We start from the raw sequence: 72,089 nt of genomic DNA, 5'->3' as shown, positions 1-72,089 counted from the left end.
TAATTATGTTTTACATGTAATAGCGTTCCAGAGGTGTTCAAATGATTCTTACAAGGAAGCGACTGTGGGAGATAAAATATGCAGCATATTTCCCCCTGCGGCATCACCTTGAAGATAACAGACGACAGACGACAGACGCTTGACGCGCTGATCCCGTCTGAGAGAAATCTGTCTCCATCTATCAGGTGGTACCATGCTGCACACCTGAGGTGTCCACAAAAAGAGAACTTTCCAGACCTCCACTCCGTACATGGATTAAATATTAAATTCTACTTCTTAATCTGGACATTGTTGTGATGTGCTCTGTCATATCACAGTTATTATATCTGTCTGTCTGTCTGTCTGTGTGTGTCAGTGTCTGTCTGTCTGTCCTGGCTTTTCTCCCAAATCCCCTCTTTGTCCATGCTCCATCTTATTTCTCTCCTCTCCTTGGTTTCTCCATATGTTTATCTCTTAAATCACATTAGACTGGTATCACACACCTCAAGGCAAGCTCATGGCCTGTTCCTAATCTTGCGCCATCTGATAAGACCGCCGTTCTGTACATGTGCAGAAAGCCAGACACAAAGCAATACCCTACAGATGTCCAGATAGAGGCGGAGAAAAGGAAGACAGAGATCATGGGGAGAGAAATGGGGCATCATTCTTAAACAAAAACCCAGCTACTACAACCACGTCTCAAACATGCAACTCTAATTGACCATCAAGTTCAGCTCTATACAGTATAGCGTGTGGTCTGAGTAATGCCCACCTGGCTACTTACTGACTACTACTCATGCCGTCCTCTTTACACTACAGCACTGCAGTCTAATGGCCTGACAGAAGCTAAATCCTCTTGAGGGCGTTTTATCTTCCCTGGCTGATGAGGACAAAGGGGGGCTTTCATCTCTGCTGTTAATAAACACATGACAGGGCCCAAGTGACGCTCTTTAGCGACTCCTCCCCTGCCCTTTCTCTAGCTCAACACAAAGCAAAGACCTAAAGCTGCAGGTCAATATTATAGATCAGCATGGGGCATGCTATACGTGGACCCTCTGCTTTACAGGAGGGCTAGACAAGGCTCTATAAGGCGACAAGGTTACAAGGCTAAGGTTCCTCACAGTGAAATGTATTTTTTTTTCTCCCTCAGTTTCCATTTTTCTCGAGAACAGGTCATATGTTTTGTCCATTCTTCTTTTTTGTGCTTAATAAGATCACCATCAGTTCACCACATTTATGCTACAAGAATAAACGTGATAATAGATGGAAATAATCACTTGTAGCTTGGGAAATTTGAATGCAAGTGAAACACACCGGTGAAAAATCTCCTAGAGAACCTGACAAGCATTCTGGAAGTAGAGCTGACAACGCCTTGCTGTGTCCCTCTGCTTTCTACCTTGTGATATTACAAGCCCATTAGCCTCAAGAGGAGGTGCAACCAGAGGCTGATTTTGAGTATTTAATCCTCACATGCAACTTTAGGCGTACAGTATATGAGTCACGTGTCAAATTAAAACCCCTGTCTACTCTCTCTCTCTCTCTCTCTCTCCCTCCCACTCTCTAACATTAAACAGATATGACAATTTCCCAGGCAGATACATGGAATTCCTTCTATCTTGTCCTCTATTCGATCATGTGTGAGTGAGGAAAGGTGACAGGCCAAGGGCAGGCTTCTCTCGTGACCAAACTCTTGCAAGGACGTTATGATTCCGATGACAGCTCTCCATCTGTTCACAGCGCTCAAAGCTAAGTGGCTTGCTGGTTGACCACTGGAAGAGGACCCAGTCAGGCGAAGCCAAACATCCATTCACTGTTCAGATAAAAAAAAATGACTCATTCCTCTGTGTTTTTCTGTCGCTTTTGGATGAGCTAATTATCACCCATGTGTATAATGGGAGCTCATTTTCAATGCAGTTTAGTTTACCCCATTGCTGCCACTGAATGTAGCATCTGGTTTGGAAATGGAGCGAGACTGTCACATAGTCATAATTGGGAAACATTGTTTTTACTTGGATGCTGGTGCTTATCTTTTGGGACACAGTTCTTAGTGCCTCCTCCTGCAGATTATAATTTAAGATCCTTCTCATCGTGAACTTTCTCATGTTTAGAATCATATCCCATAGCCTTAGAGAGCTTGATTATTTTCCACAATAATCATGACATTCTTTGCAATACAATGCATTTTAAAGAATGCTTAACAACAGTATGTGATATAAAGAAAGAGAGAAAGAGAATTGTCACAGATGGAGTGGAGGAGATGATCACTCTTCCCACTTGCAATATGGTGCCTCCACATGACCAGAACACTGCCAGGAGAACATTGCACAGATACACACCAGCCAGGGCTGTATTGGAAATGTGTTTTGTTTTGTTGAAAATTGTTTTGTCAGTCATGCACACATATAGCCCGCAATGTTGCTTTCCTGTGTTTGATCTACCGTGAAGCCACAGAACAGGTTCCGTTTATAACACATGCTGGTGAATAGTCTCCCTGCAGGTAGCCTGTCAAGATACTCTGACTCTGATTTGCCTCTGTCTACCTGCATGGTGATGATAAGGTAATGTGTGACATTGTGCTGTGTTAGACATGGTTCTCCCTTCAGATAATTGTTAAATCAGGTTATTTATGAGTGCCATCTCTTTGCATTATGCCTTCATCGGTGATGAAGTCTTTTGCTTATTCTATTGATATTTCATAGCTTTTTGGGGGGCAAATATCTATATGAATGTCAATGTTACAATAATATGATTTAAAGACTGCGCATGCAGCTACCTACAGTACTATGACTGAATCATATGGAGACACATCTAAGCCATTCGTTGAGTTTCTTTGGACTGTTGGTCAAATTTGGAAAACATTCTGCACATTCAGTCTCCTCTGTAATTCCATGGTTATTTCAAAGCCGCAGAGGAACAAATGATAAAAACAAACCAAAGGGAACTGGACAAACAGGGGGGACAGATTAGTGCAACAGAAGGGTTTGTGCTTTTGTTTAGACTTCAGCGTAACAGCACATTGCATGACAGAATGTTTCTTCCCCAGTGATCATTTGCCCTGCGGTGGGTTGGGCTTGACTGAACACCTCACGCAGATCCTGTACTATACCTTTCATGTCATCCCAATCAAGGACAAAACAAAGAGAGGTCCCAATGTCTTTTATGCCATCTTTTATGTGTCTTTTTAAAAGAAACCCTCACCGTAATTTCAAGATTCATGTATTTCAGTCCTATTCAAATGCAGTGCCAAAAATGCTGTCCCTCCTGTGGTTTACATAATGTATGCTGAAACAGTCACAGCAACCAGATTGTGGGGAGGGATATCGCCGGAACATTCTCCTGAGTACCCAGCTGAGAGTGCAACCCCTGTTTCATGCTTGATTAAATTTGCCTGCCATTTGCTATAAATACATATTCATAAATCATTGTACGAACAGAGTATCTGTCACAGGTTATAACAATAAATTCTTTACACAACTTGACATGAGACAATACACCCAATACACCAAGGTCCATAATATTTGGGGCTTTCAACTGTATATTATGGAATTGTTTGTGCGATAATTCTGATCCCTGAGCTGCTGCTATCATTCCCCGCCCGTGTAGCACTTATCAAACTGTCTATCACTCAGCTTTTGGTTCTTCTGTCAATTCATTACGGCCAGCTCTCTTTGCTGCTTATTGCTGCTGAAAGCATCTTGACAAAATTAATTTCCTCCATCTTTCTTCAGAGGTCCTCCATTCCAAGAATGATGGCTGACATGTTTTACGTGTGCCTGATGATGTTTGCGAAGATAAATCTCCCTGGAACGATGACTCAGCTATTTAAATCAACTCAGCCCTCCACCCGGGACACAAACTGAGTGAAGCCTCCTGCTGTTTCTGCTCTGTGCAGCCAAATAAACATAAGAGGTGGCAGCTGGGTGTCAGTCACAGCGACGGAAAAAAAGTTATCGCTCCACTCCAGCGGGGCTTTGGTTGGTTCTCCCTCTGGCTCTCCTCTCAGAGGGATTAGAAAGTCAAGTTCCTGACAAGAAATTATTTTCTTCCCCCCGAGAACTTTTTTTTGCAGTGCCTCTGAAAAAGTGTTTGATGTAAGTGCGGCGCTGCCCCCATGGCAGGTGAACACTGCCACTTCTCCCGTCATTACCAACCGCCTGCCACTCCTCTCACACAACATCTCTCATTTAAGCCTCTCTGTTCTAATTCATGAGTGCATACACTCTTCAAAAAAGGTGCTATATAGAACCATTCTTCATATGGCACTCCTAAATGGTTCTTTAAAGAGTTCATCAAAGGAACCCCTAAGGGTTCTTTAAAGCCTGCATGGTTCTAGCATCCCAAGAACCCTTTTTTAAGAGAGTATCCTCCACATGCTGGGTCAAAGACTTAATGCATTTGACGCAAGCACACTGAAGACTGCAGCCTCTATATTCTATACTGTACTATGAGTGTAACACAACACTGGTGCTGTCTACACTTCTGCCATCACATCAATATGACAACTCTATGTTATGCTACTGAAATGGTACCCGGCAACTTCCAAAAACTCTGTCAGACCATAAATGAATAAATACATACTGATACATTTATTTCCTAAAACACTGTGACTGCTGCTACAATGGCAATACTTGAATATGGCAAGACACCACATCAGCTAGGAATGATGTCCTCCAATGTTTAGTCTTTGAAGTGGCTATGTTGAAGTGGAAACTGTTACTCCCTTGGTTATGGCTACATTCGATATACTAAGGCTGCTAAAGTTCTATTCAGTCTTAATTCCCCAACTAGCCACAACTTAAACATTGATTTTGCAAAATATGCATGATATGTTGTTTTGGAGACAGGGTATCAGAATGCATTCTAAATTTAATAGATCATTTAATCATTTAATCTCTAGTAGGATGAAATTCCCCCCAAATACTTCAGTCTCACCATGGTAATGAGGACCCATGTAGATCTAGACATTTTCATGCGCGAGTGGCTCTGTTTCTTAACAAATCTATTATCCCTCCTGAGTAAATCACTACGCTCGCATAACCCTTTAACTGCCAGCAAGGGCACAAGGCGCGACACAAATGATGATACATGTCTCATGTAATAGGAATGATCTCTGCCCCTCATCTAATGTAATGGAGGACACCATAATTACAGGGTTAAATCACAACACTGTCACAACGGCTTTGGCTGCGAGGAGCATTTTGCACAGGAGAGTGCACGTAATATTTCACTGCGGGATGGGCCGAAATGAGATTTTAGTGGCAACAGACATTACTAAAGCTGTTTGTGAGGCAGCAGCATTCATTCAAACATGTCAGGAGATGGACAGATACTGGTAGCCTCTGACAGGCCCTTAAGAGCTGACAAGCCTCCATGGCTACATTTGTCCCCCTCCTCACCAATTCAATCATGCCTCCTCCTTTCTTCTCTATTTTCTGTTTTCTTTTTCTTCTTCTTTTTTTTGTCGTCTGAAGCAGGTGGATGATTGATTTCGGTTGGCTCCTCCACGGCTCTCTGGGGGTATCCGCACATCCTCACCCACTATGATTCAAGCATGGCGCAGACACCAGCTGTAGCACATTCCCTTTTCAAACTGTAACATGTGGCTGTTTCTCAAATGTGTCTGTGGTTTGGCAGGCATCCTGGGTACATAATAGTGGGATCACAACACAGAGAGGACCACATGACCACTCATATCCCCTTTGATCTCTGAAAACATACTGTCTGTCATTATTGGCTGACTATAATAGGCTGTCACTTGGCCCTAACATGTCTTACAGTGTATGGGTTTTTAAATGTAGCATGCACCATGAAATGAGAGATCATTCATCTGACATTGCACATTGTGTCTGCACCTTTGAAACACCTTTCTACTATCATCCGTCTTTACGTTTTTTCCCTGTCCTATCTACATCTAATTTTCTTGCATTCTTTAATTTTTTGTACCTATATGTCTCATGCACCATCCTTTCATATCCGCCTCTGGTTCGCCCCTATTTTCTATCCTCACACACACACACAGACACAGACACAGACACACACACAGACACACAGACACACAGACACACAGACACACACACACACACACACACACACACACACACACACACACACACACACACACACACACACATACACACACACATACACACACACACACACACACACACACACTTTAATTATAGAACCATCTGTCCATCTCGTTCTGTGGCTACCGGAGCCAGGCTAGTTCTTGTGCCATCACACCACAGGAGGATTTGCACAGATAAGGACAACAGCGCTTCCCTTCGAAATGCAAAACCACATCAGTGAGTTTGTTCAGGTAGGGTGCCATTCACCGGTGCATCTTCTTTTCTTGTGAAACACAGACTCATTAACCGTTCTGAGAGATGTCATGTCTCTGTGTGAAGCCTGTCTCTGAGTCAGAACTGACTGTCTGTGCCAGTGTAATTAGAACACTGTTATTCTGAACACCAAAGACAAGAGCTCTAGCCCCCACACATGATCTCTGCCCAGAACAGTTGGTGGTTCACAACACGGGTTAACAGCTTTGCCAGATATTTTCTACTATTTCTAGTGCCATAGAAGACAGAAAACTGGATGGTGTTCAGATGCTCATACTTAGCACAAATAGATCGTTTACAGACTAAGCACGCATTATTTACCTGATATACTATTCCATACATCATTATGTCTCAGGAAAATGAAATAAAAGAGAACATTATATCACCATAACACCATTACGCCTAGCTTCGAAAAAGCCAAATGGTTTGGCTATAGCACAAGCACACAAGTACTGTACATGAAAGCAGATAAAGATAGAAAATGTTTGGGAAGCACTGAGGAAACACATGACAGAGAATACCCAAATATAAAGAATTATGAAATACAAATGTTTTGCATAACAAACAATGGCTCATGAAGAAACGCCATGCAATATTTACAGCATGTGCATAATGTATTCTCATTGAGGAATTCCTGAAGGTCTGAGGATCAGTGTCATCGCGTTTGCTGAAAAGATGAAAAGGAGACAACGATAAAGAGCAGGAGAAAGAGAAAGAGGGATTCTGCCCTGGATTAAAATGTTGTGGATATGGTGTGTTTTTTAAAGAGTTTGTGGTGAAAGATATTTTGGAGTCTGTCTCTTACCTTTGCCCTGTTCTGAAATGGCACATCTGATGGCATTTACAGGCTACCGCTCTGAGAAGACCACGGGCTGGGGGAGGAGAGAATTGATAGCCTTTTACCTTCAAAACACCACACAGGTCTCCCATAAGCAGAGAGCGTGCGCTCCAATGGGAATCATAAAAGTCAGTCACAGTGCACCACAGCATTAAGAGGAAAGGGTAATTTAATGAAATAGAAATGGGAAAAATAGAGAATAAAATGGAGAAGGGTTGTGTTCATGGGAGCAATGATTAGAACATGTCCTTGTCCTAAGCAATGTTCCCTCTTATGTCTAGTCATTGGAACTCGTGCCAGATTGGAGACAAGCCTGGGGATCCAGCAAAGAGATGTAACCCTGGAGGCCATGATACAGTGCCATACTTTCATACAAAGGCCCAGATACTGCTGGTGATGCTCATGCTATTTACGGTAATAATTATTGATTAATTGATCGATGAAACTGAATATTTATCTTGTAGGAAATAGCAGCGACAATATATTGCCAGATTGGTCAAGGACATTTACATTTTTAGTTTAGTAGGTAGCCATATTATGACACGAAACTCTGCATTATCTGAATACCAGACCAGAATATAGCCACTGCTGTGTCAACATACAGAGAAAATTAAATAGCCTGAACTACCCATGCTGTGCAGATTAGAGACAAATATGATGTTGTTACCTCCGCCAAGGAAGTTATGTGTTCATTGGGGTTAATTTGTTTGTCTGTTTGTCTATCTGTCTGTCTGTCTGTCTTTCTGTTTGTCTGTTTCTTAGCAAGATAACTCAACAAGTTACGGATGGATTTCGATGAAATGTTCGGGAAAGGTCTGAAATTACCCAAGGAAGAAACGCTCACATTAGGAGTGATCCCAATTTAGATAAGCTGAGCATATTCTCAACTCAGTGGACTCCTCATTAGTGGGCTGCAGTGTTCTCGTGCTCAGATGTGAACCATCATAAGCCATCTTAAACCGCACTGCCTTCTAAAGGAGGAAGCATTCTGCTAGAAAACTGTTGCCCTTTTTAGACAGATGTCTCACCCAATTGCCCAATACACCTCATTATGCCAGCTTTGGTTGTTTACACAGAACCAAATAAAGTCAACATAACGAACAGTACTTAATGTGCTGTGAGATTGTGTAGTTAACACTAAACCATGACATAACACATATGTCATGGTTTGGGTAAAATACTCTGGACTACGATAACCCCAGGTCCAGTCTGCTTGAACCTTGAATGAACACATAGGGGAATCACTTTTTGTGGCTTTGCGGCAGAGAATCAAACCATCTTAGAATATTGGTTTAATGAGGAGATAGATGTATTAAGACATTGGAATATTCAACTGCCAGACTTAACCCAATGAAGCCCAAAACTGTAGCAGCATACTGGGCAAATGAAGTGGAGATGAATGAGCTCCCTGGACTGTGCTCCTCCCATCGCATGTAACATGAACAGAATGATGAGGTGGAATAAAAGAACAGGCTGAGAAAAGGCTGAGTGGGTGGGTGGGTGATGGGTGGAGAGAGAGACTGACAGGACTAGGCTACACAACATAAGGACATCCATCCAAATCCTTCCTAGTATTGCAAGGAAGAAGACTATGCATAGTCTGCTCTCCCAAAAACCTCACCTTCCTCATTATTATAATGTATTCAGCGTCCACCATGTTTGTCAAATAAATCAATGCCTCTATCCATGCCAGGGGAGTTGTGTGGAAAAGCTCCAGAATGATCTTGTTCTCTAACCCGGTTTGAGAGTAACATAATGCCTATTGCCAAACAGGCATTCCTCTCCTTTATTCGATACCACAGAGGTCAAAATGAACACTTGAGTACACTTATTGCTTTACCCCAGGGCAGTTAATTTCTAAACTGGCAATATACAACTGCATGAAGCCATGTAAACCAGTGCACATCACATCAGCACAGCAGAGGCAAACAGCTAAATGTAAAAGGGACAATTTCCTTCTGCACTTGAAAATGCATGAATGAATAATAAAACCATATGAAATGATATTGCATTTTGTTCATGAAAAAAAAAACACAAAAACGTAGCAGACTTGTATTGCGTCCATAAAATATATTGAAGAGGGTACATTTTATCATGCACAAAAACAAAATGAATGAGAAGAATGTGTGTGTACGTGTGTGTGCAAATGTTGTTCTTGGAATTTTTACTATAATGAAAATGTAGCCTATGAAATGAGTTTATCTACACGGTCAGAAGAGCATTTAGACTTCAATCTAGACAGTTTAGTCAGTTTAGTACAGGAAAGGAATCCATTGACATATTTCAGAGTGAGGAAAAGGGAATTCTCACTGACTAATGTAAATTATTCATCGTTCTGAATTCAAAGTCAGATCTAAATATATCTTGCCATATACATGTCTGTATATAAAGGGCAAACATGAACATGTGGTTTGCACCATAGTAGACAAAAACATTTGTAGGGTCCTCAGTTTGCTTGCAGACACATTTCCTCTTTTCAGTTTTTTGATTTTTAAGTGATTAGAAAGACAGAGAGAGAGAGAAAGAAAGAGAGAGAGAGCGAGAGGGAGAGGGAGAGAGACTATGCTCACGTGTGCATGTTGGGGGGAAAAGGATTGAGGAACATCAGGTTCCCACTGATCGACTTTCCTCTAGTGTTACTATGGAAACATGGCACCGGGCGGCTACCATGTTAATGTTGATCAGAAAAGGCTCATCAGTCAGCCCTTTCAAGTTATTTTTTTTCTCTCTCCATGATGAGTTAGGAAAATCAGCTGCTTCACAAGATGATATCATGCTCTGTCAACACAATGCAGCTAATTATTGCAAAGCTGCTGGTTATCTTCCAACAATGCATAGGATGTGATTCATGAAGGCGGTATAGGCCTATTGGACCTTAATGCCTATTGGCTTTCTCATCTGCAAATGTCCAAAGCTATTGCACTGGCAAATATGCTGTTCAAACATGGATCATAGCAGATATAGCATAGTGAAATCATTTGATATAACGGTCAAGACTTGATCTACATCTCTTCTGCAATGCATGGCAAATACTGCATGTGCAAGTAGGGTATATTTTAGCACGTGTGAGTCTTGTAGTGCATTATTGTCGTCTAAGACAGGCTACATAAAGATGAACTACAGCCTGGAACATCTATGCAAGGAAACCAATGACCCAAATCTGTAATGGTGTTCCTGGATTCCATCTAGATGCTGTCTATGGAATGGGGGCATGGGGGCAACTAGCTGAAAGAGAGCTCCAGGATTGTTGCATGTGAAAGGACTGTTTGCATACTGTAAACAAACAATAGCTCTTACCTGGGCCTTCAAATGGTCAACTAGTTAGTGTGCTTGCAAAAGCACACTATTGTTATCCGTGCGTTTCATATACTTATTTATCTCAAGTCCAACTTTTGTCTCCCTATCTTGTCCTAGGGATTTAGAGCTAGAGACGCCGTTCCACCTCTCACGCGTGGGTCCTGATGCGAGGATGGTGGCTTGTATACAGCTTTTTGATACGGCGTGTCGTTCTCCCGTTATTCTAGTTTTTCCGGTCGATTTTTTCCCATAGGAATGAATGGAAAAGCGATTTTTGAGCGCTGATGCCCACACATTTTTCCACCTGTAGCCCAAACCGTAAGACATAAAGTCATGAAATTTGGTATGCTGATAGAGGAGACTACCCTGATTGACACCACCAGGTTTCATGCTTGCCACTCTCACGCTATAGCGCCACCAACTGGTCAAAGTTGGAAAACGCGTTCATGCCCGTAACTTTTGATCCGTATGGCCGATTTTGATAAAACTTATACCATTGGAATCCTCTGACCTAGCTGATTCCAACGCACCATGTGACGTCATTTTCCGCCATGATGGATTTTCCACCATTTTGAATTTTGTCCAAAGTCAAAGTAAAGCGACTCTGGCCGCATAGTTCATCCGATCGTCATGAAACTTGGCACGCGTGATCTACAGACCAAGGCGGATCAACTGCCTCGATTTCGCCTTCAAACGTTCAAGCGTTTGCCTGTGACAACCAATTAAATTCAGCAAGCGAAGCCGGCAAACAGGAAGTGTGCCTATCTTGGAAATGCTGTGACGTATGAAAGCCATATTTGGTGGGATGACTTGAGATCCCATCCAAAGCACCCTCAATAAATTTGGTGTTATTTGGTCTTTTGATGGCTCTATAATTAGCAAAAACGTGTGTGTTGGCGAATGTATACTATTACGCAGAATAGCTCACCTTAAATTGCTTAAGTAATGCCAAAAGGACGTTCCAGAGTGATTTAAGATACAATGTTGATATTTAAAAAAAAAAAAATCAAAGTATGCCAATTCTTGCAAAAGGACCTGGCACAAGTTCCATTATGCAGGAGCTTTTGTATCACTATTTAGCCCAGCTCCATTATACCGCGTCTGAGCTGATTTACTGAGAGAGTATACATCTACGCGTGCTCACGACCGATTTAGATTGTCCGCAACGATGTCTCATCCCGAGACTGGGTAAATCTTAACGACGCCATGGCCCCGAGAGGCAAGTACGGACTTACTCGTTGTGAAAACGAACTGATGTCCAGGTGCTATTTATGGTGGCAATCACACGAGCTTTCACTGTGACGGTGTTTTGTTTTTGACCATTTGCAATAGTTTCTCTTCGTAATGAATTACTATTTAGGAGATTGTAATGATTACAGGACATCGTTTGATATATTTGTGATGTTTTGAGATTTTATTTCTTGTTATAGCCTATGCAATATTGACTTCGAGCATTCTGGGTAAATCACGTCGCTTGTTTTCCTGTTAAGTTTCGTTTTCTGTTGTGATGATGAGCAGACGGCTGTGCACTGAAAAAAGAGATAATTAATTTACCCTCAGACAATTCCTGCAGTTATCCTGAGTATAATCCAGTCCTTGACATTCAGAGATGCAATCATTGACGAAAAGTAAGTTTGATGTTTAGATCATTAGAGACGTTAGATCTAGAACTTGTATAGTATTACCACAGTGTTGGTGAAGTTCATGACGTTAGTTTTGAGTGAGTTTACTGCCAATTACCTTAAGTTGAAGTTGTGTGCGTGTATGACAACAAAAGTAAGTGAACGTAACCTTCGGTCATGTGTATTGGGAGTGGGATGTATCTTTCACGTTGATATGCAAGGACTTAGCATGCTAAACGGAGAATTAGCATTAAGGGTTTGAAAGCCTGTTAATGTTACTTGTGTGAGAAGTTGTGCTCATAGAATGAGAGATAGCGATACAGTTTATTTAGTGACCATATTAATGACAGTTTATTTGGTTCTTTACAGACCACTATACATTATACATTTATTCATGCTGTTGTATGGTGGAAGAAAACTCAATAAAGAAACTAAGGAGAAACTACTGCTTCACAACCGGTGTTCTAACCAAAGAGTCTAGCGCTCTATGATCTTTGGTTCTAACTGACGCCACCCAAGCAACACAATCAATCAATACAGTCCTTTAGCCCCATAGACAGTAAAAGATAGCCCTCATTAACAATCTCCGACTGGAGGAAGTTTGTACCTGTGCGAGTTAACTCTATTACACAGTACCGTTTACGCCGCTAGATGGCGTAATTGACCACATAATAACTTTAGTCACGAACAAAAAGGTTTCTTTTCTTTCTTGAAGGGGTTAGCGTTGCCGTTGCTGTATATGTGTCCTGGCTTACAATTCCGTTTAATGAGCTTAGTATTCAATGTATTTCTGTATGCTGCAGATATATTATATATCTATATAAATAGCCATCTACCTATATTTCTCTGTATGTATGGAAATCCTGAATGTCTCTGCTGGAACAATACAAAGTTAAACCCCATCTATTCTCCGTCCTATTCTAACTGATATACCATCCAGTATAGTGCCACTACCCTACCCGAATCAGTGCAAACCTATAACCTCCCCAATAATAATAGTAATAATAATTAGGTAAAAATAATAGTTTCTGCTTTAGGGAGAAATCTCAGAATTCCCCTCCAGCTAAGGAAAGTGGGAGCTATGTTTTTAGACTCAGTAGGCAAGCTTAGGCTATGTGTGGAGACTTAAACTGTGAAGTTTGGCCCACTTATTGTATAGCAGTTAACAATTCTAGGTTCAATTAATTACATCCAACACAAAGTGTTATAGAAAGTATTACTGTGTGTTTCATTTAACTATTGTTCATTTAACATTTAAATGAACAATTTAATTAATTTAGGCTATGGGTGGTACAGGTGAATTATTACCACACAGTTACTATTTAGAACTACGTAATCCTTAATTGAGATTTCATTTAAAGTTTTAAACTTTTAAAAAGGGGTTTAAAAACTGTTTTTGTACTTTCATTTTATTATGTCACACTGAACTGAATTCTAAGAGTTAAAAACAAAGGATACAATAAATGTTTTGTGATGCTTGCATTGCATAGTATTTCATTTAGGATAAGCTATATCAAAGCAGGTAGAAGTAACTGTAGTCACTTGACATTTCTGAGGATTTGCATATTTCCACCAGAGCAGTGGTAAAGACATTCTTCAGTGGAGGCACCACACTAGTTAATCACGCTATCAACATCTTCTTACCTTTTCTTCTGTTATTACTATTCTTTAACTTTATGGTAGACAGTGAGTCCAGCAAATTGAGAACCTAGGATCCTGTTTATGTTTATGAATGTGACTATGTGTATAGTATATGTTGAGACATAAGGGTGGAAAAATAGGTTACATTTATATAATGCAAATGATTAAGTTAACAATGTCATTGAATATGTTGTACAAACAAGAAGAGCGAAATGGTAAACTTTTAAGAAATCATCATCCACATCATAGTTTGACGCTGTGTGGGGTTATGGACTTGACAGTTTTGCATGGAATTGCTCATACAGTATATACATATATATTATGTATATGTATATGTGTGTGTGTGTGTGTGTGTATGTGTGTGTGTATGTGTGTGTGTGTGTATGTGTGTGTGTGTGTGTGTGTGTGAGTGTGCCTTGTTGCCGGTGTACAGTATTTCTGAATATGAATGCTGTCTGGACAGGAAATGGCATAGCTTTTATCACATGCAACCAATCCAAAATCGATTTCATATTAGGGATGTTAACCCGGTGACTGTTTGACCGATGGTTGACCGTATCCACGTTAACCGACCAAAGTTGTCGCTAGTCGGTTAACAAAAAAAAAAAAGAGGCATCTTTAAATTAGCCTAAAGACAGTGGACTAAACGTTACTACAGCTAGCCATCTCATTCCAAGAAGATCTTTTTTTCGTGAAGTTAACAAATTATCCCTCACACTCAATTTTTCATAACTCGCCTGCTTGTAGGCTAGGCTACGTAATAAACCAATAAAAACATTTGGTACGAGGTCACAGCGGTGGCCGGTGCGTCTTTTGCAATCTGGAAGTGCGCTGTTTTATCCATTGGTTTTATCGTGTTGCAGTCTAGGCAACTTTCCGCATAAGATGGGCTTAGATTTGGAAAGACATTACATCTACATTTCAGGAAGGTTCATCAATGGTAACAGATAAGGTAATGATCATCTTTCGTTATTATTGTTAGCACTTCCTCAAACTAAGCTGCGTCTCTTCGGAGCTGTCATTTTCATAAGTGAGCCGCGGCCATTTCAGCTTCAAATGAGCTTCCAACGCTAAACAAATGCCTTTATTTGCAACGCGATCACCTTGTACCCAAACCATTTTCGGAGCGAAGGAACCATTTGTCCTCCACTTACAAGCTCCTTGGTTTGCAGGACTCATGTTTGGTGCTGTAGGGGATTTAAAAAAGTGACGTGAGTGAAAGGGCGGCGCCGGGGCTGTGTGTAGCCTATGAGCGGGGGACAGAGAGATGAGAGTTGGGAAATTGCGTGGCAGTTATTAATAGCATAATTTATTTTAAACGAATCGGTTAACCGGTTTCAACCGGCTAATGAGCCTCGGTGGTCGGTCAAGAAAATTTGTAGTTTTCGCCATCCCTATTTCATATTCAGACATGTTAACCAGTAACAGCCTGGTTGCTTTGACATATCAACACCAAATTTGATCCTATTACACCATTTGAACAGGTGAGTCGTCCTATTTATTCTACCATCAATTTGAGGCTATAACACATTGCAACTTACTCAACAGTGAGTAAACAGCAGATATTCCTGCAATTCTCCTAACATTACTCGTATTTGTTCTAGAAACATGCCTAGTTCCTTAGGCTCCTTCCTTCTTTCACTGGTTACGTGTTTCATGCTGGCTACACGAACAACTCATACATAATTCAACACAAGGTCTACAGACCTTAGAGGTGTACATTTCATTTCCATACATCAAAGCATTCGCCCATGGCAGCCAATCAAATTCGATGGCGAAGCCTCCAAACAGGAAGTGAGGTCAAATCTCGGAAACGTTTTGAGGTGTCAAGACCATATTTGGTAGGATGATTTTGGACACAATCCAAAGTAGCCTTAGTAAATTTGGTGTAATTTGGCCACTAGGGGGCGTCGCAATTAGCAAAAATGCATTTTGTCTCATATCTCTTTACATCTTTGGGATGACATCCACATTTTTACATTGGAGGTGCTCTGGGACATTCCACTGATGAACCTAGGCAACCCGTCACGTCAGTGTAAGAATTCGGCAATCGAGGGTAACGCCGCCAAACTCGAAGCAGCTTTGCGTCTTGGCCAAACTTTAGTGTTTTGACCTGAGGGCGAGCGGTCGCATCTCCTGCTGGAGCGCTTTCGCGGCGCGTCGGAGCAAGCACACTTCGCACTTTCCCACCGGGAAGTGCATTCTAGTTTGAGTATTGCAGGGCTTAGTTAGGGGTCCAGGGTTAAAGACACTCACGTTTTCATATAGATGACATGATGACCAAGAGATTCACGAGGCATTACTGGTGGTGGCCATGATTTTGAATGATGACGATAACAAACATGCAGGATCATCATGTTATATGGCAGCATGTCCATTCACACATGACCACACATTCGCATTCGCACCCTACCCTACCCCCACTCCCATGCGTGCGGTGAAGGTTTTTTTTTTTTTTTTTTGAATTTGTAGTGTTATAGAGAAACAGCGATGCTCCCTCCCTCCAGCACCAACAAGCCTTCGCGCTAAACGTTAAGAGAGGTTTCAAGAGCGTCTCGTGCATACGCACCTGCTTTCTTGGAGACATCCGGGGAGACGGGTGAGGAGATGGCAAGCGCAGTTTTATATATATTTGGTGTACGGCATCGAACGCCAACCACTCATATGATGCTTCTCCTAACAAAATCCAGTGGGATCTAATAAACCAAAAGGTGAGTTTATTTGGATTCAGTCTTGCATTGATGAGAAATGTGTTGCGCTCAAATTCACAATCATATCACATTTGGATATAGTTCAGCAAACACGCGAGGTGGCAAAGAGGATGAAAGGGAATACATATTATCGATTGTTATAATTTTATTGAAGGCATGAAGTGGTTTGCTTTACGCATCGGTGTTGTTATATAAAGAGACAATTTTCACATATTTGTTTGTGGCGTTTGTGAGTAGCCTATTGTTTCTGTCGCTTCTTGAACAGTAACCCCATAATCATATTACATTATCAGTTATTAGACTATGTGAAATAGTTAACGGTGAAAAAAATATATAAATTAAAGCTTATTTGTTTTCTGGTATTCACAGTAGCCTACCTTTCCTTTCCACAATACCCTACCTTTCCTTTTGGAAGATATAGTCTACGTACATTTGTTTTCTCATACGTTATATGATCATTATAATTTTAGAAATTGTGGGAAATTGACTTCGGGCAGCGTATGATAGAAACAGAGGCGCTGAAATTCAAAGAGGCTATATAGCTGGAAGCTGAGAAAATAAAGCACAAAAGGTTCAGACTTGCAGAGGAAAATCTGATTTCTGAGAGAAAAGACTACTCATGGGAACACGAGATGTTCAGAGAAGACTATGATTTCATCCATGATTTTAAAACAAGAACGAAAGGGTGGATGAGTGGAGAGAGAAAGAGAGTGAGTGAGTGAGAGAGAGAGAGAGAGAGAGAGAGAGAGAGAGAGAGAGAAAGAGAAAGAGGCAGAGGGAGGCAGAGGGAGAGAGAGAAAGAGAAAGAGGCAGAGGGAGGCAGAGGGAGAGGGAGAGGCCCCCTTGTGGGATTATATGTAGTTGCAATCTTATACCAAGATTTCCGTTGGAAGTGATCATTCTAGTACAAAAGAGACCAATTGAAACCTTAAAGGTGATGTTTTTGCTTCCACAACAATTAACATTCTGTTTTGGGTAGAATCGAACATATGAAAATGTCAGTGCACACAATAATTAATGCATATATGCAGCATGATGATAGAAATACCATTTCATTGCTATTTCTCTCTCTGGAATTACAGTACATTTGCTGTGTTTCCCCTTTTCGCTTTGTGTATCTCCTGAATTGCAAACCAACCTCTGGGTTTGCCTCTCTCTTACATAATTTCTTAGCCATCAAACTGAGTCAACCTCAACACGCTTCTCTAAGCAGGCTCTACGGCACTTAAATATAGAGATTGCATTGCACATGAGAGATGAAGGAAGAGAGAGAGAGAGAAAGAGAGAGAGAGAGAGAATGATGGAAGTGTAGAGTGAGCCAGCCTGAAAAGGAGAGCACTGAGGCAGTAAGTTATGAATTATGTAAGCACCTCATCTGCATTTGGGGAAGCCTTGGTAGTACCTTAGTAAGCAATAAAAACTGTTTACTGACACCGTTTTGATCCACGCAAAAAGCGGATTGTTTACTTCTAACAAAATGTTTATTTGAATTATTGTATATCAGCACAAACAAAAGCAAGGAAGTAAGATGTACTGGATCTTATGGATTTTCATGTTGCCGGTCTTAAAATGAATTTTTATATTTTTTTTTTATCATTTCTTTAATTATTATTATTATTAATCTATACTTTTTTTTTTTTTTTTTAAAGCAGCACTGCACCCTAGTCAACTCCTTCAGATTAGAGTTCGGGAACCATGGATCCATCCTCCTCCAGACAACAGTACGGCTCCAAAAAGCGAGTCAAAATCCACCCCAGCAGCGTCACGGTGAAGTACGCCACCCACTTCCCTCAGCCAGGTGAAGAGGGCTACGACGACGCGCCCTCCTTCGAGGACTTCGGCTCCTTCATGGACCAGACCCCCGGCAAGCGCCTGGTGCCAGAGGGCGGACAGGGCAGGACTTTGTTTGGCACCATGGACACGCGGCCGCCGCGGCCCCCCGGAGGCGGCGCCGGCGCCAGCGCCGAGGACATGCGGGACAGAGGAGTGGGCGGTCAGCTCCAGAGCTTCGGCGAGGCCTCGGTGCTGGCCTCGCGCGTCACCTGGGGCGCCCTGTTCGGGGCGGCGGTGGCCCACGGCTGCGTGGCGCTCATCACGCGCCTGGCGGCCGACCGCTCCAACGTGCCCTCCCTGGAGCTCATCTTCATCCGCTCGGTCATCCAGGTGTTTTCCGTGGTGGTGGTCTTCTACCGCAAGGAGGCTCCCTTCGGCCCCAAGGGCTACCGCCTGCGGCTCTTCCTCTACGGCGTGTGCAACGTCATCTCCATCACCTGTGCGTACACCTCCTTTGCCATCGTGCCGCCCAGCAACGGCACCCTCATGTGGCGCGCCAGCACCACCGTCTTCAGCGCAGTGCTCGCCTTCCTGCTGCTGGAGGAGCGGCTGGGCTACACGGACGTGGTGACGGTGGTGGGCAGCGTCTTCGGCCTGTGCCTGGTCATGGTGCCCAACATCGCCGACGAGGACAAGTCGCCGCTGGGCTTCTGGAAGGAGGCCTTCGGCTACACCATGACGGTGATGGCGGGCTTGACCGCCGCCCTGTCCATGATCGTCTACCGTGCCATCAAGGACCGGGTGAGCATGTGGACGGCGCTCTTCACCTTCGGGTGGACGGGCACCGTGTGGGGCGCCTCCACCATGTTCGTCATGCAGGAGCCCATCATCCCTCTGAACGGGGAGACCTGGGGCTACCTGATCGGCATCTGCATCTGCTCCACCGTGGCGTTCCTGGGGGTCTACTACGCCCTCAACAAGTTCCACCCGGCGCTGGTCAGCACCGTCCAGCACCTGGAGATTGTGGTGGCCATGCTGCTGCAAATGATCGTGCTGCGCATTTTTCCGTCCACCTACGACGTGCTGGGCGCTCTGGTGATCATGGTGAGTGTGTTCGCCCTCACCGGAGTCAAGCTCTACTGGGTGGGCCGGGCCATACGGCAGGACTACCAAGAGATCCTAGACTCTCCGATTAAGTGATGAACACTTGGCATCCCTAGATGTGTGTGTATTTGGTATCTGTCTGGATTTGTGTGTGTGTGTGTGTGTGTGTGTGTGTGTGTGTGTGTGAGTGTGTGTGTGTGTGTGTGCGCGTGTGCGTGTGCATATCTGTGTGCATTGTTGATGTGTACAGTATGTGTGTGTATGTGCTAGAATGAAAGTGAGTGTGTATGTTTGTATGTATGTATGTATGTCTGTACAATGTATGTGTTTACTTGTTTGCTAATCAATGTGCAATCAATGAATGTCTGAAATATCATCTATTTATTTTATATTGTGAACATGGTGTTGAAAGAGTGGCAATTGTGTAAAGTCTTTGCTAAATGTTATTGCGTGACAAAAATAAAAAATAAACATGTTCCATGATGCATGTGTTCTCCAAACATGATCCTGTCCAGACAACATTGTTTAGATTGTTTTAGGTGTCAACAGTTATCAAGCACGGTTCAGAAACAGCTGAATTGCCTTATATGTCAAATTATGGAAGATACTGCTGGATATGCTATTCATAGGTTTCATCAGGTATAAAGACAAGCACCTTGATTATCAATGCAGACTGCATGGTGCTTGATTAATACACCTGTGGAAAGGGACCTGATGAAACCCATGAATATACACATATGAAATCTAGATGCATTCTATCTCTGATTTAGCGAATTCTGAGGCATTTTGGTTGTCTTCTTCCTCTTCAAAAAAAAAAAAAAAGATGAGATGAGATGTTAAGACAAAAAGCCAGCCGTCCCAATTGTTGAACCGTTATTGATTCTGGTCACTGCTATTGCTTTTCTTTTGTGCAATCAGTATAGTACATGAGAAAATGAAGGTCACCAAGAGGGGAAAGGCATTTGTGCCTTTATTGACATTCTGCAGTCACAAATGAGCTATGCTAATGTTTCTCTGAGAGACAGCAGAGAGATCAAGAGCCGATGACTGCAGACCCTCACCGCTGTGACTCACAATAAATGAAACCAAATTCAAAACATCTGCATTCGGAGGCAACTCATAATGATCACGCAACAGTATCAAGACAGGGTGACTCCCTGCGTTGTGTTTTTCAAGTCCATCTACAGAAGTTTCTCCAGCTCTGCCATAAGTTATCTTTCCTCCTCCCTTTCTGTGGCACTGGTGGTCGAATTAACCCAACGCACTTTATTCAAGGAGCCACTACAGCTATTGGGTGTAAAGTTTAAGCACAGCGCTCAACACATAACCTAATCATGAGTAGGTGAGGAGATAGATTGCATCACTTGCAACATTTAGGTATTTTGAAATACTTCAGCTGCAGGTGTAGTAGTGTGTGTGTGAATTGTACATGTCAGACGTACAACATGATAACAAACAAGCATAAAATGTGTAGCCTATTGTTTTTTTTACTGTGCATTAATTGTCATCCTCCTGACCTGATTTAATGACAGGATGTTTTTATGTTTCTCTCAACGTCCAGCAGGTGGCGTATGAGAGATATCTCTGGATGTGATCAGATTCAGAGATCAGTGTTTAGTATAGGCTCATGGTTAATGTTATACTGGTAAGCCAAGGTATAGCCAAGACTACAAATTGGTTTAAATTGTGTTAATTGTAGTGCTGATCAGTGATAAAGAAAAAAAGAAAAAATAATAATAATACAGAGAAATGAAGGCCTGCTATCTTCAAACAGCTCTGTTTTTGAAGGAATATTATCTGTGGTGAGTCAGATTGGAGCAAGGAAAAGGAGGGGTGCAGTGGGACATACAGTAAGTCCATCTGTTTGTGCAGGAAACAGATTGCTTCCTGTACTGTGTCAGGAGCACCACATACTGTATTGCACCTCAGCCAACAGAACTTTTGTGTATGTGTATCTGTGTGTGTGTGTGTGTGTGTGTGTGTGTGTGTGTGTGTGTGTGTGTGTGTGTGTGTGTGTGTGTGTGTGTGTGTGTGTGTGTGTGTGTGTGTGTGTGTGTGTGTCTGTGTGTGTGTGTGTGTGTGTGTGTGTGTGTGTAGTTGTTCACAAACAGCGACCTGGAATGACCATCTCATAGCCAATGTAGATTATCTCTCTATATCTCTTATACTCTTGGATTCAGAAACACATGCTAACTGTGTATGATGAATAAGTAAATATAAATGTATACATGTGTAAATTGTTTGCCTGATGAATACAGCAATGAATTGACTGGCTTTATCTGGGGAAAGACTACAAGTAACTTGACCATAGTGTAATAATTTTCAAAGGCCAATATAATCCACTGTTTAATATCTTTAGTATTTGTACCTTACAGTATACAGTTTGGCACTTTTTAGGAATTTTCATGAGCAAATTGTTATTATCTCATAATGTTGATATAGGTATGATGGACTGGTAAACACAGCTGTCAAACCCACCATCATTTCTCTTATACAATATGCTCCCCCTGGGACAGATTAGCCATCACCATGGACTCAGTTGTCACTGCTGATGACACCCAACTATACTGTACATCAGCACCAAACCCTGTAACCAGCTCTCACACACACCAGTTGTCAACTGCCTGCAGGAAATGAAAACTTGGATGACTGCTAATTTACTCAAACTAAACAGCGATAAAACTGCTGTCATCGTGTGGTGGGTCCCGCATCACTGCTCAAAAAGGTTGAGCATCTCCTCCTGGATGTGGATGGCAGTTCCATCTCTCCATTCCCAGAAGTCTGCAACCAGGGCATCATCCTGAACTAAACCCTCTCATTCCAGTCACATATTAAAACAACATCTCCAAATCAACCAAATCTACCACCTCAAGACTCTGGGCCTCACTCTCGGACCCTAACTTAAATTCTCATCCCTTCATCACCTCCTGCCTGGACTATTGCAATGGTGTCCTGTCTGGTCTGCCCAGCAAGGTCCTGGGCAGTCTACAATATGTGCAGAACTCAGCTGTCAGAGTCCTAACACACATCAAACCCTGCCAGCACATCACTCTCATCCTCATGCAGCTACTCTTGCTGCCAAGTAAGTCTTGTATCAACTTCAAAATCCTCCTCCGTATATGCCACCATGCACTTGCACCCCAGTACCTTAATGATCTCCTCCACATCCAGTGCCTGTGGTCCTCTGACAAGGATCAGCTTGCCATCACCCGTACCAGACTGCAAACCTTTGGGGACAAACCTTCTGTGTTGCTGCCCTCTCTGGACATGTTCAAAAAGCACCTCAAAGCACTGAAGCCTTTGGCCTCTATCCTCTTTGCCCCCTCTTTACTAAGCGACCTAGGGCACCTTGAAAGGTACTATATAAAACTAAATGTTTAGTATTATTGAGTTATTGTTCAAGTTGGAACACCCCACAAACATGTAGCCTCTAAGAAAGCCTTCACGGTATACATGACATTCCCAACAATAATTCTTAGTCAAAAGACACCGGTTAACACACTAGCATGTTTTCATCAGGGCTAACTGGGCTATTGGTGGGGTTTTGCATGTTTTTTTGGTTGCCAGCCCAGCTCTTAGACCAAAACCCCACAATGCTGTTTTTAATGCAAACTTTGTATTCAGTGAAGTGTTATTCACCTATCCATGAGATAAAGGCTTTGGTATAGGCCCTGTCCTTGGTCCAGGTCACAGAGCGTGCAGACCCTTGCAGATCCTGCCAGAATGAGACGGCAGGGGCAGCGCCTACCCCATGGAGGACTGGACAAGGGCCGGACTGGTGGTGGTTAGGAAAGAGGGTGGGGACAGTTAAAGTCAGCATCTGAAAGTAGCTCTTACTGCCATATCAACAAGCCTGGCTCTTACAGTTGAAGCTGAAGGTTTGGTGACTGTTTGCTACCTTCGCTACACTACAATAGGTAATTTCTTTTTTTTTTGAGATGTATGCTAGTCTGGCTATCACCATAAGCTCAATCTTTCAAGATGGAACATAAAGGAAGGCTGCGCTTTGTTTCTACTGCACAATTTCAGAATTACACGTCTTGCTGGAAATATATATTTTTACAGAGAATCTGTTCTAGATTAGAGAATAAGATATTTATTATTAGGTAGGCCTTTATCTCTATCAAATGATTAAAATATTGGGTCATGATCAACAGTTAAATGGCAAATCCTCTTGCAGGCCATTTGGAGCGGTGTAGCATAGGTACAGCCTTATTCGATCTGACTCAGAGGAACACATTTTGTGGTGGAGGTGGTATTTTCCAAGCAAACTGACACAGTCCTGCAGTGGGTAGGCTAATCTAGGCCTACATCAACAGAGCAAGATAAGTTACTCTGTAATAACATCATGACAAGAAATGTGTCGCAATGTTAACAAAAATAACTAACTTCTGATGAGGCTTTGGTGAAAATTGTAGGTAAACAAACAACTAAAGAGATATTCCACCAAAAACGAAATAGCATAGGCCTATGCCAGTGGGGGAAGAAGAGTAGTAAATAGATAATTTAAACCACAGCCCTAATTGGCTTCACTTGACTTGATTTGGTCACTTGACTTGATCAGCCTAACTCAAGGCCTGATTCCTTTTGTGCAGGCCATGATACACTGACTAGCGTTTCATAGGCTATAGCTGAATTGCATGAACTCGCCTTGAATCCACAACCAACAACTCATTAGAAGGCTATGCTTTCCCCCCTCTAAATAGGAGAAACAGAGTAGCCGCACAGTCCAAACGTCTTCGACTGTAGCACATGAGTTGATTGGCAGAAGCGTTGACGAATTAAAACGTGTTCTGAGTAGCGCAGCCAATGAAAACCAAGACAGCGAGGATTGTAGAAACAAGTTAGATCGAAGAGAACTTCTCATGCAGGAGACTGAACCGTGAACCACTCCATCCAAGGCAAAATGATAATACCAGCCTTGGCACCGTAGCCATACTGATGTGCCCATCATTATACTTTTTGCGTCTTGGACTTCATACCTAAAGCAGTGCACCGTCAAGTGATTGATTCGAAGATAGATCAATCACAGACAGGTAAGACCGCCGCGCCAAGCTGACACAATTTGTGATCACACCGATATCAGTGTTGGTTGGCACACATGCTACTCTTGCAGGGCTAGGACAACTACCCTATGCTAGCCATCGACGTAGCATTTGAATGCTAACCCATCTCCGTATGGAAATGAAAAACATATATTTCTTAGGCCCAATAGTTGTATTTTCCCTTGATAAACCCATTCTTAAAGTAACGTCAAATGACAGAGGGAATCTGATGAAGGATGCATTTACAAATGCTTGTGGAGTCAGTGGGCTTTTAAATATTACTAGGCTAGCCAGCTAACAGTTAACGTAATATATACATGTTAGGAGGATATTGCACTCATCGTTAATATTTTTGAAGATTTGCGTTTGTTTGTATTTTTCGTCTTAAGTTTTACACATCCGGCGCGGCAGGATTTGAGTTTAAGGCCGGCTTTAATCTTAGATCGTGTTGTGGTGTTTTCACCCGGCTAGCTGGCTGACTGTTGAGGTGGCTAGTGCGCTTTGATTTTTTTCCCAACGTTAATGAATCCGTGGCCACTCGACTCGATTCTTTTTTCCCCTTTTTTGGAAGGGAGGTTGCGAGAGGTTCAGCAAACCTCCAGGTGACGTTATTGTCCTCAAACGGCTTTATGCGCTTTTTTCCCCAAATACACATTGTGGTGATTGTAAAATGTCGATGTATATTGGGTGGATATTTGTGATCTTCGGGGACGTTACTGTGGAATGAATACTGCATTGCCGTCGATGCAGAATGCTTATTTGCGTCTTTGTGACATTTCCTAAGTAGAAGTACAACTGTCAGGCATTGCCAGGTGTGGCAGTGAGGTTGCATTCAAAACTGTCTGTAATCAACGAAGAGAGTGGAAACTTTAAAACAATGCTGCCTTTGCAGATCCCTGTTCTGAATCGCAATCATTATTCAGATTTTTGTTTTCGCTGCCAGAAGCTGGATAAATAAGGCCGTGGTGAATGCTCATTTGTGAAAATTGTGGTTAGCAGTTTAACCAGTGCTGAAAGTAGTGTAATCAAAGGGTTTTAAGTGCTGTATTTTGCCAAATCGAGTCAAAACGCCCCTGAGTTTGGGCAGGGTGTTTCTTTGTTGACCCAACTCTGCCCACACTGTAGTTTCATCTCGTGGTAGAGCTGCCAACCAAGGAGCCTCCCATGTCCATTGAATGTGTGTAGTTATAGCATGCCAGTGACATCACATCACATTCAAGAGATCATGCTGTTAAATCAAGAAAGTCCTGCACTGAACTCCAGTAGCTGTAACAGGTTCAGTTCAGTGTGGCCAGTATTGCCAGTATTGCCCTGTACTGTTGTGCATTACTGTCCATTCATCTGAAATCTCCCTGTCTTCACGCTTTTCCTCTTGCTTCTCCATTGCTGGGCTCCCTGTGGTCTCCTGGCAGGCTGGCACAGCAGAGCCTACCTCATATTAGCCACTTCTGCTCCAGCCCGACCACTCAGGCTCCATGCCACACCACTCACTCTCCATCTAGAGTGCACATTAGCCTGGGTGTTCCCATACTGCCTTGCGCGCAATTTCATTCACGCTGCTAAGGCAGTCTGGAAACTTAACGCCCTATTTTTTGCCTGAGATAGGGGATCAATCACAGAACAGGGGGGAAAGCAAGACGATGGTGAGCTCACATTTGATAGACATCCGTGGCGCCCAATGAACGGATCTGAGCATTTTTTTTTCAAATACGAGAAAATGAACGTTTGTTTGCCAGACCATGTCTCATTTGAGAAGTGGTAGGCGCTAGCCAGGCTAAGTGCAAATAGCATCAGGGTTTTTTGCGACCACCTTAACTTTACACTCTTCGGCAGAAATGTTCCCAACTCCCATTACCACTCTGGCAGTAGGCACTGATGCTGTGGCCCCATCTTCTGTAGCTAGCGTATCAATTGCAGCGGAATTCCGGACCCTATGTCTCAACCCAAATTAAGTAATTCATTTTAATTGCCACTTTATACCATGACTTCTGTGTGTATGAATGGACATGGAATGGGAGATTCTCTCCATTCCTTTATTATGCCGGCAATGAACATACTATACCCTTTCACATAGCAGAGCCCCAATCATACATGGGCCTATGGGAAGAGTGGACAATTATAGTCATCTTCCCATGGGGTGTCCTGAAAAAGAATCAAGGAAAGTGAAAGAAACACAAAACAATATCCTATATTTTTCACTCAAGCATTCACAAAGTTTTTGTGTCACTCATGCCTGTCCCTACGTCACTGGTTCCACTCACTGTTCTACATCTGGAATCCATTAAGGAGAGGAGCTGTGATATGAGGATCCTCAAATGCCTAGCAATCATAGATTTCATCATGTAGCCTAATGTGCATCTGTTCCACTATATATAGGCCTGCCTCTTTTGGAAGCAGCCAGATGTATCCTCTCTTGGGAGTCAGTGGACATCACTCACGTTGTCTTGGCTGAAGGCATCCTAGGACCACTATCAAGCCAAACATCCTTATTAGCTTTTTGATCAAGCATCCTAGTGGGCAAACTAGTGAAATTATGTTTTCTGAACTAAACGTTCTAGAGGAGCCAATGATGGGACAGCACCATTCACTCCACTTTTGAATTCTGGGAGATTTAAACCACATTCCACCTCTCCTCCATTCTCCTCCACTTCACTAGTAGCTCCTACTGTAGCTCACATAATCCCTTATCCAAAGGCAGTGCCAGTGGGTATCACTCACACACACACCATCTTCTTTATAGACATGATCTCAGAACCATGGCCAGCTACCAATCCAAACATGCTCCTTATTTAGTGTTCTAAATGAAAGATCCTGATAGGCAAAGTAGTGAACATGTGAACTGCGATATAACAAAGCCTCGCTTCAACACATGAACAGAGTTCTCAACAATAGCCTTATTATTATGATTAGCCTATATCCCTTTCTCATCACTGGCTATGGCCCCATACACACAATTGCCTCAGTACACAGGGAACCCTATCTCTCTCTCACTCTTCCACATACTCACACTAGGCAAGGAGGATACACTTGGGTTGTGAACTTGTGACACTTAGGAAACCGATTCAAGAACACAGTAAGTCTCTTCAATGTTTTTTTTTTCTTTTTTCTTCTCAACTACGTGTGCAGTTATCAGCAGTGCAAGTGGCATTGAAGTGAGACGAAGCATCAGTCATTTATTGCAGTACTAGTGTGTGTCCTCACAGTAGTAGCAGCAGCAGCAGCAGCAGCACACAACCTTTTCTGAATCTCTCTCAAGTTCAAGAGCTTCTCACGTGTGTTTGTTGAAGGGAGCCTGTTGCAGCTGGTGAGATTCTGTAATTACTGTGACACTGACAGACATTTCCAGAGTCTTTCATTATGTCTAGGGTGGAGGTGGGTTGCATTTGCTCTGAGGCTGAGTGGAGGCTATCCCACAGCACTTGGACAGTGGCTGAGGAAGATTGAGAATAGTTAATTTATCAAGTGCCATTTCTCTCAGACGTGGAGGTGTGGCATCCACATTCTGTTGGTTGTGAATGATTCTATCTGACTGGTAAAAAGATGGGTGGAGGAACACACACACACACACACACACACACACACACACACACACACACACACATTCTGCCAAGCAGATTTGTTTTGTAGAGCTGAAGGAATATGAATAATGTTTTTTAGACGCAGGATATGCTCTTTTATAATTAGCTACAGATATTACCTACAATGTTTTTTTCACTTCCTCTTTTCTTTGTAATTGTATCTGGTCGAGTGACTGCAGTCTTCCCTAATTGCACCATCATGTGCAAAGTTGTTGTGTTGGCAGTAGATTAAGAAGGCCAGATATTAGGGGTTTTCTCTGTCAGTCAGAAAGTGCGGGTGAGCGTGGTTTGGTTAATTGAAGTAAAACACTTTGGCTACTCTAATGTCACTGCACCACCACCTAAGTGTGCATCAGACAGGAGGAGGCATTCTACATCAGGACCATGTAATACCTACACTGAACATCATTTAGCTAAGTGATGAGTTGACACATAGACACACACACACACACACACACACACACACACACACACACACACACACACACACACATACTTACTTACTTACTTACAGTACTTACTTACTTATTGATATGCCAGCTATCTTATTGTGATATGAATTATGCTTGTCCAAACCTGTTTTTGTGTCTGTGTTCACTTCTCCTTTTTCATGGTGAGAATGATTTGTCTGAGTGAGCACACCACAATTCTCACAGCTCTCAGTACGCAACAAGAAAGGTGTTTGCTCGCAAAGTCACATTATTGCGCATTTTCCTTTGGTTATTGCAGTTTTTGTTTAATTCAAGTTGTGTCATAGCTGTTTGTTCATTCATGAATATCAGGACAAGGATTTGCTCTTAGTGGAGGGAGAATTCCCAGTGTAGCAGAAGGTAGTAAGCTGAATGGTATGTATTACTATGTCTCACCAGCAGACAGTCACTGGGTGATATATGTAGTCCAAAGTGTTGCTAAAATGTACGTCTAGCTCCAATTGCTCCAACATTTCATTATCCACAGTATGTCATTGGTTTATTGTGGTTTTGTCATACATTTGGAAGTTGCTGCATTCTATCACCTGGCCTCATATAGAGGCTAGTGTACTATATTCCATACTTGGCCTTCTGATGTAGTTCATCTGTTTCCCAGTTCCTCTTACTGCTAGACTTCTATCTATCCTAAAAGCCTGCGTCTTACCTACGAAAGAGGAAATGAGAGAAATCTATTCAGCCACATGTTGCTTTCAATTAAGTGCAGAACATGGCCAGTGGTCGTGTGGGCTAGCTTGGTTATAGGGGTTTTATTTTCAGGGTTGTTTTGATTTGGTGGGGGGTTGGTGTAACTTCTCAAGGCTCAATCCCATTTATAACGTCCATGCCTACCCTTCCACTACCTCCTGCCCTTATCCCTCGAAACAAACTGAGTTACACAATTAGGGGAAACCCCTTCAAGAACCTGATAGCCCCTCATCATGTAGTGGTATGAGGGTCAAACTGTGGCAACGGGGGTAGAGGACAAATGAGCTTATTTCTTTGAAAAGTTGATGTCTAACTTTAACATAGGCGAGATGAGCAGAGAAGTACAGAAAATGTGTTCTTGGCTTAGCCTGTTATTCAACCGTCCTGCATCGGATATTTAAATGGCTGTAGCCTACTCACTCACACGCCATGTTTACACAAAGTTATGTTGAAATTGTGGATAAAGATTTTTCAGAAATGCTTGTTACAACAATCCAATTTTATGTTAATGTTTTTTGTTATGTTCAGTAAGCTCGGATGTTTCGACAGAAAAATTCACCATGTTGTTGGCCTATCAAATAAGTGAAAGTGGAGAATTGAGCATTAACCTTTCAGAACATACCTGTACTGTCATTGCATCTCTGACACCAAATTCTGAAATGTGTTTTATAACAATCCCATTGCATATTATTCCTCAATATTACAAGACTACAGGGTATAACACTTATGGACTTTCAATGCATTTGATATTTGCCCCTTAAAACTCATAAAACTCATAGCCTTCAGGCACTTCACCCTCCCTACCCCTCAATTCCAAAGCAAATAGGAACACCCCTACATGTGAGAATGTAGGAGTAGTAGAGTGAATGCGGAGTAATGGGATTCAGTCTTACTGTTGATTGTATTCAATTGTTTTGGGGACTGAAACTGAAAGAAGGTGGTTTGTGCGAGTGTTTTTGCATGTGCTCCGTTTGACCTGCTTTCAGCCAAGAGGGCAAACCAGGTGTGCCAGTTCTGAGATGTTTCCCTTCTCCTTTGTCAAACGTCTGTCTTGCTCTCTTCTCTTTTTTATTTTGCATGATGTCATTTTGTTTGTGTGCAGTGCAGTGCATCTCGGAATGCCTTCGTGTAATATCATGCGGCCCCTGCGTGTTTGAGCGTGTGCCACTCAACTCCGTTCCTCAGCGGCTTGTTTAGTCAGACTTGTGTCCGAGCCCTGGAGCAGGTAAACTGTCAGAGCACATTGACTGGAGATGAAGCTCTGTGTGGATCCTCTCCAGTTTTCATACATCCCGGAGCTGCTTTCCGGGACTATTTTCTCTGTGGTGTGTGCCATGACTTTCAACTCTATCGATTGTGGGTTGGAGCTTATAACTTTGATTCTCAGTGACATTTCTGTCAGGTCTTCCTTACATTTGTGTGTTGCTTTACTTTATTGTATATCATAGTGTTGATGTAATACTATGTTCCTTTGCTTTTATGATGCCACGGATTGAAGGGAGAACTTTATTAGCTTGAATACCATACAGGAGGATATCCCTATACCCTCCCTTGTTCAACTGTGAGGTGAGAGAAGCTCAGGATTATTTGGGATTCTCTTCCATACAGGACAAGAATGTAGGAGAGGAGAGAATACACTGATGTCATACACAATAGTTACCAACAATTGGATAACTGGACTACCATTGCCATGTAGCCTACTGTATGAATTTGCCTGAGTAGACAGGTATTCTCACAGAATTTAGGTAAACTGGTGTGGCTTGTGGTCACACAAGGTGACACGTCTTCATTTTGCAAAATCTGATGACCTATTCATTACGCCTTCATCAGGGTCATTTTCACATACAAGTCATTCAGGATTTCCTTTATGTTACACATGAGTCTCTTGATTGGACAGGTGTTAATTGGGGGTGTGTCGAGTCCATTCACAAAATCTACATGACCACACGCAGGTTCTTGCTGCTGCAACACAGTGTAGTTTTGATCAATAGTGCAGGCATGAACATGACAATATATTCTTAAAACATTACATGTGTCATAGATTATCTATAGGATACCACAGATCTCTTACTTCATTCAGACATGAACTACGCATCAAGGATTCATGTGGGCCTAGTGTTTGGCGGTCATATATAAATGTACCCTAAAAGTGTAACATTTATGTAACTCCATATTATCATCCAGAATTGGTTGTGATCACATTCTTGTTGCCACCACTAGTTCAATCACAATTACGGTAGATATGTTCCCCAAATCAATCAGTCCTAGGTTTGGAAACTTGGTCATTCTGTGTCAGCTCAGATAAGGTTGTTGTTAGATTTTACACAAACCTTGTCCGTGCCATGTGTAGGTGTCCGAACCAAGGCCTGTCAAATATTTCTGCTCAAGTCCGATGTCCCTTGATGTTATTTCAGTTTCACAGCCTGGAAAAATATGCTCATTGATTTTCTAGATTTGGAAAAAAAGTAGAGTGACATCTTGGATCGTAAACTTTTTCTGTACACATTTGGGGTCAATCATTGTTTTTTCTTTAAAATACAAGATACTCTTAATCTTTTGCCAACATGTGAAGTCTCCAGAAACTATGGGCATGCATATATTAAGGATAAAACATGGGGTGTGATTGTGAAGATGGTTAAATAGCTCATTGTATGAGCATTTAGTACACAAAGTGGCAATATTTTACCCATAGATAAATATTGTACATATGTAACATTGTACTTTAACTATATGTAAAGTTTTTAAGTTTAATGATCACACGTTTACTTATTTCTACATAGATTGTTATGTTCCTATTACCTACTAGCTTCCTCCCCCATAGGTTACCATTATAGTTGCATGAAAATGAAAGTAAAGAAAAGGTATGCTGTGGAGACCTAAAATATTGGCACAACATTAATAAAGAATTATGTTTGCAGACAGAATACTCATTTAATGCTATGCGGCTACTAGTAACGACCCTCCATATCACACTTTTTGCACTTTAATGTAGGGCCTTCAGTGGGCATACAGTAAAACTTTAAAGGAACACGCCAACATTAGCTTAATCACAGTGTCTCCCAGAGTCAAATAAGTTGACATACCCTTCTTGTCTCTTCGTGCAGTAACTCTGATGCATCCATCACTGCTAGCCTAGCTTAGCACATTGCCTTGAAGTGGCTGGCTCCAATTAGCCTACAGCTCCCAATAGTGACAAAAGAATTCCAACATTTTCCTATTTACATGCTGTAATTTGTATAGTTACGTGTACAAATAACAATGTCAAATGAGACGCAGCCTAGCTGAAAACTTGTGTAGGGTACAAGATGACTTTTGGTCAACTGGTTTAACAGCAGGCTATATTTTCCTCTTAGTGAAGTGCACGAGGATGTTAGGATCCTGTCATTACATACTGTAGACATCACATAGATGTTTGTTGAAAGCAAGGACATTGTTGAAATGTGATTATCAGTGCAATCTCTATGTTTGAATCTGAAAGAATAATAAAGAGCATAAAGGGCCAGAATATGCCACTGTTGTGATGTAGGTCTACTGTAATTTGTCAGGCTTGTCAATCATCTTGCTCTCCTAAATTCTCTTGAAAAATGCAAATATAGTTTAAATCTGTCACATTAAATACTTGCCTTTGGGGTGTGCTTTGTAAGACTGCAGAGCATTAGGAACTACACACACATACGCAGAGCACATTCCAGAAGGCTCCACAGCCCTGTTATTTGAACAGGCTCGGAAAGGGATTAGGTTTCTGAGTGTGTGTGTGTGTGTGTATATGCACTGGTTTGTGTGTGTAGGCCAGTGGTATTGCCCTGCTAAAAGGGGTATCGCCTTCTTTTCGATCACTGGCTGTCTGTTAAGAGACCGGTCAGGCATATGACTGCAACAGCATGCCTGCATGCTCCTGTTGTCTCAGACCAGACCCAGACACCACAACAACTGCTGCAACCTTGTCGTCAAATGAGGTTTGAGTGGAAACAAAAAACTTTGACATTATCTCAACAAATGAAGGACTGGGGCACAATGTCCCTGTAATTTTCGCATCATTCGAAACCCCATTAGAGGTCATTAATCAGCGATCTGTCATGGGCCCTCTGCAGAGCTAGAGGGTGACTGGTTGAAGTAATCTTCTGGCTCCTCGCTAAAATCTCATCTCTCTGATCTTCAGCGTGGGTTCACCCTGGCATGGGCTGTCATCATGACACGGTTGTTGCTGTGACACGAGGCCGGGGTGCTGCAGTGATAAAGGATGTGGGGAAGGTGAACTTATCTTAGTTTGCACACCGTGTCTTTGTGTCCCACGATCTCTGCACTCGCATCTCAGAGTGTGGTTTTCTTGCAAGGCACTGTGTCGGTTATGACACAAGACTGAAGTGTGAATGCACTTAATTGTCATGGTGTGTGTGTGTGTGTGTGTGTGTGTGTGTGTGTGAGGTTGCTATGCAGGCTGCTTTCTTACTCACTTCCTCTGAGGTGTGGTAGAAACAAGCAGGTTTCCTCAGTGGCTGCTGGAGGCGTTGATGATGACGCCAAGTCTTAGACGATGCGTGTATCTGTCAATATAGGCTGGGATCGGTGAGTTGTGTTTGTTTTGGGACGAAGGAGACTCTTGGAGAGGGAGAGGAATGGAGCTATCTGTGAGGGAGTGTAAGGAGAGGAGTGATCATGTCACTGGATGACCTCCTGGCCCACAGCTGGGGCCTGACTGGGGAGTGCGAGCAGCGCTCAGATAAGGTAGGCCTTCCTGTCAGCCAGACTGCTTGTTGCCGTGGTGTGGTGTGTGTGAGAAGGCAGATTCCTTCCAGAGGATCCACTGAGAGTGGTGTATCAGTTTTCCCAGTAAACACGCGTAACCTACTTTTGTTCCTTGGCTTGCTAAAACGGCCAAGCAAATATAATAGAGCGTCTTTCGACAGCTCGCTCTGCGTTTGCCCAGCACCTCTGCGGGACGAGAAGTTTCATAGGGTGCCGTTAAACTAAGTGGGGCTCGAAGCCAGCCAAACTGTTGGTGTGTGTGGCTGAGAACACGGAAATCCGTTATCTTCTCGGTAGACTATTATGGATATTTCAGCGGATGTGAAGACTAGGCTATTTAATGCACTGTTATCGCTCAGGTTGTTGGCATTCAGGCAGAAGGCCTTGAAGAGCGCGCTAGTGGGCAGTAGCAGCTAGTCTGTCTGCAGTGCTACAAATGCAGGCCTGGTGGCTGGTGTGGTTAATTGAAATGGTGCAGGGACCAGGGTCCTTCCTGTTTCCTCAGGACAAGCTGCTGTAGAGCGGTTGGCATCTCTAAATACCAGTGAGAGGTTTTCTAGGGCAGTTGAGTGGGGAGGAAGGGAGGAGCTTAGCACAAGGGAGAGAGAACTCCAGCTCGTTCTCTCTCTCCTTTTTTTTTTTTTTCTCCTTCCCCTTTCTCTCACTGTTGAAATGTTTTCCGTCTCACTCCCTCCCCCAGACTTGCTAAAATTAGGAGAGACTCTTGTCATAGCTAAGTTACAGCCCTCAGTCATTGTTTCGGAAGTCGTCTTTTTCTTAGAAGGCCTGAATTGTCTGTCTGTCTGTCGGTATACATTGGATCTGTGAAGTGAAATATGAGCTTAGAAAGTAATATCCCTGTCTGTGCTGTCTTTGACCACCTGACCTCTCTGTTCTTTAAATCCTTGAACCTGGTGTCATTTTCACTCTTGGCCATGGAAACCATGGAAACCAACCAGTAGCATCTGCCACCAAGCCCGGCTCTCACCTCTCACATCTGTTGGGAACTCGTCGCCCAGTCAACAAACACTCAGTCTTCCGCACGCAGACCACATTAGCGCACACCTTAACCTTGATGTCATACATGTGGTATTATAGAGTTTGTGAGCTACTATACTAGTTGGAGGTGACGAGCACATCAAACGTACACGTGTATGTTGCAGAGCATCCTTGTCTTTAGAAGTATCCCTGCTGTCTTTATAAGTTCCAATGTCAATGGCCAGTTTTTTTCTCAATATGCCTATCTACAATAGTTCTCTACAAACCAGTCTTATGCAGTCCATATAGAAATTCCTCTTAAGAAATGGGAGTAGGGCATTTCAGCGTATCCCCAATAGGCCTACTCCCTTCAATTTGAGTCATGGGCCTCTCATGGAACTCTGTATCATACATGACACAGACAGACAGACAGACAGATATTCCTTAATTGTTATAGTGCTTGATGGTAAAATGTCACGTTAAGTTGGATTGGAAGAGGGAGAATTTACCAGGGTCGGTCGGTCTGCTCTACTCTACTCTCATTGGTTTTATTGAGTCCACTGTGGAGAGGGTGGTGCTGGTGCCTGGAGCCTCCTGAATGCTCACTCTGTTGAGAGGAGCTTCAGGATAGAATAGATTACAGAGTATCAGTGCAGGTTTGCAGGGAGATATCTTGTGATGTTGTTGTTATTTTATGTGGGTTGAAAAGGGTATGTGGGCATAGTATCATAGCTAGGCAGAGCAGCTGGTTGTCTCTGCTTCATCTGATATTTGACAGAATAATTTATGAACCTTGTAATGGCTAATTCTCACGTTACATTCACACTCGACCCGGTTTGGATTTTTTGATGTATTCTTTGACTGCTTGCTCCTTCTCTCCTCTCCACCCTCTACTTCAACGTTTTCCTCTGCAGATCAAGTGTTGGTTGGAACCCAGTTTTCTGCATATCGTTGTCCCAATTGCCCCTTACTTTGATTGCAGGCTGTATCATCTGCTGCTCACATGGTACTAGCGATGGCGTGTTTGATCTGAGATCTGAGGGAAAGGGAGAGGCGCTCTATGTGTGAGGCGCCTTGCTATGTTATAGGTCTGCTGAACGTCTATGTTGTAAGCTGCTACATGGAATACTGTACTGCTAATATGTCTTTCAGGCTAAATCATTTGCTTTAGTAATTTTTTTTTTTTTTTTGAGAAATAGAAGGGTGAAGGGGCTAAAGCTTTGTGACCTATGGCTAACTATAGCTTAGCCTTAGCTTTTTGGTCACAGTTATATTACCGTATTTTCCGCACTATAAGGCGCACCGGATTATAAGGCGCACTGTCAATGAATGGTCTATTTTCAAACTTTTTTCATATATAAAGCGCACCGGACTATAAGGCGCATTAAGCGAAACAAAACCAATAAGTCAGTCAGTCAAACTCTATCAAACACTTTCACAATAACATTTTGACAGAGCGCCGTGTATCACACAAAATCAATTCGAGGTCCTGAATTATTCCATATATAAGGTGCACTGGATTATAAGGCGCACTGTCTTTTTTTGAGAAAATGAAAGGCTTTTAAGTGCGCCTTATAGTCCGGAAAATACGGTACTTCAGAATGGTACAATTTATTCAGAATCAGTCCCAAGGCATTTGTCCCTGCCTGAAAGGGAAGAAAGACATTAAAAAGCCAATGCCTAGTTTCCCATGTAGTAAAAAGACCATCATCCATCAAGGCAGTTATAAGGTGAAAAGCCATTTTCTGCTGTCATTTTATTATATTTTCTCTGTATTTATTTATATAGCCATTCCCTGTCTATGCCTTTTCCTTTTGCCATTCCCTCTGAGTCATGTTGTGGACAATAGACAATTGCTGGCTACATCCCCATAAAGGAAGTCCAGCTGAAGATTTGACTACATCAGAATGAAAATACGGAAATATAAACCCATCAGATGGTTAACTTACCTTGTGGCAAGTGAGGCAGTTGAAAGTTTTCACAAAATGGGTGACTTCTGTCCTTTTTTCACACAATCTACTACTTTGTCTTGCAGTAGCATCAACTTCAGTTTCAGTGTTTCATTCTGCATGAAGGCTGGCTCAGATTTTTTCACATCAAACAGTACAATGTTAGCAGGGACAATCAATTGAGTGGAAAGCATTTGTCACCTATTGGCAAAATGTAATTGTTAGCCTCTACTAAACGCTTATTTACTTGCTTGATTCAGTGATATTTGTCAGGATGGCGGTTGGTTGGCAGAAGTCCATAACATCTGGTGGCCCAGGCAAACAGGCTTGGCTAATGTCAAGCGATGTCAAACCAGGCAGTATTCCACTCGTTGCATGCTAGGCCATCACCTCTCCTGTCCTGATATCAATCAGTAGTTCCAGTTTTATTGTCATGTACTCATAAATAGACATTTATCCATAATGAACATTCTTGTGTTCAGGAACCAGCTCAGCTTTAAAGAACAATCAATGAAATAGTTGATTTTTTGATAAACAAGACCGAAGAGTGGGTTAGTATTAGAAAGAAAAAAATAACACTGAGGAGGAGCTGAACACGTTGGCTCTTATTTATCAACGGAGTTCAGAACCCAGCATAGATCTGAGCGCAGAAATCATCTTACGACGGGGCTCACGTGTGATTCATGAAACTTTCGTATCACTCCAATTTCAGCGTAGGAATAAACGTTTGTTGATAAATGTGATGGCTGGAAACAAAGGCTTTGTTGTCATGGGCAGTGCTGTTACCATACAGTATCATGCTCTAATGCTGTCAGTCGGGATACTCTCAATGGCACAGCGGTACAAGTTTGTCAGTATCTCACCGTACATACAAACCCAACGCAGTCCCCTGTAGAAAGAAAAGCCAGTGTACAGTAAATATCTCACTGACGATTCATACTTGAAATGGGTTTGGGTTTGATTCAGGAGTCCAGTTGTAATATCAGACATTGACTTGTCAGGCTTTCAAAATAAAGCCTGATCGACTCTATGTGTACTAGGACCATAACCATGCAGAATCTTTAAATAGAAGGTGTGACGTTAACCAACAACCCCGAGTAACCATTTAAAACCTATACGGAACAATGGAATGCTGTGATACCCTTCCAGTCAGTGAAGATGTTATAGAACTTGTAAAATGGCTGTGGTACAACAATAAGTGATTTTATTCTCTTTCTTGCAGGTTCTCACCAGGACAACTGGATTCTTAAGCTTCCAGCTTTGATGTGGTGCAGGTAGGTTATGCTGTTTTTATTTAAATAACGTATATGCAGCATTCTAACATATCAAATAAAATGTATCTAACATTATGCAGTCATACAGAATACAATATGTACTGTAATGCTTTGTCACCTGAGTTCAGTGTCTGCGCATTAATGAAAAAATGTTTTGTTCATAAAACACAATTGTATGGATGAATGGTCATGTGACATTTACAGGTGTGCACAATGTCAATAAATATGCCTTTGTTATCATCAAAACATCATCAACACTTGCACTGCTTTAGATATTTTGTTGTATCAGTTCATCAATTTGTTGTATCAGTTTTGTCAGTTCTTGTATCAAATTCACCTTTTGGCTTCAGAGAGCGCTAACAGGCCAGGTGGGGTAGGCTTCTGCACTTCAGTAGCCAGAAGCTGATGGCCACTGAGGCCTGTCTTAACTGACATTCACTAAGGTTCATTGGCCCAAAACCCTTAGGGTTTTTGAGGGGCCTCTGGGTGTCTAAGATGTGATTATGGGTGAAGGATCTAGAACTTTCTAGTCAGTTGTCCACATGTGTGGCTAATGTTCCCTGTCATTTTTCATCAATCATTTTTTTTCTGTGGTGAATCATTCAGAATGACCTTAGGTTCTCTGTCTATCTCTTGTTCATCACCTGTTATGGTTGTCACGAGCCAGACATGTCCAGATGCCTTCTCTTTCATCTAGAAACAATTACACTTGCTACTTGAAGCCTGACAAGTCAAAATGTCTGCCTCCTCTTCCTTCATAGTATCAAGTCCAATCCAAGATGACGGAAGAGGTGATTGTTGTTGCCAAGTTTGACTACATGGCCCAGCAGGACCAGGAGCTGGACATCAAGAAGAATGAACGGCTCTGGCTGCTGGACGACTCCAAGTCCTGGTGGCGCGTACGCAACGCCAACAGCAAGACGGGCTTCGTGCCCTCCAACTACGTGGAGAGGAAAAACAGTGCAAGAAAAGCCTCGATCGTCAAAAACCTCAAAGACACACTAGGTAGGGATGCGTTTTTCCCCTTCGCTTTCTATACACCTTTCAAAGGAAAGAATTTTTGATACCATATTCCTGTCGCCTGCTTACCGTAATTTCTCGACTATTAGCCGCGGCTTATACATTGATTTTGCAAAATTTCTTCCGCTATGAGGTTAACACAGGGGGGCAGTTATTATGGTGTTAATATGGTTTTCTTTCTTTTAACTTGCACTCAGCACTGTCCTGTGGCTTATACACAATGCGACTTATACAGAATGCAGGAAATTACTGTAATATTCCTCTCGACTTGCATTTCTAACTATTGTTAAGTGTATTTTAGATAATATCCAAATAAATATGAATCCATATTTATTGCGCACCACATCTCTTCAGAAGTGACTGAAATGAGGCCACGGTCATAATAGGCTATTGTCATGGTGAATCACTCGCAGTTACTCTCTAATCGTATTCTCTCACTTTTGCTCGATTAACCACAAGCAGAGACCAGACAGGAAGATTTGCTACTCTGCAGCATGCTCTCTTTTTTTTTTTTCTCATGTTGCTTACTTCGGCGTACACACACTTGTGCACATACAGATGTATAGCACGTACGTTAGTTCGCAAACTGACTCTCATCTTGCTCTCGTCTTGCTGGTGAACTGATCCTCTCCTCTTGTCTTAAGAGTAGCACCATCAGGTAATTAGGACCTTTTCCTATATAACATGTATTTACTGTGCACTAGTCTGAGTGGAGCTGTGCAAATTGATGTCAGATCAAAAACTTCAGAAAACCGCTGTGTTTGTCTGGTAGTTCAGCATTTTTATGCAAGGAAAGATTCCAATTTAGTGAGAGAAACACGAAGGATTATGTCTGTTTTGCTTACACCTTGTGGTTGAATTCGGGCAGCTTGGGGAGGAAGAACAAGAAACATTGTAGGAATAGAGTATTGAGCAGATACAATTATTAATCAAATGATTTGTATTCAAAGGGCTGCAGGGGCTTAGTTGTTGCTATGGCCTGTGTTATAGCAATTTTACTTAATAGTTAATTTTACTTGGTCAAATTATTACTATTTATGTAGGTCTTTTACCAATGGACTGCCATTACAATGTGGCCTTGCAATTTAGTATTATGTAGCCTAGACATAGCTTTAAGCCAAACATCGGTTTCTTCATTTGGACATTTTGTAATGATCACTCACAAAATTGTACCAAGTTTCCATTTGACTTCTGATTTCAAGGTTGAAGCCATGTCCTGTTTTATAGCAGAAGAGCTATGTTTTCAGTTATGTTTTCCAGATTTGTGTGTGTGTGTGTGTGTGTGTGTGTGTGTGTGTGTGTGTGTGTGTGTGTGTGTTTGTGTGTGTGTGAAAATCAAAGCATTTATCACTACTCATTTTAAATGGCAGCCCGTTTCACTTGTTTTCTCTTTTCTTTAATGTGCTTGAGGGAATGCATATGTCTGTAGAGGAGAAATTGGGTCTAGCGAAACACATGTGTGAACTGAGAGCTGAAAATCGCAGAAATGGGGCTCAGGAAATTCAGTTGCGGACTGTGCATGAAGTGACCAGGTTTCATTATGAGTAGCATGCCAGTATGTGTGTGTGTGTGTGTGTGTGTGTGAGAGAGAGAGAGACTTGTAAAAGTACTTTAACAAGCTAATTTTCTACAGTTGGTTAACTAGGTTGCCATAACAATGCCTATTATGTGTTTGACCACAGTAATCATTATGAAGCCTAAAAATGATGTCAGACTGAATTATTAAAATAACTAACCCCTGGTTATATGTCCTTGGTATCTTATTTAGTATGCTATAAGCCATTATAAGCAGCAGAGAAATCACAAAATGTGCACAAATAAAGCACCCTATTACTGTATATGGCTTTTCGTCTAAAACAGGGGTGGCCTACCCGCCGCTCACGAGCTGCGTGTGGCTCTTTGCCTCCTCTCACGCGACTCGTAGCTGCTCAACTGATGTTCTCACTTCTACTTGGGCTTCACAGTTTTTTTTTTTTCTTTGAAGTAGCCTATATTTCTGGTAAATCAAAATGCCTTTCATAATTTGATAGTTAGACTGCAATGTTTAAATTAAAATAATTTACTGTCATGCTATGGATAGGAATCTAGCTCAAAAAGAAGCAGACGCGTTGGCTTCTTTAGCCAGGAGCCCGGTTTAGCGCTACTGTTTCAATCAAGAAGGCCTAAAGCTAGCGTAGTTAGAAGAAGGACCGCGGGACATTCAAAAGGAGGATTTATCTTTTTGTAGCATAACTTCTGGTTGATATGTCAACGTAACCAGAATAACACAACATATATTTGTTGCTCGCTACTCATTTCTGAAAATGATCATTTATAGCATCTTTCCAAGTGTCTAACTTTTAAATGAACAAAAGTGAGACACTTGGCAAAAGTGGGTCTTGTTTACCTCCACCAAGGAGGTTATGTTTTCATCGGGTTTGTTGGTCTGTCTGCTTGTTTGTTGGTTTGTTTGTTTGTCTGTCTGTTTGTTTGCAAGACAACTCAAAAAGTTATGGATGGATTTCAATGAAATTTTCAGGGAAGGTCTGAAATGTCCCAAGGAAGAAACGATTAAATAGATTAAAAAAAATGATTAAAAATGGGAGTGATCCGTATCACCGTGTGGATGCAAGAGGTGGTTTTGTGTTCGCTTGGCGGAGGTTTGCGCTCTTTGAGTGCTTTTCTAGTTTTGTTGTGCGGCTCTTGAGTTGTATGGAATTATTTTTTGGCTCTTCGTGTTGGACTGGTTAGCCACCCCTGGTCTAATATCCTCTGATCTGTGTTTTATTTAGGACAGTTTCAGAAAGCTACCCAGTGTGTGAGTTTTTATACTTTAGGACTGTAATCTTCAGCATTGGCATTCAGCCTAGGCAACTATGCTCAGTGTAAAGGCTTTGGTTTGTAGGATAGCCTGGTGACATTCAGTTTTTGAGCAAATAAATGTCTAGACCATTATTTGCTGATTTGTGGCAATAATACAAATATGGACCATGGTATGGTGACGGCCTGAAAACTTTACAAGAAAGGTGGGTCATATTGAGGGCAGATTGTACTGTACGGTGTAGGCTAGTTAGTGTGGCCAACTGATTGTTGCTCCTGTTTTAAAAGAAAGCATATGTTAGGGATATATATCCGTTCTCTCTCACTTGTACCGAAACATTCAAACTTTAATAAATATTTGGTTTATGTATTTCAGACTGTGTCATAATGTAGCTGGCATCAACGTAAGACTACGGTACGCATCAGCAGTCCTCGGCATTGTAGCATGAAGCAGATGAAATCCTGTGCAGATAAACGTTACAGCCCTGCCCTGATGAGACATGAGCGTTAGGAATGCAGGCTGAGGCGGCCCAACAGTGTCATGATCTCACTAGCGAGCGCCTCCAGCATGCTAGCAGAGCCCTGGGGGAGCGGAGGGGCTGATGACGGTCTCCTCATGACTGCATGCAGAGGGGTGCTTAGCCTGGGGGATCGTGTGTGGGGGGGGGGTTCGGTGGATGCGTTTTGAGCTTGCCGCTATACGGCGCAACACATGACGTAAGTCAATTTTTTTCCCCCCTCAAAAAAATGTGTAACTGGATGGGGCAAGGAGAACTATCTAAAATAAAAGTCTCATTTCCTCTCTTTTCAAAAGCGGTGGTGGTGAATCATTGGGTGGTATGGGACCGTTTCCTCTCGTTTGGAACCTGAAGTGTGTGTGTGTGTGTGTATGTGTGTGTGTGTGTGTACATGAGTGGAGGGGTGAGTGAGGGGGGCTGAGTGTGGAAAGTAGCCTCTTCATTGGTCAAGTCTGGTCACATGTGTTGGGAGCTGTGGAGTTGGAAGGCAGAGAGATTCCTCTCTCCGGGTTGTGGGTGTTTCACATGGAATAGCAGCTCAGCAGAGGGAAGTTGGGACTCGCCGGTGGGGAGGCGAAAATGGATATGGCTAACCTCTTTAAGCACTTCTTCCGTGAGTCCTTCACTTTTCTGTTTTGTATTGTTTTGTAGCACACGGCGAGGAAACACTCTTTCTGTTCTGTTTTTCAAAGACTGGTGAAAGATTTGACTGTCTATTCTTCATCTCTCTGCCTCTGCCTTTCGTTTCCATGTCTGAATCAGGGCTGGGTGGACATTTCCTGAAGTGGTTTTGAGAGCTTTTCTCTGTGTTAACAAAGTGTTTGTTTTCCAATGTTCACAACCTGTAATAGAGAATTGAGAATTCAGGATTTAATGGATTGTGAGGAAGTTGGCTGTGGAATAGAAAAAAAAAAAGAAAAAAACTGTCCTCGCAGCTTTGTAAAGCGTCTGCTCGGGGTGTCTGCAAAAACAGGGCGGGTAGCACTTCTGAGAGCTTGCTGTCGAAGCCTGTAATTGCACAGTCTCTCTCTCTCTCTCTCGCGCTCTCTCACACACACACACACACACACACACACACACACACTTACACTCACACTCACACTCACACACTCTTACGCACTCATCTACGCACTAATACACACTCTCAAACACAGAATATGCATAACAATCCAATTCTGTGTGAAAACCTTTCTCCACACACTGTGCATATAGAAAAGTGTAATTTCCTCAAGACCAAAATGCTTTTTTTCCCCCTCAGTGAGCCAGCATGACCATGGAAATGGTTCATTTCAGTCACAAGCTGCTGCTAATACGCCTGTCCTCACTAAATTGCAACATTAGGAATGTATTTTAGTTGTGACTAAAATACTCCAGGTTATTTTAACAAAGTAGTTGTCTTTGAAGAAGTTGAAGTTTTTTTTTGTCTTTTCTTGGTGATCTGTAAAGTCTGGAACACAGGCAAGTCCCCATGGTTCCTCCAGCAGCCGGCAGCCCGGCAGGAGAACACTACTTTTCCCTGTTGAACACTGCAGGCATTGTGTCATTTTTTTAAAGTGTGTGCTAAGATTGACGAGTGCTTGGCTGGTTATCAGACGAACGTTTTCAGTGTGGAGGAGCTTCCACAGAGAGATGAATCCTTCACCGCTGTGCAGACACCCTTTAAAAAAAAAAAAGTCTACTACGCTGGACATTATTGTCTAATCACCATCCCCATTGAGTTATGCTGGCTGCTCCTATAGGGCTCGAGGTCTCCATTGTGGTATTAATACATCAACACTCTAATGCCTAAGAATCTACTTTTGATGTAGGAAGTTTAAATAAGTGTTAAAAGTGCCATGCAATTGTAATGATGAAGAAAGAAAAGTAGATGTCACTGGCAGTGCCACATTGTGTGTGGGGGATGCACATTCCTTTAAGCTCTTAACACTAGCCAAGTACACTTGAATGTAAACAAACCGGAATCGCTATATATTAGTGCTGTGATCATTATCATATTTTCGTTGTCAGGCAATACCCTGACAGGAATAAGAAGTAAAATATTGTCAATAGTAATCTAAGAAATCAGTCCTGTTACAGGCGAGACACTAGCAAAGCAAAAGTCGTCATGTTGTGCTAGTAGGCCTTGATTTGATCACAATCACAAACACATTTTACAGGCTGTTAAGTCAGCCAAGTTTTCTCAAGAGCTGGCTATTTCAGACAAATAAAGGTCAGTGTAGTGAGGGGGGAAAGAGCATCTCAAATAGGCCTAGAACATAAATTAGACTTGGACTGGGACGAGAGGAAGGCGATTTCTTTGGACTTGAATACAAACAAATATGAGGAAATAGTCAAAATCGTATTGAACCAATTTTTCAGTAAGATCTCAGTATATCCTTGGCTTGACATATGAGATATTGTGCTCAGGTGTAATGCTAGCCAGGTACTTTTACATATTACTTTGATCATATTTTAAACACTTGTTGATCTAACTGTGTTGTTGTTGCGTCACTGAATGAAAACACACAGTAGCTTTAATAACCTACTGTTTAAAAAAGCATTAAGGACAACAGTTTGATGCATCTAGGATGGTTTAGTAAACAAATCATTACTGTTTGAATTGTAACTGAATCATGTAGAGAATTGTAATTGTAATTTGGAAATTGTAATTGAGTAATCTAGAGAGATGGATAAAGACTGAGCAGAAAGCTTTAAAGTGAAAAGATGTTCCAAAAGTGTTGACCCAAGAGTTATCAAAGCACAGTGATGTGTAAATTGGGAATGTTGGTCTCTCCCTCTCTGTCTTTTTGCCTCTCTGTCTCTCTTCCTCTGTCCCTTCTGCTGTGTTTTATTTTCGCCCTCCGGAGTTAGCGGAAGTAGTTTAATTTGAGACAGCTTTTTTCTCCCACCCCAAGGCAGGAAGCTGGGGCTTTTGGATAGAGCAGCCAACCCATGCTGTGTACGTCTGTCCTTCTCCTTGTGTCATTTGTTCGTCACCCCGGTTTCTTTCATTGGTACAGTACGTCTCCCTTACAACCAATCCCGTGGCGTGTGCTCTTTTGTTCTCCTCGATGGGTAACATTTGTAATAGACGTTTTTTTGGAACATATATTGATATTTCTTTTGCAAATGTCCCTCTTTGTTGCTTGCTTCTGCCCTGCCATTTCCCGTCTTTTTTGTCTTTGTCTGATTTAAGGGCCAGAGTTCAGGGCCTGTGAGCCAGAGAGCGTTGCATAAGAGGAAGTGATAGTGGCCCTTTTTGAAGTGGCTCCAGTGGTTGTAAATGTGTCAGGAGCGCTGGAATTCTGCAGAAGGTTCCCTGAGTGCCTGAGGAGAGGACTCCAGCCCTGCACTTGGCTCCCACTTTGCTTTACAAATCCCATCTCTAACCAAACAAGAGCACTTGGGGCCACTGCAGACCCTCGTCCCTGTCTCGGAACAGCCAAAATCAAATCCAAATTTCTTGTTTGTGTAAGCGTTCTTGGCAAATAAGGCCTACACATGTGTAGATGTGAGGTTTTTTTTTTAAAACCGTTTTAAAACTGAACAACTGAACTGCGAACAACAAGGGCAATTAACCCCATTGAACCAAAGATTTCATATGCTAATCACACCAGGTTAAAGCAGGAGGCCTGAAAGTGTTCACCTTCATATCTATGGTATGGTGACCTGTCCTGAAGTCTGTTTGATGGTAGACGAGTATAGCTGTCTGGTTTAAAAGCCTACTGGGAGTGTGCCTGTGTATGTTGTGTGTTGTAAGAATAGTGAAGCTTAGTGTTTGTGAAAATGATCAGACTAAGAGTTGACAAGAGACTTTAATGGTGGGGTGTATTGGAACTTTTTTCTGAGATTCCCTTTCGCTCATGAAGCTAGCTTGAAACTTTAGACATCTTGTTTCTGTTCTAACTTCTGGGCTTAACATTCTGGTAAATTTGCAATGGTTATGTGCATCATCAGGTGGTGCAACCACGTAAAATACTAATTTAAACCCAGACATAGTAGATTCAAGTGAACAAATGGTTGAAACGTGTTGTACCTAATTATTCTATTAAACAATATACTTTTTTAATTTGTGAAGTATTTATTCATATTTTATGCGAATAGATAAAGTACATAATAAAGTATCCATAAGTTACTTTTTTAATACCAAGGCCAACTACAAAATAATAATGTCTTAAGCACTGTAGACACTCTGTTATACTTACAAAAACAACACTTATTGTTGTTATTATTATGATTTATGATTATTATTGATTGATTTATTTATTTTAGAAACGTTTGGTTGTGCCGCCTGACATTCTTTGGGAGGTGAAATTGCAATTACAGTCTAAGTAAAGTATTAATACCCCTGTGCATGTTGCAGACATCAAGACTTATTTGAACACAGTCTTCCAACTTTTAAAAAACCAAAAAAAACAATTCTGTCCATTTTTAAAAGCCTTATTTGTCAGTGACTCCACTCTATCTAGGTATTGCAAGTCACCCTGAATCTGACCTAAACATATGTCAACAATCAGCTGTCTAAACTATCGTTGACTACTCAATGTATAACGTGGAGGTTTAACCTAGCTTAAGCATTCTCGTCATGTGAGGCATCTCAGCCTCCTGCTTGAAGAATGCTGTCAAAAGAAATTGAAAGAAGTGGCTTGATATCATACAGAAGGGGTCAGATAAAGACGATGATGGACAGGTGATGGAAGTCTTCTGGAGAGAGTCTTTCTTTAGAGAGGTCAACAGGGACCCGACGGTGAGGAGCCAGTATGAGGAGAGGGCTCTATACATAGACATATATACATATATATATATATATATATATATATATATATATATATATATATATATATATGGCTCTATAAGTTAAGACTCTGTTAAATTAAGTCTGTTTCTCTCTGCTCTCTCCATCTGTCCAAATTAATGTTAAGATATCATTTCCTCTGCTACACTCATTTCCGAATAGCTTGAAGAAATTCTGGCCATAAGGACCACTAGGGATCTTTAGGTGATGCATTTGTATCATGACATGAAAAAGCAAAAGAAAGGGAAAAGATAAAATACAGAAATATTCCCTTGCACACACATCTGTATGTATGTGCATATTAGTGAATATCAAGTCAATTCAGTTTAAGTCAATATGCTACTACATACTGTAGCATGACCATTTCAAATGAAATAGCGTTGCAAAAGCATAGAGCATACTGCAGAGAAACATAGAGAATCAAAATATAAAAATATAAAAAATAATATGGAATTTTGTAACATGTCCTAGGTTTTATCTCTCTCTCTCTCTTTCTCTCTCTTCCTCTCGCTCTCTCTCTCTCTCTCTCTCTCTCTCTCTCTCTCTCTCTCACACACACTCTCACACACACACATACATACATGCAGATACAGTGTGTGTGAGCGAGAGTATTGGGGTATCGGAATGAGTACTTGTGTGCACTCAGTAAGTTCTCATTTACAGACTTACAAATAACAGTGGTGTAATTGCTTACAAGAAACAGAGCAAACCTTCAAGATTCTCGCTCTACTATCTCTCCCTTGGTATAGTATAAAGCTACGTAACAAGTAAGAAGTGTGCAAAGAAAAAAGAAGTAGAAAACGTGTTGAAAAAGAGTATATTGCAGAAGGTGACACACATGGTACTAAAGGCAGGGCTAAGTTGAGCATGCTTTGAGAGGACCTTGATGAAGCCATGCCTGCTGAGAAGGCTCCCTATTCGTCTCTCCTCCCTGTGTTGCAACTGCAAGCCATGACACATCATTTCATGACTCATCTGATTTCTCATGTCTGCTTTTACTTCATACCTGTCTTTTAGTATGTTTTAGTTTGTTAGTGTGTAGTTACTCCTACAGCATAGTTTGTGAGTAGACATATACCCTCCACTTATCCTGTCAAATGCTCTTTCAAATATATCTTCTGGGCAGACACGTAGACATACACTCACCAACCGCGTTTGTGTTCAGTGATTCTGCACCTGACCTACTTAAAAGGTATACGTGAGTTTAAGATATGATATGGCTGTTTGTGTGAGACTGATGCCCCTTGCAAATCTCTCCGTGCCTTCAATCGGCCATCAAAAAGGAAACATAGAGGCAAATATATCAGTCACAGATTGCCCGTGTTTGTAATGCAAAACAGGCATTTCAACACAGCAGGAACTTCTCTTAAGTAAATTCTCTTGCTTGATGGAAAGCTTGATAAGGAGCAAAGCTTTATCAGAAACCTGCAGGGACAGTGCTGGAGTTTTGTGCTTATTGAAGTGAAATTGGCAGTATAACAGTTGAAACCTTCAGTGGATAGCTGCTTTAACACTAAGGATTTTTTTTCCCTGTCACAAGCCTGTCTTTGTAGATCTGCATTTGCATCTAAAGAAAAGTAATGGCCAAAACTGACCTTAAAGGGGGAACTGTGCAGGTTTTTCTTTTTTAAGCTTAAAGGAATAGTTCGGAATTTTGGACATAGGACCTCATTTCCAACTTTGCCGAGGTGATATAGGTCGGTGGAGACAGTTTTTATCGCGTTTAACCCCTTCCTTAAGTTGCAGCGTTCCCCTTTGCTAAGCTGGTTCAACGCATTTCAATGGTAACATCCAAAACAGTCTTACTCACTCCACAGCACACCCGAGACAAGTAAATTAAAACGTCAGACTATCGATGTACATGTCTGTGTTGGTAGAACAATTTTAGAAATAAAACTAACCTTGCAACTCAATGATTTATTACATTTTGAGGGACAAGTTTCTCAATATCAATCCGCTACAGCCAGGGAACAAAGTATAGGCTATTACAATGCGATGCAAGGTTAAGTTTTATTTCTAACATTGTTCTATCAACACAGACATGTGCATCGATAGTCTGACGATATAATTTATTTGTTTCGGATGTTCTGTGGAGTGGATTAAAACTGTTTTCAGTGGCAGAATGGATGTTACCGTTGACTTGCGTTATCTCGGAACCAGATTAGCACCAGATGAATGCTGCAACTTAAAGGGATAGTTCGGGTTTTAAGACACGAAGTTATATGGGTTCCCTGTCAGCAACGTTGTGCATCAGCACTGACTTACCCCCCGACAGCGTCCTGTGAGCCGAGATCCAGCCGGTTTTTGATCGTTTTTGATGCCGGACTATTTTCTTCAGCAGGTTTCTGGGGTCACGAAAGTAAAGTGTTTTTCTTCTCAAAACCATATGCGTTCAACAGAGTGATATATTTGCACCACAAAAACGTTGTCCAGCTGTCAGTAGCGCGCAGTGATAGGAATCGCGAAAAATAAGTAAGTGATAACGAGGTTTGAATTTTTCCTGGACAACGTTTTTGTGGTGCAAATATATCACTCTTTTGAACGCATATGGTTTTGAGAAGAAAAACGCTTTACTTTCGTGACCCCAGAAACTTGCCGGACTACTTTCTTCACCATCAAAAACCGGCTGGATCTCGGCTCACAGGACGCTGTTGCGGGGTAAGTCAGTGCTGATGCACAACGTTGCTGACGGGGAACCCATATAACTTCGTGTCTTAAAACCCGAACTATCCCTTTAAGGAAGGGCAGAAATTCACTGAAAATGGTCTCCACCGACCTATATCACCCTGACTAAGTTGGAAATGAGGTCCTATGTCCAAAATTCCAAACTATTCCTTTAATTCACCTTAACTGAACGGAGTCATTGGAATGGTTATATGTCTTTTTTCGGGTTGAATGGTGGCCGTTTCGCTTCTACCTAGCGTCTGCTTGCAGAAAAAAAAACACCTTTGCAACTTTGGGCCGGAGGGCCGGTGCACTGACAAACAGAAAGTGTCCCAGCCCCGCGATCATGCTCATGAAAAGGCAGACTGACCTATTGAGGAGTGTTGTACAATATACACGCTGAAGCTGTAGGGGAAGCTTTGCAGAGAAACCTGCAAGCGTAAAACGAGAACACGCCAAAAAGAAATCGCCAAACCTGCATAGTTTCTCTTTAAAGGTCTTTTCATTCCTCCCTTGCAGTGGTGCACAAGGGAAAGGAGTAATTCCCAACATAATCACACAGCAGCTAATCACAGTTTCTCAGCTGTCTTAATAACCTAGAGCCACATCTACGAGTCGTCTGTTTGTAGTGCCTCGTGCACGTTTTATGCTTTAGGTTGTCTGCTTGGTTTGTTTTGATGTAGAGGAGTGATCACGCTCTGATATTGTTGGGGGCTTTTGAGTGCACGCGCTGGCTGCCAAGTGGACATTCCTTTGCTGTAACACCATTACTCCCCACCCCAGCTGCCTGCCAAACCCAGCAACATGGCAAGGAGGCCAGACGTGGGTCAGGGTTTTTTTTCCTGCCGTAGTAATCCGTGCGGCCGGGCCGGGCTGGGCTGAGCCCGCCGCTGTGGGCCCTGACGGTGATGTAGTGCAGCAGGGTGGAATCCTGGAGAGTGCCAGAAGACCCATCCCTGTTGACTTCGCCTTCTCCTTCCCCCTGCGGAGGATGACGGCAGCTGGGATGATGTCACCAGTCCTAGTCATTGCAGATCGCTGGGTTTGTGCTGCTGCTCTCAAAAGCGTAGCAGAATATGTAGCCTCTAGCCTATACTGTAGTATGAGGATGCCATGAGTAGGTTAGTGAGTCGTGTCGTGTCGTTATGAACTAGACTGCTGCAAAACTTGCTCTGGATTTCCACAAGGCTGTTTTCTGTAAGAACATTGATATGTGGATTAGTTCTGTTCTGCGGTAGCTCGTTGTTCTTCTCAGAACCTCAGCAGTTTGCAGCCAGCCTGGTGTGTGTGTGGGAGGAGGCCCCTTCTCTAAGCCAGCATTTTTTAGTTTCTGCCAGCCGTGCAGTGTGGGACTGACAGGTGTTAACTGCTGTTTTACCCCTCTCCAGTGCAGATCCCCCACACTACCGATCTTATCACAGGCCCCTTCTTTCCATGTCAGTGTGTGAGCGTCTGTGTTTTTTTTTGTGTGTATATGTGTGTGTGCAGTTAGTATAACGTACGTCACCATGACAGCGGTGGCCCCGGGTGCCAATGTTAGGATGACTGGAATGCCTCACAGACATTGGGTAGAGTGAGACCGCTAGGTACGCGTGTACTGTATATGTGTGCAGTGCATGCTAGATGAGCTCCACTGTGCCAAAGCATGTGTTTGGACAAGTCATGCCTCCTCACAAGCAGCCTGTTTGTGCCTGTCCCAAACCACAGAATCTTTTTCTCAGGGGCTTCATCCAGTGAATACCCTAAAACAACACTTCCAAGTTGCACTTCAAAAGTCTGGTATTCCCCCCCCTCTCTTCTTCTTCAGTTTTATTATTGGCAGCTATTACTTTCCAAAGCAAAGGTGCATTTTTTTTTGTGTTGTGGTGGCTTTTGTCTTCTGATGGCGGCTGTTTCCAGTAGAAGCTTGTTGCACTTCCCGTCGGTGTGTGACCCAGATGGGCTTGAGCCAAGCTGAAGTGTGTGTGTGGAGCAGGAGGAGGATCACACTGTGTGCAGTCATGAGCTGTGTGGACCTGCTAGCACACATTCACTCTCTTACTGTACCCCACTAAAGCCTGTCCATAAGAACACCTTATCATCTCCTCTGCTTACAAACCAATAGCAACATATTGTATACCATAGTACACCTTTATTAACTAATGGTCTTGGAGCTGGGTTAAGTGTTGGGAAGAGATGTTTTGTTGGGAAGAGATTGTTTTCAGATCCTTTTTGCCAGTCAATCGTAAGGTTATTTGACCTGAGCTCTTAACTGTATTGTCTGGGTGTTTACTGTAAATCTTTTTGCTCCACCCACACACACAGGTTACACACACACACACATATACACACACACACACACAGACACACACACAGACACAGACACAGACACAGACACAGACACAGACACACACACAGACACAGACACACACACACACACACACACACACACACACACACACACACACACAGACACACAGACACACAGACACACAGACACACAGACACACAGACACACAGACACACAGACACACAGACACACAGACACACAGACACACAGACACACAGACACACAGACACACAGACACACACACGCACACACACGCACAGTCCCCTGAAAAACTAGGGCATGTGGGGTCATTGTTTCTGCACATCTGGACTGAGACTCTTCCCTGTTGTTCCCTGTGCCTGCAGGGATCGGGAAGGTGAAGCGGAAAGCCGGCATGAGGGACACGGCCTCCAACGCGGACGCCGACCAGTACGCCGACAACGGCGAGCGGCTGTACGACCTGAACCTGCCGGCGCTCGTCAAGTTCAGCTACGCGGCGGAGCGCGAGGACGAGCTGTCGCTGGTCAAGGGCACGCGGGTCATCGTCATGGAGAAGTGCAGCGACGGCTGGTGGCGCGGCAGCTACGCGGGCCACTCCGGCTGGTTCCCCTCCAACTACGTGACGGAGGACATGGACGGCACCGCCACGCTGGGGTCGGGCGAGCCCGCCTCGTCGCTACCGGAGAAGCTGGCCGCCGCCGTGCACGGCGCCTCCACCGGCGGCTACGCGTCCAACGGCAACGGCGGCCGCGGCGTCCTGCACACGGTGCAGGCCCTCTACCCCTTCAGCTCCACCAACGAGGAGGAGCTGCGCTTCGAGAAGGGCGAGCTGATGGAGGTCGTGGAGAAGCCCGAGAACGACCCCGAGTGGTGGAAGTGCCGCAAGGGGGACGGCCAGGTCGGCCTGGTGCCCAAGAACTACGTGACGGTGCTGGCGGAGGCGCCCAGTGTGGGCCCTCCCACGCCCGACTGCGACTACGTCCAGCCCTCGACGAGCGGACGCTTCGCCGGCAAGCTGTGGTACTACGGTAAGGTGACGCGGCACCAAGCGGAAGTGGCCCTCAACGAGCGTGGCACGGAGGGAGACTTCCTAATCCGAGATAGTGAATCATCGGTGAGTACAGCCCAAAGAATGGCGTCTTAAACTATTGTTTTACGTGCGCTCTGCATTGTGACACAGTTAAAAGGTGTCGTGAATCTAATTTTGGCTTCTTTTTACTTCCTGTGTGCAGCCCAACGACTTCTCCATCTCCTTAAAGGCCCAGGCCAAAAACAAGCATTTTAAAGTGCAGCTGAAGGACACCCTCTACTGCATCGGCCAGCGCAAGTTCAACTCCATGGAGGAGCTGGTGGAGCACTACAAAAAAGCGCCAATCTTCACCAGTGAACAGGGGGACAAACTCTACCTGGTCAAAGCCCTTGCAGCTTCTTGATCACTCTAGAAATGTAAAAACATCGGCCTAAAAAAAAAAACTGACAAAACAGAAGAGACTACATCCAAAAGAGACTTGTGGGAAATAATGAACATTCCAAGTGAAGATGGAGTGAGATGAGATGAGAGAAGAATGAGAAGAGAGATTAAACGGGAGAGAGAAGTTGGACTATGACTCGTTCTTAAGGACATGGACACATAAAAATGTATTAAATCATGTTTAGGTCATAGGACACAACGTATTTCAACGTATGTCAACATATACTAGATCTACATTCAGTTAATTTTGTTAATATATATTCTTTTTTTTTCATTTTCTTTTAAAATGTGATGCTTTCATTCTTCCCAGGACTAACATGGGATCTTTTCAACATGGCAAACAATCATTGGGAGTTTTGAAAGAAACTGAGAAGTCGTGTTACACGAGTTGCTTAAGAATTTATGTACTTTTCCTGTCATTCTGCCAAGCTGCGAACATTTTGGAAATAATTTCAGACTCACCATCTGCAACATAATGTTTGTGGAGAAGCTAAACTTTTGCTAATAGTGCAAACGAAATAAAATCAAAAATTGAATGAGTGACCAAATTATTTACTTTCCCAAATACAAGATGCTGCTTTGTGAAACCATAGAACCTTTTGGATATTATTATTATTATTATTACCAAAGTCAGAGGTCAAGCCAAAGGCAGCTTATCCATGATGCTTGATGACCAGTAAGAGAATTAAGGATTGTTTTGGTAAGAAACTAAATGTGTTTTAGTTGTCTTACAGTTTCTGAAAATGATAGTCCCACCAAAAGAGATTTGTTGCTATGAATTAAAACGATGTTAACAAGAGCAGTGAGGTGACTGCAGAACTCTGTCCCTGTATTTGGTCCGTAAAGAACGTGGAAAAGAATTTATGTACCCAAACTCTAATCTGGATCATGGTGTAGGTAGCCTGGCTGAACGCAGATTAACCTGTTAGCAAATTTGAATTTGCTAATTTGCTATCACGTTTGTCTGGGTTCACGAAGGCCATCATGTAGGAGGAATGATATGGTAACCTTGGTGTACCTTGTCTGAAAGTTTCACATAAATCAGACCAGTACTTTTTAAGTTGTGTGAGTGGACACATACAGTGAGGAGCACATGTATTTGATACCCTGCTAAAACAGGAATATAAAATCATCATTTGACAATTGATCTTAATGCCTTAACTCAAAAAATTAGTACAAATCAAACCGCCAAGGACACCAATTTTCTTTGTGATTGAAGAATGTATCGTAAATAGATAAATGTTTTCCTTAAATGCTAGGGGAAGGAAGTATTTGACCCCCTATGTAACCCTATGGGAATTTAACACATAGGGTTAACATAGGGGCAGGCAGATTTTTATTTTTAAAGGCCAGCTATTTCATGGATCTAGGATATTATGCATCCCGATAAATTTCCCTTGGCCTTTGAAATTAAAATAGCCCCACATCATCACATACCCTTCACCATAGCTAGAGATTGGCATGGTGCTTTTTCCAGTAGGCCTATTAGCCTGTTTGATTTGCATTGAGCTCAATGAGCATCAAACAGGCTAATAGGCCTACTGGAAAAAGCACCATGCCAATCTCTAGCTATGGTAAAGGGTATGTAATGATGTGGGGCTATCTTAATTCCAACGGCCAAGGGAACTTTATCAGGATGCATAATATCCTGAATCCATAAAATAGCTGGCCTTAAAAAATAAAAATCTGCCCGCCCCTATGTTAACCCTATGTGTTGAATTCCCATAGGGTTACATTGGGGGTCAAATACTTACTTCCCCCTAGCATTTAGGAAGAACATTTATTTATTTACGAAACATTCTTCCATCACAAAGAAAATTGGCGTACTTAGCGGTTTTATTTTTACTCAATTTTTGAATTAAGACATTAAGATCAATTGTCAAATGACGATTTTATATTCCTCTTTTTAGGCAACTTTAGCATGGTATCAAATACATTTTCTCCTCACTGTAAATGGAAGGACAATGGACATGATTATAATGGGAGTTTGAAAAAGAAAAATGCTGTTATTATCTAAATCATATGGTAATATGGGAAGGAGCCAGTGACTGATGAAATGGAAAGAAGGGATTCTCTGGTTTAGATGATGGCTGTTTGTCTTTGGTGTCTGTATAATGGATCCTGGAGAAAATGGCCCTCTACTGAGATCATTTCTCTGGATTAGATGTTGTTGCATTTGCGAAGTTTCTCTGAATTTGGTGAGGAATTTTGACAGGGGTGCTGTGCTGTTATTGTGTAACTTTCTGCTCTTACTGCTGCAACAGTGGAGAAGGTGCACTTTGACCCTTAATTGTGTCGCAGTCACCGTTTCCTGTTATTCCACTGCACTGATAAAAAAAAAAAAAAAAAAATCCACAGGATGTGGAGAGAGAAGTGCAGTCACTAGGATGAGATGCTAGCATAGGATATGTAAAACTGGACTCACAAGGATGTTTATGCAGGGAAATTGATGCAGGCAGAATTGAGGTCACCCCGCTTCACTGGATGGGGTCCTAAGATGTGCATGAGCACGAGATGTGTGATGCTATGCAGAGTCTACTCTCTGGAGAGAAAGGGGTTTCACTCCTCCCGTTCTGTGTGTGTCTCTCTCTCTCTCTTTCTCTCTCTCTCTCTCTCTCTCTCTCTGATGAGTTTTCCAGCTGTGCAGAGGTGGACTGTTTGGCTGAGGAAAGGAGGGAAATTCAGAGAGACTAATGGAAAAATATGACACCAGAAAAAAAACAAAAGCAGCCAGATCTAGAACGTATGTCTGGGGAGTACATACTAGTCTGGAGTATTAATCAGCACAGCGGAGAGAGGGTTGTGCCGAGAATGTGCGTGTTTTTGCATCCTTGTGGAGGAAAGAAATCTTATCTCATTCAACAAGCGACTCTAGTGTAGTACCATCTCTGGAGGTGACTGAACTGTCTACATTTTATCATCGCAAATCATTGGGGCTGCTGCTGCCAGATGTGCTTAGAGTTTACGATTGACCAGATTGGCCAGGTTAGCCAGTGCTATTACTTGGAACAGTTGGTGTTTGAGTAGGCCTTCTCCTCTCATGCTCCAACACCCTAACACACACACACACACACACACACACCACAGAAGGACATGATGCATTGATGTACTCATCATCATGCATTAATGAATACAGAATTTGAAAACTGAAAGCTGTCAAATAATTACATTCAACAAACTAGAAACACTCCGAGAGTGCAAACCTCCGCCAAGCGAAAAGGTAACCGCCTCCTGGATCCAGGCGGTGACACAGATCACTCCCAAAATGTAATAGTTTCTTCCTTGGGTCATTTCAGACCTTTCCTGAAAATGTCATCGAAATCCATCCATAATAACTTTTTGAGTTTTCTTGCGAACAAACACAAACAAACAAACAAACAGACAGACAGACAAACAAACCCTGATGAAGACGTAACGTCCTTGGCGGAGGTAGCAACAGGAGTGTGATTATTTAACGTGATTATACTCATGGACAGTCCTCCATGGTGGCACTCTTCTGATCCCCGCTTTCACCTGCAGCAGCAGCGCTCCATCTCCATCGCCGCTCCATCCGGCCTTCCTGTGTGTGTGTGTGTGTGTGTGTGTGTGTGTGTGTGGTTGTGTGATCCCAGCTTTCACCTGCAGCAGCAGCGCTCCTTCTCCACCTCCTCTCCATCCGGGCCGCTGCTTTGCATGTGCGTGATGAGCTATGTCTCCGTGCTGGATTCAAATGGGAAGCAACGCGTAGTGGGAAAACTTCCGTCCTGAGGCTCATTTTACTGTTGAGTCTTGGCACTGATTGATTTATGATGCAGGCTGTGCGACTGATAACTTGTATCTCTCTCTCTGTGTGTGTGTGTGTGTGTGTGTGTGTGTGTGTTCGTTCAGCGGCATGCATGTAACTGCAGCTTAATCGTAACAGCTGTGTAGTAAGTGCCAAACAAGGATGTCCTTCAGATTACCCTTTCTGTTTGCTTTTTTTTCAATTATAACTCCTACACCCCATGAAATTATAAATTCAAGCACCCGTGTTATTTATAACCTCGGACTGTGATTTAGATTAGATAGCCTAGTTTTAGAGAATCCATACCAGAGGGTGGATTCAAAGTTAATCATAGACTCTCATTCAGTGGTTCACCTCAGTGATCATACAACATACATTGGTATTAGCTAATATAGCCTGTATTAGTGATAGCATAATACATAATCCAATGGTCTTGTTCAGATTAATAGCAAGCTCCATTTATACACAATATTTGAGTCTCTAATTGATGGACTCCACCTTCCCAGAGTTAACATTTCTCACAGAGCACCACTCAGATTTAACAATTATGTGATACCTGTAAGTCACTTTTTTTGCTCGCAATTACGACAAATTGTCACCTGGACTAAGGGTCTCGCTGTAACTCAACATTATATCATTTCAAAATGCAGTCAGGATTCACACGGGGGTCATGCCTATGATGTAATGAAGGACATATAAACGGCAGGCATAGCCAACCAAAAACATAAATGTTAACGGTAACACCATTTACAAAAAAAAAACATCCTCAAAGATTACTCATTTAGCTCAGACTTCTTCTCCTGCTGACTGTATTTTATTGTCTATTTTATGCTTACAAGTATGTAACAATTGTGCCCCCAAGTGGTTGCCAAAAGAACTAATCAGAAAAATACAGTAAGTTGGTGATGATCAGCAACTCATCATTTAACTCATTAAGCTGTTACATTTTAAAATACATTTAAAAATACATTTAAAGACTTTACTTGATTTCCTGTAATCCAAAAATATGTTTTATCATATGTGGTTGAGCACATAATACAGCCAAATATATACATAAAAGCCCTGTTTGTGCTTCACAATGCACCATGTGATGTCTTTCTTAAGTTGTTTTTTATACTCAACCAGAGATGGACGTGACTATAGGGGTTTCCTATTTAACAGCCAAAGGGACCCCTGCAGGCAATGTGGTGGCGATCACAGTGCTGGTCTCCACTGGCTGGGACTAGAGCCCCACTAGCACAATGTGCTCTTCTACTTTAGACAGCTGCCTTTGGGTTATTAATGACTTGATTACATAAATCCATCTCTAGCTATATATCTCAATAAAAATATTTTATGGTAACATGTTAAAACAATATTACATAGTCAGATTTCATCAACATGATCTAATTTAATTCTGCTAATGAATGAAAAATATAACTCATCAACTCAACAAGTACAAACAGTAAAAACAAAATCACCCTCAAACAACAATTCTGGTAGAAAAATCCAAAAAGAGTGGTGCAATTTTGATGGCACCACCAAAAAGAATAGTTCTAGCAGAGAAATGTCATCAACATGATTTACACATTTCCACTGAAATAGGCATGTCGTTACTGACACCCTGCATATCCAATACTCTTGTGGGCACTCAAAAAATACATTTTTTTCTCAGAAATGTCATTCAGTATTTCTCCATTCATAATTCACATTTTTATATAAGGCAGATAGGAATGACTGGCCATATGGAATAGCAGTGATCAGGAACACCTGGGATACACTGGTATAATAACTGAAACGCTCCGTTGATGTAGCATAGAACATAGTTTTAGAAGACTGGTGTCATTGTTTCGAACGTATACACTGCAATTACGTCTGGTGGAGCCAGCTCTATTGATTACAGTAGCAGCAGAACGGAACGCTTCAGTTAAGTGTCCATTGTAGCCTCCCTGTTAAGACATAAACACTAAACTGATTGATCTTTTGCAGTATTCCTATAACATGATACAAAACAGTGACTGACTAGTAATGAGATGTTTTGGGGTAACTGGGTGCGAGTTCCTGAACTCTCCTCAGAAATACAGTCGGTCAGAGATGGCTGCAGGCAGGTGGGTCATGACCTGCATCCGGATCCACCAGTGGGGCTCCATGGGGTTGTAGCGTGTGAACGGCCGCTGGGACACGATGGCGTCGGCGATGTCCTCGAGCACGGGCGCCACGTCCCTCTGCCCGCTGCCACAGTAGGAGCGCATCAGCGCCATGTGCTGCTCAAAGTGGGACTTGCCGTAGTCCTCCTGGACCACAGGGGGCGCCTCCCGCCACAGTTTCTCTGCAGTGGCAGCGACCAGGTCCCGTGACAGTATGCCGGTGGCTGCCACAAAGTTCCCCGGTTCTACGAGCGACACTTTGACACCCCAGGGCTTCATCTCGTAGCGCAGGCAGTCGGTGAAGGCTTCCACGCCGTACTTGGAGATGCAGTAGGGTGAGCGCAGCGCATTACCCATCCGGCCATACATGCTGGCCAAGTTGACCACACGCCCTGGGAAGAACAGACATTTTCACTTTGCTTTTCACTTTTCTTGCTCATATAAACAGATCGAATGTTGCATAGTTGTGCCATTTTGGTGGCCAGATCCTAGGAAGCTCTCTGATTAAAAAAAAAAAAAAAAAAGAAAACCTTTAAATGTCCAACATTAAATATGAACTAGAAAATCAATGCTCTAATCCAGTGAGAGAGATTGTGTTGACATTTTAAAGCAAAGCTGCCTATGCAAGTAAATGAGTTAACGTTAATACCCAGTGCTGGTACAAGAAGAATTGGCCAAAGTCCATTTCTTCAACCAAACTCCCTCAGCATTCTTTTGTATAGTGGTGAAAGATTGACAAAGCCAAAAATGGGGATGTACTGTACAGTTCAAAAGTTCTAGGCTTGTTTGAAACAATGCTGTAATGAAAGCAGGCTTCAAAATGAAAATGTCAGTTTTTTTATTTATCAATCAATACAAAGTATTTCTACAATAATGTTTATACATACATACATACATACATACATACATGGATTATGGACACTGGAGAATTAAAATAACTGTTGAGACAAATCCCTCTTCAAAGAACTGCCTATTTACCCTCATCACCATAAAAAACCTTGCTGATCTGACATTTTTCCGAGTACTGGGAGTACAAGGACTTTATTTATATGGAATGTAGGAAGTAGTAGTGGAACAACTGTAAATGACAAGAGGATACTTAATAGTAACTATTACCACAGCTTCTATCTAGCAAGCCTTCCTCACCTTTAGTCCTGCGGATGAGTGGCAGTAGGGCCTTGGTGATCCTGATGGTACCCCAAAGATTGACTTCTGACACCTGTTTGTATGTCTCCATGGAAGTGAACTCCACCTCGCCGAAGGTGGAAACGCCAGCATTGTTAACCAGGGCCCACAAACCTGCTCCGAACAGAAATGAGGATGATGACACATTGATATCCAGTCCAGCCATCTTCGACTGCAAACTGCCAGGTGAGGAGTGTTTTAACTGAATTCCTTGAATCGTTTGAATTGAGAACATGCATAGAAGAGAATGGGAACCTACTGAGCAGCAAGGTAGTTTAAACCGCTGGAGCATGTGACTTCTTTGGCTGGAGCAAATCTAGCCTAGTCTGGCCATCACCATACTAAACTCAATCTTTTAAGATTGAACATTAGTTTGGGGAGTCGGCGCTTTATTTCTACTGCACAATGGGCATAGTTCAAATGACTGTGCGCTTGGATAGTCCCTCAACCAATAAGACCAACAATCTGGGTGCATCTTTTGGATAAGCTAGTTTGTGATTGGACCCAAAGGTTGTGGACAGGAAGCAGGGGGGGGTAGATGTGCAGGTTTCAAGCCTGAGCTACCGGGCGAAATCCAAATTCGCCGGCAGGTGAGGCAGGGTTCATCCAGCCTAAATCTTGCCTACACTATGATGCTTATCTACAGTAAAGCTATGCATTCTGTAGAGATGTCAAAAGTAACAATAGAACGAATCTGCATGAGCTATTCTCCTGCTCCGAGGCGGCAGTCATTTGTAAAAGCCTCACCTGGACTAGCCTGGACACCATAGAAATGTAAATGAGCGGAAGTACGTAGTCAGACGGGGGCCAGGCTACACCTGGACACCTTCAGCCAATGTATGGAATAGATTCCTACCCCACCTACCCTACCAACACAATGGGTGCCTCTCATGTAAAGTTTATACGTCCTCCCTCGCTCCTCGGGCCTCGATCCTCACTGATCAAGAAAGACAGACGAAGGGATAGACTATCGTTGTTGCCATCCCATCATTCTTTATGTAGATCAGTGAGGATCGAGGCCCGAGGAGCGAGGGAGGACGTATAAACTTTACATGAGAGGTACCTTATGTAGCCGGAGTGTGGCCTACCTTTGCCTGAATCCTCTAGATTTGCCTTCACAAACGCTGCAGCCTCAGCCACCTGTTCATCACTGCACACATCCAGCTGTAGGACTTTCATTCGCTCAGAGTGCATCTCCTGCAGCTGCTTGGCACCATCCTTCTCCTGCAGAGCCAAGCCAAAGGAGAGACCTTTCACACATGACATATTATGTGAATAAAATACAACATAGAGACAGGCTATAAGGACAAGTAGTAGAAATGTAGTCATACACTTGTGTGTGGTAATAAGGCTATATTGAGCACAGTTTAGGCCTAGGGCAGCAGACTTCTGACAGTTGCATGCTTACCTTAAACAAACAACCCGCAAACACAATAAACCCTTTTTGGTGAAGGTATTTCGCCAGCGCATGACCAAATCCACTGTCACAGCCAGTGATGAAAACAGCTTTGCCCTCAATCTGAGGAAGGAGAGAAGACATTATGAAATGTTGCTCAACTAACGGCTGTGCTCAAAGAGAGCATTCCCCGTGGCCTATTAATCTACAATTTGACTAATGCATCGTCAATATGCTGTAACATCAAATAGTACGTGTGATCAGTGTTCTATCCGTATTGCGAAATAGATGGTTACTACAGTGTAAAAGGTTTGCGAGGGGTAGCCTACATAGCAGTAGCTTTACCTGCATGCATTCATTCTGTAGGACATTTTAGCAGTGATCTAGCGTATTCAGGTGAATGGCTACTAACTCATTCAATCCACCAAACCAACCACCTTACCTTAACCGTGCCCCTTGGTAATCGAGGCATTGCCACATACACAACGAATACTAAATACAGTGCGACAACACATTCGGTCACGCTAGCGTCGGGATAACCACAGCACCCCGCTAAAAAACCGAGTGCTGCTGGCAGACCAAAACCCAACACAAGGGTTAGAAATACAGAAAAGCCCACCAGGAGCGCGACTCGCACGTAAGGTAGCGGAGCCATCTTGAGAAGTTCCACTGTTGACAAAATTATAGAGAGGCTGGATCAGGGAAGTAAACGTCATCAGTCCTGTTGCGCTCCCAGAGGCGCGCGTGTAGGCTACAGGTCCGTCTTTCCCTGAATGTCCCAGGACAAAATAAGTTAAATAAGGCCTGGCCTAAGGTTAACATTAAATAATTGAAATAACTATTTCTCCGTTGTTTTATAGGCATACATTTCTAAGATCAGGAAATACATTCGAAAAACTTTATAATTTGCCGACCAACAACGCATATCCTAGCAGTTTCTCAGCATTTTGGCCAACATGCACACATTCGTGCAAAAAGGTACAGAGCAGTAGCCTCTCTGAAGTCTAGCCAACTACAGATTGCTGTTAAGTCTTAACCCAAACACCTTTAGGCATATTCACTGTGCCAATCATGCGAAACAAAATAGTTCCTGTAGGCTCATGTTAGCTTCATGGCATTGTGTGGTGTTTGCCAAACAGACCTTGTGACCTTTAGCCTACATTTGATTTCTTCAAAGCAAAATATAATAAAAATAAAAACAAATCCAGGAAATCAAGCATCATCAGGCCTACATCAGGCAACAGTGTGCTATTGACTCATAATTAGCCTACTACAGTAATTTTAAGTCAGTTTAATTTAGACCATTGAAGTAGACCAAAAACACATTTTGTGTTATGACATCAATATGGCAATTTATCTGGACTTGACCATGAATTCCAACTCTTTCGGCAGGCTAGTGGACAAGCCTGAACAAGCAACTGGATGGGCCTGGATGGTCTCAGCTGCCAACTCAGCCTCTCCCTCTCATCTCTCAGCATTCGCCTCAAGGTACATTAGCCTAGCCTACTGTCAGCTCAATAATGTAGCTTAGACAGTGCACAGAGTTGAAACAGAGTACAGTACTTCCTGCTCTCAAGGGATAATGGCTATTTCTGATTGGACCATAAGACATTGGCCTAGGCTATTATCAGCCAGCATTTCTCAGTCCTGGGCTGCTTCCAGTTGTCCGACAGTTGTTAGTGGGGGAAGATTTTTCCAACATAGTTATTCTTTTGGACACAACAGGTCATAGGCCAAGTACTTTAGGTTGACTTAGTGTAAAATATGTGGAGTTTGGCTGGTTACGGATGACTGCTACCAGAATGGTGTGTCGTTTAGAACACAGGAATGAATCCAAGAATTATTTCTCAATTGCATTTATTTGCCATTGGCTTCTTTCTCTGTTGTTTTTCTCCAGTGTGGGTTACAATTGCTGTAATTGCTGGTATCTACAATCAAACAAAGCAAGCTTTACTGATACAAATCATAATAATAATAAATAATAATACACTCACATAACCACAAAGGAAATCTTTAACCAAATGAAGCATTTAAGTTTATCAAATTAATATCAGTGCAAAAAGATTAAATAAACTTACAAAGTCATAGACGCAGCAAACACATGCGGCAGGCCGAGGAGCAAGCAGTCAGCACAAAGAGACACACACACACTAGTGAGGCTGATTGACAATTATCATCAGGTGAGGGAAGCTTCAGGAAGTGGGCGTGTCTCCCAATAGAATAGCAGGAGTTTGACTGGGATTTTGAACAGCCGCCCCCAAATATGATGACATATTTGTCGGAAACAAAAAATCCCAATCATACAGTAGGATCAGCAGGAAAGGCAGGAAGAACGATCAGACGGCTGACAGGACGAGTGAATAGTTTGCCATCTATGGTGACCTCAGCCACTCGAATGCGGCCATCAGAACCAGGCAGGACCTTGGTGACCGTCCCTATAGGCCAGGAACTACGAGGGAGCTGGGGGTCCATCACCATGACAACAGCAGAAGATGAGACGGCGGGACCATCCTTCTTCCACTTCTGACGGGACTGAAGGTTTGGGAGATAATCCTTAATGAAGCTAACCCAAAACCTGTCAGCAAGGATCTGACTGTGTCTCCACTTCCTATGGGTCAAGAGCTCAGAATCAGCATACATCACTTGAGGAAGAGATGCGTCTCGCCGCCCCATCAGGAGAACATTTGGTGTTATCGGGTCAATATCTGAGACGTTCGATGACACATAGCCAAGGGGTTTTGAGTTCATTATTTCTTCAACTTCAACAAGTACAGTATGAAGAACTTCCTCTGTTACAACCTGAGTTCCTAAAGTGACACGCAGAGCAGATTTAATGGACCTCACCTCACGTTCCCAGGTTCCTCCAAAGTGAGGGGCATGTGGTGGATTGAATAGAAACCTGATTTGCTGCTGTGCCAGTTTCTCTTGAAGCGTAGGGGCAAGTTGAGCGTAGGCTTCTCTGAGCTCCCTTTCGCCACCTCGAAAGTTTGTGCCCTGGTCGGATATGAGCTCGAGAGGACGTCCTCTCCGGGCTATAAACCGTCGAAGAGCCAAGAGAAAGCGGTCAGTATCAAGGCTAGACAGGAGCTCAAGGTGAAGACATCGGGTAGTCTGACATTTGAAAAGAATGCCCCATCTCTTCTCATGCCTTCGGCCAATCTTGATGGTGAAGGGGCCAAAACAGTCCATTCCAGTTGACCAAAAGGGAGGCTTATGGAGACGAAGTTTGGAGACAGGTAAGTCAGCCATACGAGGAAGAGAGGGAGAGCTCTTCCATTTCTTACAATCTACACATGTTTGCTGAACCTTCTTGACAGCTTGCCGGCCACGCAAGACCCAGTATTTCCGCCGAAGTTGGGCAAACACTCTTTGTGGCCCAGGGTGATGCAAGGAAGAATCAATTTCAGAGATGATTAGAGAGGTAAGATGATTCCTAGGGTCTAAGACAATTGGATGGATAACATCAAGCTCAAGATCCTCACTCCGACGGAGTCGGCCACCCACTCTGATCAGTCCTGTAGCCGGATCATATTCTGGGGCCAGTTCAGCCAGGCGACTTTGAGGAGGGACATCCCTGCCACTTTCAAGTAACTTGTATTCTACAGGGAAATCCTCTTTTTGAGCTTGACTGATGTGACGAATACTGGTGGGTTTTAGGCCCCGCCCTGTTGTGTGGCTTGTCTATGCTCTCTCCCTCTCTGTTCCCTCGATCTATCCTGAGCAGGTGATGGTGATTAGGTGCACCTGATCGGCAGGAGCATAAAAGGCCTGCATCTCCCAACAGTCACTCTCTGCTTCCTCCTCCCGGCGTTTGGATTTAGTTGTTAGAACCCCTAGACTGATTCTTGCATGACACCTTTGGTTACTTCCATTATACTGACTTACACTACACATCACTTTATATCCTTATCATCTAGCCTTTGTTAATTATATTTACTTAATAAATTCACTTATTCTTTGGAATCTCTGCGTGGTCTCCCCGTTCATGTTTCATGCCTAGAGCCAGCATGTCACATATGGGGACTCTCCGGGATTTTTTCCCGAATTTGGTAAAGTAATTTTTTTTTCCACGCTAAAGTTCAATTCGCTGACGGGTGTAGTCACCTGTGCAGTTGGTTGGAAATTTGGGGAGACCTACGCTGAAATTGTTTGAATCATTGATTGGTAAGTTAGTATTTTGGTTAATGTATCATTTACTGTAGATGAGATTTTGTTACGGTTAAATTAATTGAAGTATTGTTTGTTTGATTTGCCGTGGAGGAGGAGCATTTGGGGCTACTTGCAGCTTTAAGTTACATTCCGCTGCAGGGGAGACTGACAGTGCTGTACTAATGTGGTGCAGGTGTAATGGTTAATTGGGTGGGTTGGTAGGTTAGAACCTACCTGAGCGAACGTGAAACCCCGTGCAAGGCAAGAGCGCTTACCGCTGGGTGTTATTTTTTTCTGGTTTATTGTTTTTGGTGTGTCGAACGCGCTGGGGTTAACTAACTCAATTGCATGAGGACACACTGAAGACTAGGCTTTAGAAATAGTCAGGGCAGTGGTTTTCAGTTAGATACGGGGCGGCTCTAGTCTTGTGGGTCAATTGGGGTGGTTGTACACCTGTGTCTAATTAGCTACGGTTTGCACGCTGTTAAGTCTGAGCCATTGGTTTGGCGAGCATTGTCAAAGAAGCGCATGTTTTAGTTCAACCAGGCAAAAAATAATATTGGCAAAATGGAAGAATTTTTTTCGTGTCCATCCGAGAATTATTTAGATGGGTTCACAAAGGCTGAGTTGCGCAGAGTGGCTGAGCATTACGGATTCGAAGAAAGTTTGGCAAGTGGGCTTAAAAAACAAGAATTAAGAGACCAAGTCAAATCAAAATTGGTAAATCTGTCCATTATAGAAGTAGACTTAAACCCAGCTCCGACAGTTCCTACAGCGGCCTCTACACCCAGTGGACCAGAGGAAGGGTCACCTCCTTCTGCCTTTAGCTTTGAGCAACAAATGGAAATGTTAAAATTAAAAGCAGCTGAGCGGGAGAAAGAGTTAGAATTTAATCGCTTAGAAAAGGTAGCCGAGCGCGAGCAAAAGGAGGCGGAGCGCAAAAGTAAGGAACTTGAATTGGAGAAACAGCGTTTGGACAGGCAGAAAGAACGTCAGTTTGAATATGATAAGTTGAAACTTCGTGACAAGCAGGAGGAAAGAGAAATTGAAATTCAAAGAGAGCGGTTTCAGTTGATCAGGGAGGGGAAAATGCAGGGTGACGGTAATTCTGGTGGGACTGGCACAGATAGAAAACTCTCTGAGATGATCAGGTTTTTACCAAAATTTAGTGACCGGGATCCCGACATTTTCTTCTCGCTTTTTGAGGGCATCGCGGATGAACGGGGGTGGAGTGACGGGGAGCGCACTTTGTTACTCCAAACTGTTTTACCGGGCCGAGCCCAAGATGCGTATGTTGCTTTGTCTATGACTGATCGCAAAAATTATGGAGCTGTGAAAGACGCGGTGTTGAGGGCGTACGAACAAGTCCCGGAGTTCTATAGGCAGAGATTTAGAAACTGGCGAAAAAACGATCGACAAACTTACTCCGAGGTGGCCAGAGACCTCGTTGGTTTTTTCAATCGCTGGTGTTCCTCCGTAGAAGTTGACACTTATGAGAAATTATGCGATTTAATAGTCTTGGAGCAGTTTAAACGAATTGTCCCGGAACGGCTTGCAACTTTCATTAATGAGCGTGATGTTAAAACTGCAGAGAAGGCGGCCGTGCTCGCAGACGAATATAATTTAACCCATAAAGGTAGTGGGAAAAGTAATGAGTATGTTCCACACAGGCCTGTAAATTACATGCGGGGTGAACAGCGATTCACTCGCTCGAATAATAACTATAGTGGTCAGTCTGGGCCTAGACAAGAAAATTCAAATCGCAGTAAAACTGACTTTGAAAATAAGTGTCACTATTGTCTGGAGTATGGTCATTGGAAGAAGGAATGCCCAGTTCTTCGGAATAAGGGTAAAAACAGGGCAGACTTCAACCAATCGCATTCGGCTAAGGGGGTGGGATGCGTTGCCCCAGTTGAATTCGTTAACCCCAAGTCTAAGGTTGCGCAGGTGAAAGATCCACCAGACGGCACTGCCTCTGCAGGAGGTTCAAGCTTGGGGGCGCCTGACTCTCCTGTGGAGGGTCAGTGTGCGTCCGAGTCCGCGGATCATAGCAGTGGGGGCTATGGCCCATTTATAACGGACGGTTTCATTTCACTTGTGGGTAGCCTAGAAAAAACACCTGTTCGAATTCTTCGTGATACGGGGGCTACGGAGACCTTTGTGGTTGAGTCTGTTTTACCATTCTCAGTGCAGTCTAACACGGGAAATAGTATACTTATTCGGGGCATTGGTATGCACACTCTATCAGTTCCTCTACATAAAATCGTGCTAAACTCTGATCTGGTCCAGGGTGAAGTTGTTGTTGGGGTGCGCCCAGCATTGCCTGTCCCAGGTGTTCATGTTATTTTAGGTAATATGTTGGCAGGGGACCGTGTATGGCCTGTAGGGCCAGCACCACCAATAGTGTCCACCGAGCCATTGGATGTGGATCAGAATGATTGTGCCGCGGAGTTTCCTGAGGTGTTCGCTGCGTGCGTGGTGACTCGGTCAAAGAGTCGCGCACAGGCAGCGAATGGTTCAGGTGAGCTCTCTAATGTTAAACGTGTATGCCCACCCTTGCCTAATTTGCCATCAGCGTTTGAGCGCAGTGATTTTATTCTGGCCTTGAAAGAGGATGATGGGTTGGCAGAGCTATGGGATGGGGCCTTGACAGAAGACAAACTACCGAGCGCCGACAGGGGGTATTTTGTTCTTAATGATTTGCTTGTTCGTAAATTTGTGTCTTACAATAATGACTTGACTGAGACTTTGTTACAGATAATCGTGCCGAAGAGATACAGGGAACGGGTGTTACAGACGGCACATGGGGAGGGAGCGGGGCACTTCGGGGTGCGTAAAACTTATGTCCGGCTACTACAGCATTTCTACTGGCCGCGATTGAGGCGTGATGTAGCGGAATTCATAAAAACATGTCATGCCTGTCAAATAGCTGGTAAGCCGAATCAATCTATTAAGCCCGCTCCTCTGCACCCGATTCCAGCAGTGCATCAGCCTTTCGAACGTCTCTTGATAGATTGTGTTGGCCCATTACCTCCATCGAAATCTGGTGCTGTATATTTGTTAACCGTAATGTGTCAAACAACTAGATATCCTGCAGCATTCCCGCTGAGAAGCATAACTACAAAGTCCATCGTAAAGGCTTTGTCGCAGTTTATTTCAGTCTTCGGCATTCCTAAAGTTATTCAATCAGACAGAGGGAGTAATTTCACTTCGAAGATGTTTGCCGAGATTTTAAAACAACTGCGGGTAAAACATAGTTTAAGTAGCGCTTACCATCCGCAAAGCCAAGGTGCGCTCGAACGGTTCCATCTAACGTTGAAGTCTTTGCTGCGCGCTTATTGCGCAGAATTACAGCGTGATTGGGAGGAAGGCCTTCCGTGGTTGCTGTTGGCAGCGCGGGAAGTCTCGCAGGATAGTTTAGGTTTCAGCCCGAATGAATTGGTGTTCGCACATAAGGTTCGCGGTCCATTGGCCGTTCTGAAAGATGGGTTGCAGGAGTCTGATCCTCCAGTTAACCTTATTGATTATGTCAACGGTTTTCGCCGTAGGTTGTTTTTGGCAGGGCAGTGCGCAAAAACTAACCTAACAAAATCTCAGGCGAGAATGAAAAAAGTTTTTGACCGTCACGCAGAGACAAGACTCTTTGCTCCGGGGGATCAGGTGTTGGCGTTGTTGCCAATGCCTGGTTCACCATTTCGTGCGCGGTTTTCGGGTCCTTATTCTGTGGTCCGGCAGGTAACTGAGCAGGATTATTTAATCGCTACTCCAAATAGAAAGAAATCGTCTCAGCTGTGTCATATTAATTTATTGAAACCGTATTATGTTCCATCATCCACAAGTGGCATGACTGAGGGTAAGAGCGAGTCTGCTGCTCTTACTGTCGGGGGTGCGGCTTCTCCTCTGAAGGTGGCAGCTGATGGGGAGGACGAAGGCGGCCCTGATGACGCTTTGCTGTTACCTCGTCTAAGAAATTCTGAGGTGTTGGGCGATTTAGATGGCCTACTGGGGCATATGTCTGAGGAACAGAGGGGTGAATTGAAATCACTGATTTTATCGTTTTCGTCTTTATTTTCAGATGTACCGACATGCACAACCGCGATAGAGCACGACATAGACGTCGGTGATGCTGCTCCCATTAGACAGCGATTCTACCGCGTTCCACCAGCCAAACAGAAGGTCCTGGAGGCTGAAGTCCAGTATTTACTTGAGAATGGTCTTGCTAAACCGTCGTACTCCAGTTGGGCATCACCATGTTTACTTGTAGCGAAACCAGATAATACTTTTAGATTCTGCACAGATTACCGCAAGGTCAATGTTGTAACTAAGCCCGATTCCTTTCCACTTCCCCGGATAGAGGACTGCGTAGACCGTGTAGGTTCCGCCAAATTTGTCACGAAATGTGATTTGCTTAAAGGTTATTATCAAATCCCGTTAACGCCTCGAGCGCAGGAGATATCCGCTTTTGTCACTCCATCTGGCTTATACTCGTACAATGTTATGAGTTTCGGTTTACGTAACGCGCCCTCTTGTTTCCAACGCTTGATGAATCGTGTAATATCTGGGCTAGAGGGTTGCGCCGTTTACTTAGATGACGTGGTGACAGTAAGCGATACCTGGCCTTCACATCTGTCTAGGTTGGCGGCGTTATTTGAGAGATTGCAGGCGGCAAACCTAACGGTGAATTTGGCGAAATGTGAATTTGCGCAGGCCACAGTGGTCTACCTGGGGAAGGTGGTGGGGCAAGGAGAGGTACGGCCGGTGCGGGCCAAAGTGATTGCCATCGACAGGTTTCCACCTCCTTTAACGAAGAAGGATTTGATGCGGTTTTTAGGCATGGTGGGGTATTATCGGAGTTTTTGTTTTAATTTTTCTACAGTGGTTGCACCCCTCACCAATTTGCTAAAGGGGAATCATCCAGTGGTCGTGTTTTCTGATCATAATCCTTTAACATTTTTACATTCACTACAGAATCCGAACCAACGTCTCATGAGATGGGCGTTGTTTTTGCAGCCTTATGATTTACAGATTCACCATATTCGGGGCGTGGACAACGTAGTTGCAGATGCGTTGTCCCGCGCACCGGCTATGGGATAGTGGGTTGTTTTTTGTGTAAATCATTTCTTGCGTCATGTCTCTCTGTTCCTGTCCTTCTTAAAAATGCTTTTCCAGGCGCCGGAATTGCTGTGGGTCAGGAGGCTGTGTGACTGGTGAGCGTGAGGAGTGGTCAGAGTGCATGGTGAGAGTATGCATTCTCTCTGGTTGTGTGTGCGTGTTCACAGAATTGGGTTAATGGTTTATGTGTGACTGGGATGGTCTATGGTTGTGTTTTTAAAGAATTTTGCTATTTTATTACAGTGGTTACAGAATCCCACTTAGGTGGGCTTCTGTTTTAAGGGGGGGGATATGTGACGAATACTGGTGGGTTTTAGGCCCCGCCCTGTTGTGTGGCTTGTCTATGCTCTCTCCCTCTCTGTTCCCTCGATCTATCCTGAGCAGGTGATGGTGATTAGGTGCACCTGATCGGCAGGAGCATAAAAGGCCTGCATCTCCCAACAGTCACTCTCTGCTTCCTCCTCCCGGCGTTTGGATTTAGTTGTTAGAACCCCTAGACTGATTCTTGCATGACACCTTTGGTTACTTCCATTATACTGACTTACACTACACATCACTTTATATCCTTATCATCTAGCCTTTGTTAATTATATTTACTTAATAAATTCACTTATTCTTTGGAATCTCTGCGTGGTCTCCCCGTTCATGTTTCATGCCTAGAGCCAGCATGTCACACTGAGTAGATGGAGCTCTGCTTGGGCATGTTGTGGTTTAGTGGAGTCCAGCTGCATACTCTTAGCAGTAGCATCCAGT

General features: G+C 43.0%; 3 protein-coding genes across 5 annotated transcripts; 2 read left to right on the top strand and 1 right to left on the bottom strand.

Annotated features, from left to right (window-relative positions):
- The first annotated feature begins 16,222 nt into the window (after positions 1-16,222).
- On the top strand, positions 16,223-19,789 carry slc35g2b (solute carrier family 35 member G2b). The gene is made up of 2 exons (XM_062521239.1): positions 16,223-16,429; positions 18,082-19,789. The coding sequence occupies exon 2, from the start codon at positions 18,125-18,127 to the stop codon at positions 19,400-19,402; it is 1,278 nt and encodes a 425-aa protein (XP_062377223.1). The 5' UTR covers positions 16,223-16,429; positions 18,082-18,124; the 3' UTR covers positions 19,403-19,789.
- A 4,354-nt stretch (positions 19,790-24,143) lies between these two features.
- nck1b (NCK adaptor protein 1b) lies at positions 24,144-54,145 on the top strand. Of its 3 annotated transcripts, none has more exons than XM_062521455.1 (5): positions 24,144-24,342; positions 38,000-38,051; positions 38,813-39,056; positions 52,500-53,248; positions 53,367-54,145. In XM_062521455.1, exons 3-5 carry the CDS (start codon positions 38,831-38,833, stop codon positions 53,565-53,567), a joined length of 1,176 nt encoding a protein of 391 aa, XP_062377439.1. In that variant the 5' UTR covers positions 24,144-24,342; positions 38,000-38,051; positions 38,813-38,830; the 3' UTR covers positions 53,568-54,145. The 3 variants fall into 3 exon arrangements, with proteins under 3 accessions (XP_062377439.1, XP_062377440.1, XP_062377441.1); XM_062521456.1 differs by lacking the exon at positions 24,144-24,342 and adding an exon at positions 33,662-33,829; XM_062521457.1 differs by lacking the exons at positions 24,144-24,342; positions 38,000-38,051; positions 38,813-39,056 and adding an exon at positions 42,846-43,001.
- Positions 54,146-58,145: 4,000 nt separating this feature from the next.
- On the bottom strand, positions 58,146-62,749 carry bdh1 (3-hydroxybutyrate dehydrogenase, type 1). The gene is made up of 5 exons (XM_062521396.1): positions 62,518-62,749; positions 62,088-62,198; positions 61,768-61,903; positions 60,641-60,793; positions 58,146-59,886 (listed from the first exon to the last, which is right to left on the bottom strand). Exons 1-5 carry the CDS (start codon positions 62,728-62,730, stop codon positions 59,420-59,422), a joined length of 1,080 nt encoding a protein of 359 aa, XP_062377380.1. The 5' UTR covers positions 62,731-62,749; the 3' UTR covers positions 58,146-59,419.
- Between the last annotated feature and the right edge of the window lie 9,340 nt (positions 62,750-72,089).

This window comes from Sardina pilchardus, chromosome 19, assembly GCF_963854185.1.
Source record: "Sardina pilchardus chromosome 19, fSarPil1.1, whole genome shotgun sequence".
Lineage (NCBI taxonomy): Eukaryota > Metazoa > Chordata > Actinopteri > Clupeiformes > Clupeidae > Sardina > Sardina pilchardus.
This window is presented reverse-complemented; position numbering and strand designations above follow the sequence as displayed.

What these genes read in the sequence shown, in the direction of transcription:
- slc35g2b (XM_062521239.1), top strand. Translation starts at nt 18,125, where the DNA reads ATGGATCCATCCTCCTCCAGACAACAGTACGGCTCCAAAAAGCGAGTC.
- nck1b (XM_062521455.1), top strand. Translation starts at nt 38,831, where the DNA reads ATGACGGAAGAGGTGATTGTTGTTGCCAAGTTTGACTACATGGCCCAG. An exon ending in AAACCTCAAAGACACACTAG is followed by an intron (nt 39,057 to 52,499) that starts GTAGGGATGCGT and finishes CTGTGCCTGCAG; the next exon opens with GGATCGGGAAGGTGAAGCGG. An exon ending in TCCGAGATAGTGAATCATCG is followed by an intron (nt 53,249 to 53,366) that starts GTGAGTACAGCC and finishes TCCTGTGTGCAG; the next exon opens with CCCAACGACTTCTCCATCTC.
- bdh1 (XM_062521396.1), bottom strand. Translation starts at nt 62,730, where the DNA reads ATGGCTCCGCTACCTTACGTGCGAGTCGCGCTCCTGGTGGGCTTTTCT. An exon ending in TTGCGGGTTGTTTGTTTAAG is followed by an intron (nt 61,904 to 62,087) that starts GTAAGCATGCAA and finishes TTGGCTCTGCAG; the next exon opens with GAGAAGGATGGTGCCAAGCA. An exon ending in TCTAGAGGATTCAGGCAAAG is followed by an intron (nt 60,794 to 61,767) that starts GTAGGCCACACT and finishes TGTTCGGAGCAG; the next exon opens with GTTTGTGGGCCCTGGTTAAC.